Raw genomic sequence first — 72,089 nt, forward strand, 5'->3', positions numbered from 1 at the left:
TTTGAATTGCAGAAACACAGAAAAATATCAATATTTTTATGATGGAAAAATTGCAATTTTTCTTGTCTAGGTGTATGGCAATAATCTTAGATGAATGATACCTAAATTTAGATTCAGATGAGTTCTCTGGTGTCTAAAATGTCGGGTAACTAACACATATGAGGGCTCCTGTATGATCTCTTCTGGCTACCCTTCCATCTTGGTTTCTTTCCTGGCCATTATCTAGTTGAAGTGGATTGTCAACAAGTGTTAACTGGCCTGGAGGCATGGTCTGATTAGTTATCTGATGCTAAACTTAGTGCTTCCCATGGACTCAGGGTTTAATCTTACGGCTTATTATATTTCTGCCTTCTTTTCCCCAGCTTCCAAAATCTTCCGAGAGTTGCCAGCTAATAAGAGACAAATTGTACAAATTAAATGTCAGAAATTGGTGCATCCGTAAGTGAGCTTTTTGCCATCATGGGTGCCACTGATCCCCTTTTCTCTCAGCCAGATACCTCTCCAAATTGAAGTAGGCTTGATGAATTTCTTTCTCCTTTTTTTTTAAGTTAAAGTATGACAGCTGCTTATTTTCATTTTTGTTCATCTGGTGAAACCAGAAGGGGCCCAAAGAAGTCATTAATGTCCACTGTGTGAGGGCTCTAGGAAATGCGTTGAGTGTAGAATGCATGAACAGTATTGTTCACCATATGTAGGCTAGAAACATCCTTATGTTCAGGGTCCACGGGTAAGGGAGGGAGTGTGTTATAATTAACTGTATAGTACATATGGTGGACTAGAAAGTTTACTCCTTGGAGACTAGTTGAGTTATAAAATCAAACAAACAACGAAAACAAGAGTCAATTAACAATGGCTCTATCAAATGTTGTCGTATAGCTCCTGTGGTGTGTGGAAGCCCAGGGGTCAGGAGGCACAGGCATGTCTTGACCCTGGGCCCACACTTTTCTGGGCAAGGAAGAACAGGCTGTATCCAGTGCAATTAATGGGGCCAATGTGAGAGAGAGAGAGAGAGAGAGAGAGAGAGAGAGAGAGAGAGAGAGAGAGAGAGAGAGAGAGAGAGAGAGAGAGAGAGAGAGAGAGAGAGAGAGAGAGAGAGAGAACGTAAAAAAGCTTATCTGCCACAAAACTCATTGTAGCATCCCTGAGGATTACTATAAAGTCCTAAATTGAGCCCTTCTCTCAAAGCCCATGCTCCAGTGTTTGTACACCTGACAGCTGTCTATCCACATTGCATTCCATCCAACTATGCTATCACCAAGAACAGAGTTAGTACTCTGTAAGGTGTTCCTGCAGCTTCATTTCCAGGACTCACGCAGCAGCTCTGACCAAGTCTTGCTGACTGAATCTCTGGTGGAAAAAGATTGGTCTGACTGGTGGCTTACGTCTTGCAGGACAGTGAATATTTTATACCTGGTTCATCTGAACTTCCTCAAATCTAGATAAGTCCTACGCTTCAAAATCTTGTCCCCCGCCAAGACAGAAGTCAGACAATGCCAAACCACCCTCCTCCCGGCCGCAGTGGAGTCTGGTTTTGTGAGGCAGCTTAGTCAGAGGGCCTTTGATCATGCTCTTTGGCATCTGATGTCGTCCAGACATTTCTTGAGATAATTTTAACAACCTTGACAGCCTTGTACATGTCAGTGTGCATGTCTGCAAAATGTAGGCTCTGCTTTTGCATTGAATGTGATACAACTCAGTCATGTCTGGTCACATCGATGGCTTGATAGAAAGACCTCAGTGGCTCATGGCCCTTATGATAATGCTAAACCCTCTAATAGCTTGGATAACTTTTCTCTCGGCCTCTTGCTTGTTTACTGTCTTCCTTCTTCACTCTACTTACTTTGCACTCATGACCTTAATCCTACTGAAGTTTTGAGTCTCCATAGATTCCTGAAAGCTTTCCTTGGTCCCTCCCATCACCCTCTCATCTCCACGCTCATCTTCCTAGATTTACATACTTGTTTCTGCCAGTTGTCTGCCTTTCCAACTAGACAATAATAACCTCTGTGCACTCTGGGGCCATTAGACCTGCTGGATCTACCTCCAGAGCTCTGTAATAATTTTGTTGTACATATTACGATTAAATGAGCACATCTTTATTATCCCTCCTCCTCCTCCCCCTCCTCCTTCTTGTCCTCTTCATTTCTCCTCCTCCTCCTTCTCCTCCTCCTTCTTCCGGTTGTGAACCCAGAGGCATTTCTCTTCAAAGCTATATTCTCAGCCCTTTAAAAAAATTATTTTTTGTTTTGAAACAAGAGTCTTTCTGGTTTCTGAGAGTCTTGCAAAGTTGCTGAGGTTGGTCTTGAACCTGAAATCATCCTGGGTCAGCATCCCAAGTACTGGGATTACTGGATTACACTACCATGCCTGGCTAATTTCTTTGTCTCCTCCTTCTCCTCCTTTTTGTTTTTTCAGTACTTAACTCTGAAAGTTTATCTCTTGCTAATTTGCCTGGATTTCTTTCTGCTTTGACTTCTGTCTGTTTCATCTAGAATTTTCAAAGTGGCCTTTGAGCCCAACACATTAAAATGGTGACCCTAAAAAGGTATGGAATGTAAGTTACATGGAGACCAAGAGAACACTTTATATGACACCCAAGCCCAAGGGCAAGTGATACCAGCTTTCAACAAAAGCCACAGAACACTTGAGTCCAATGCTGTAACTAAATGTGCCTGCTTCGGATGGAATTCTGTTGCATAGTGAATATCTGCATGGGTCAGATCTGGTGCACAAGAGTCTGCACCTGAAAGGCTGATGGCCAAGAGTTCACTCATTTGAGAGTGTTGCATCTCAGGCTGGGGATGTAGCTCAGTAGTAGAGTGCTTGCCTAGTGTATAGGGAGCCTTGAGTTTAATTCCCCAGTATTGCAAAAACCAAAAACAAAACAAGAAAAGAGATCTGTATCTCAAACACCATATGATGACACAAAGACACTCCACAGGAAGGGTATAGAATTTCAAAGTTTGTCTAAAGCCAGCAGCCTTCAGCCACTCTGCCCTCAAAGGTTCAGCTCTGGGCTAACGAAGGTGCTTATTATGTCTACTTCTGGAGTCAGCTTTGATTTTCATTATTGCACTGGACAAATGTCTTTTCAGGTGGAAGCACTTTAGCTCCTTAAACTCATTCTAATGGATCACTTGCAGTTCCGATGGGCTTACCTACCTCTTAGAAGAGAGAGGATAGGAACCCGAAGAGGTGAAATTCCAACAACTGATTGCCATCATCATGAGGAAGAGAAGGCAGGAAGGAAAGAAAAGGTTAGGTTCATAGGAGCATTGTCTGGGTTTTGGCCTGCAGCTGAAGTGGGGATGGGGTCTGAGCAGTCATGGGATATTGTATCTGTGTGTCTGTGTGTCTGTATGTGTGTGCATGTGCGTGTGTGCACAAGCATGCATGTGAGTCCCAGTATCCCAAGCTTCACCTCTTAGATTTTGTTCAGGCCCATTTTAGTGGCCAATTCCATGCTTTTCTGAGACAGGAAATGGGAAAGGCAAGGCCTCAGTTTCTCTAGATACCCTCACTACTTACTGGGTAGAAGTCAGACTGGCATACTCTCAGGACTGATTATGAACATTAACTGGCTAACCTCACATTCTTTGATCTTTTGGTCAAAGCGCATCACATGAATATTAGATATTCCTCTGTAATTGTGGAGAACATATTTTACTCAGTTAACACCATTTATTTATTTACTTTTATTGGTGCATTGTAATCATACATCTTGATAAAGTTCCAGGTGATAGAGGCCATGCACCCAGCACTCATCAGACTCTCTTCCTGGTTCCCATCCCACGCTCTTTCCCTCCCCTCTTCCGATGCTCAGCACAGGGACTGGGTTGGATAAATTTGTGCATGTATATCATGTCCTTTGAGGTACTTCCCTCTTTATTTTTTTGGTGGTACTGGGGTTCCTGGAAGCCCTTCTACCTTCGGGCTACACTCCCAGACCTATTTTTACATTTTTTAAAATTTGGAAACAGGGTCTCCTAAGCCAGCGCGCGGGGCTGGCTTCGAACCTGCGCGATCCTCCTGTCTCTGCCTCCCAAGCGCGGGGATGACAAGCGTGCGCCACCACGCCCGGCATTACTTCCCTCTTTAAATCCTCCGCTCTGCTCTGGTCTCCCTCAGTGAGATTCCCTCCTTCACTCCACTTTCTCCTCCATTGTCTGGAGTTCTCCCATGTCCCCGTTTCTCCCAAGTTTCTGCATATGAGGGAGGACATCCCATCTTTCACTTTTGTGGCTAATCTCAATTTAAGACTAATGTTGCCCACTAATCTTTCCGGTTGCTGTGTCTACATGAGTGGGGAGGATTGATAGGGACTGAACTCAGAGACAGTCTACCTTTGAACCACACACCCCCAGTCCTTTTTATTTTGTATTTAAAACAGTATCTGGCTAAGTTCCTGAAGGCCTCGTAAAGTTGTTGAGGCTGGCCTCGAACCTGTGATCATTGGTCATCCTTTCTTAGCCTCCCAAGTACTGGAATTTCATTCAGGCAACAGGACACCCGGCTTCACTTGCTTTTAATACAGACAAAGTCTGATTTTTTTCGAGTTGCAATTGTCCAGCTTGGCCAGCTGGCCTGCCTGTCTGCCTGCCTGCCTTCCTTCCTTCCTTCCTTCCTTCCTTCCTTCCTTCCTTCCTTCCTCATTCCACATGCTGGAGTAATTTCCCTCCGATGGTATATGTGTCAACTATGAAGGTTTTCCAGGTAAAGGACATCCATGGGGAATAAATGGATATAAGATTGGCTAGAGAGTGGATTTACTCCATACTTAGAGTCTCATTTCAGTGACTAGTGAGGGTGATGCTTCTGGCGTGCACAAACCAGCTGGTATTAGCAAACGTGTGAAGATCTGCCGATGGAGGAGGGGCAGGGAAGGTTTGTGGGTGTGCTTCAAAGTCTGTTGGATGCAACTGGTTTAATTTCCTTTGTTCGTCGGCTTCAGTGTTTGCAGTGATTTGAGGGTCGTCATCTCCTCCCTCTGCCACATTCAGTGGGGTCTGCTGATAGAGTGTCACTTACTAGGCTGTCTCTGGTGTTAGATGGCATGTCCCCTTTGCATCAGGGACTCCGAAGACATGGTTCAGAGTCTGGTTCCATCTGGGTCTCACGTTTGAAATAGAGAGATAAAGAGTCAGAAAGATGGAAAGTAAAAAAAAAAAAATCATGTGATGAAATCAAGAAAGAGTCAAAGGGGGAAGTAAGGGAGGGAGTAAGCTGCAGAGTGAGGCAGGAAAAGTAAAAGAGGGAGAGAAGGAGAGGGGGAGAGAGGGAGGGAGGGAGAATGAGCAAGATAAAAAGAGAATTTAAGAGAATGTGGGAAGAAAGAGGGAGAGAAGTAAGGTGGGAGGGAGAGGGAGAGTGACAGAAAGGGAGGAAGGGAGAGAGAGATGGAGAGAGAGAGAGAGAGAGAGAGAGAGAGAGAGAGAGAGAGAGAGAGAGAGAGAGAGAAAGGCTGGAAACTGGTAAAGAGGAAGAAGAAGAAAAGAAGGAGGCTAGAAGAGAAAACCCACCAAGACCCAGTCTTCACATCTGAGCCCTCTGTGATGTTTTGTTCTTCAGGGATCATGCACATGTACGTGGGATTTTCCATTCTCTCTTGTACTCATACTGATAAATAGACCTCTTCCATTCCATTCTAACCAAGAAACAGAAAGATGAGGTGTTAAGGGCCATGTGGCAATGTACTAACACATACGTTGGCCCTTGAGTCTTACATTTAAAGGCATGGACGGCATGGCATTGTAGCATAAACATGGCTTCTAGATCCAGCTCTAGCACTGAGTGGTGAGAACCTGGATCAACTCTCTAACTTTTGGGACCTGGATTTTCGGATTTTCTCATGTGCAAAATTATATTGGTCTCATTCATTCCCAGATCCTCAACTAATTGTAGCATTCTAGGATTCTAGATTAGGTTGCTGGTGTTCACCATAGAATTATTCTCTTTTTTAGAAAGACTTCTTTGTTTCGTATATCAATGACCACTTTGTGAATGGAGGTAAGTATCTGTAGTTATTGATTAAGCAACAACCAAGTAATTTTTCTTCTTGGTTTCCTATCTTTCTGTTTCTTTCATTTATTACTCTTCAAATTATTACTAGGGCTAGGGCTAGGGATCAGCAGGCATGTAGAAGCCCTAGTACTTTAAAGCCATCTTGATTTGTTTAACTTATAAAAAGGACAGAGAGGAAAACACATAGCAATGACATGATAGAACAGAAAGAGAGATCTTTCTGTTGGGAGAGAACTCTGGTTCCTAATAAATACTTTGGGGAAAAAATATTCCCAAAGGAAGTTTTATTCTCTCCCCCTTAGAGTATCTAGAACAGCGTTCCCTGTTTTTGTATTTGTACTCCTTCCCCTATGCTATATCAGGATCGATTCAGAGAAAGGACCATACCCAGAGTACATAATCAACATCTCCAGTAGAGGCGGGAGGATGGGCAGAAGCGGAAGGAGATGAAGGAAAATCAATTGCTCGGCGCTGACATCTTCTTCTTGTAATAACAGTATTCTGTCACATTGCATTAGCAGCACTTTGCAATTGTATGTGTTTTTGCTAACAGGCTGTAAAAGTGTAATCATATGAGCACTGAATACATTGTATTAGTGGGAATGATTCTAGGGGCTGTGTGCTTTATTATACCAGTATGGTGCATAATGTGTTGCTTACTGAAGTGAGACCTATTTTAGCGAAAGAATATTTATTATTTATCTGTTTGTTTGTGGTGGCGTTGGTGCCTTCCAGGGAACGCTGCATGTTTCTGTTGGGGGGAGGAAGGGGGTTCTCCTACTCACCTTTCTCTCCTCACTGCGTGACTGAGTCCTGTGACCCTGACAGTGAGATAAAAAGAAATCTCCAGGAGTACCAAGTTCTCAGCCACTGGAGAAAGCCACAGCTCTGCTTGGGCTTCCGAACAACATTTGTGAGGCTAATGTGATTGTTTCTGTGAAGCATCTTCTGCAAAGAAAGTTGGAGGAACAAAAAGGGGAGGAATTTCACACTTTCCTGGGAATGATGATATACGAAGGTATACCTCAAAGGATGTATTGCAAAAAAGGCAACTAGAATTAGAGACAGCACAAAAGGGGTATCTCGGATTTTGAGGATGGGTTTTTTGGCTTCAAGAAATTTGCAGGAATTTAACCATTTATACCCCGTGTTGGGATGCATTGATGCTGATTCTAGTTAGAGCCATAGCTAACTTCCTGCTATGAGCTCTTATAACCTGGGTTATTTGATCATTCATTAAACACTGGTGATGTACTAAATTGCCACAATGAGGGATATGGGCTTGCACATCTGTGCCCTTTTTGGTTAGAGTGTCAGTCCTTGAACCCAGGGGCTAGGTCTCAGATAGCTTTTCTGCCCCTCAGCACTTGTCACAGGCATCCTGGGATGTTCAGCAAGCAGTTCTTGCTCAACTGACCTCAACGACAACTGATATCTGCATTTGTACTTACGTTTGTTCTCTAGGACTGCCATAACACAGAGCCTCAGGCTGAGTGGGTTAGACAACAGAAATTTATTGTTTCCAAATCTGGAAGCCAGAAGTCAGAAATGAAGATGTAGGCAGGCCTGATTTCTTCTGTGTGGCTTCCTCCAGGACTGTCTCCTCATTTATGGTGGTTGGCTTGCAGTCTTTGGTGTTGCTAGGTCTGCAGACACATCCCTGCGCTCTCAGCCTTCATCTTCACAAGGCATCTCTGTGTGTGTGTGTGTGTGTGTGTGTGTGTGTGTGTGTGTGTCAGTGTCCAAATTTCCTCTTTTTATAAGGACATCAGTGATCATAACTATTTGTGATGATTCTAATTCCCAAATAGAGTCATGGTAAGGTCTTAGGGAATAGGACTTTCATATATGAATTACAAAGGAGCACAAGGAACATAAAAACATACTCCTCTACCTATGATAGCTGTTGAGAGTACACATTTTGAGATCAATAAGAATTTTCCATTTAAGCTTGGTGATGTCCACCAAGGCACAGTAGCCTCCAGCTTTCAGGAGTGTTGTCACCTTGTTTTGGAGCACACGCATTTCCACTTGAGTCCAGATTTGGAGCTATTATGGTCTGAGAGTTGAGAAGGGACACCAGGAGCATGGTTCATGTTCATACTTTTCAGAAAGGCATTGCACAGCTAGGAAAAAGTGTGTGTGTGTGTGTGTGTGTGTGTGTGTGTGTGTGTGTGTGTGTTAGATACTGCTGTATCCCCAAAAACCTGATGATGCAACTTAGAGAAAGGAAGCTTTATTTGGTAACAGATTTATTTGAGATTTCAGAGTTTAGTTCACATGAAGCCAGGGTCTGAAGATCAGGGCACAGTGGCAGAAAGATAGGGAACAGAGCACAAGGGATGTGCTCCTCACATCATGGAGGTCAGAGGCAAGAGAGAGCAAGTCAGGGGAGGAGGAACCATCTATAATGTTACACTTCCAGGGACCCACCTTCTCCAACCACACCCTACCTGCCTACGTTACCCCAGTAAATCCATTACAGTGGATTTACCTACAGATGATATTATAACTCTGATGACTCGGTGACATCAACTCCAACCACCAATTTATGAGCTTCAGAGGACATTCTATATCTCACTTCAACAGCTTGTTTGTTTGGCTCTGTTTGCAGTGCTGAGAATTGAAAAGAAATGTTTTTGATAATGCTGGTCCTGAGCTCTTCATAGGATTCCTCTGCTGACTTGTTAGTACTTCAGTCCTGAACTCTGCAGGTTTATAGCTTACCATAAAAAAAAACTGAAAGTGAGTGAACAGTATGCTTAGATCTGTGGCTTTTATGGTTTCATATTCAGTTACAAGAACTTCGTTTATTTGGCAGCGACATTGGCCTTATAGTTTATCTTGTTTTTGAGATTTCCCAGCATCATTTCTTTTAAATTAAGCAACAGGTCTTTATTGTGCATGTCTGTGCTACATGGTAGGTCCTAGAGATAAACCAGATGCACATAAACAAGGACCTAACCTCCCAATTCTCATGCTTTTTTAAGAAAGAGAAGTCAGTGGCCTATGCAAGTTAAACATCCATCAGAGAGATCAATGATACTCGCAGAGCATCTCTAGAGAAGTCCACAAAGTTAGAGTGAAGGTCACAAACAATACTTGAAGTGTCCAGAGGACGTGGCACAGTTGTGAGTTGGCTTCTTAGGGAAGACACTGAGCTGGAAATGAAGTAAAGAGAAGGCCAATCCCCAGCATGGCAAGGACTTCATTTCTCACACCCTATTTTTCCCTGGAGGATATGGAATAAGGGAGCTTTGAAATTACATTAATATGGGGAAACACTGAGAAATAATTATTTTTATAGTCCTATCAGCTTTGTATGTTATTTGTTTCCTTGCCTGAAGTAAAATCCTTCAGCGAGACTTTAGGTTTCCTGAGCGTTCTCTTGCTCAGAGCCTACAGAAGCAACTAGATCTCTGCCCAAACTCTTCAGTCTACCAGCCAGTTGGAAGCCTGGGACTGCTCTTTCCATCCACCTGGAATGGGGTTCTCGGCAGAGGAGAGGTAGGCAAAAAGTTGCAGTGTAGATCAGTCTCGCAAGGCCTCTACCTAATGCCAAACCTATGGGGCCAGATAGAAAGAAGGTAATTCTGTAATGAGCCTGCCTTGATGAGATATTTATACTCCCTATAACAAGAACAATGGTATTTTAATAACATGCATAGCATTTAATTACAATCAGTTATCTGATGTAAATAATTTCAGTGCCCTTTAATATAACAAATTCCCGGAGTGAAATATCTAACTAATAAGAGATGACAGGTGGTCGTTACTCTGTAAGCCTCACCATCTTTCACTAGCACTTGCTGTGATACGTTAAATAACCCATCCTTCAATGTGAGAAACTCCCTAGGTGGCTCCCAGGGGAAATGCAGGCACCGAGTTCCCTAGGACCAGACAAATGGTGACATCTTTAGTAAGAAGACAGTGGCTGGCAGAGATAACTGATTGCTGCATAGGATTTCAAGCTCTGCATTGTGATCATCTAATTATTGAGACTGGGAAGCTCAGGTGAATACGGAGGAATTGAGAGGCCAGGGTTTATTCTGTGAAGTGCAGCTTTAGACCTTCCTTGTTCTTGATCCCAAACATTTTAAAAATCAGTCAGAAAAAGCCAAAAAGGTGAAGACGTTTTGACTCAATGCCTATTGGCAAAAAGATAACAAAAGAGTTTTTTATGTTAGTTGATTAAATAAATCAATGAGTATTTGCCTAGTTAAACAAATTGCTATTTATAAAGAAAGGATGCCATAATTTGAGGGATATCTTTAAGATATTTTATGGTACTTTTAAACAAAAGGATCAAATCATGACAACAGTCATGACTTATGACTTGCTAATTTTTTTTTTTTACTGAGTAATATCAGCCACACATTTCCTTGACATTAATTAATTAATTAATTTTATGGCCCTGGAAATTGAACCCATAGGCATTCTACCTCCAAGCTACATTCCCAGCCCTACTTTATTTTTTATTTTGTTTGTTTTTGTTGTGCTGAGAATTGAACCCAGGGCCTTGTGCTTGCAAGACAAATACTCTACCACTAAGCTACATCCCTAGCCCTTATTTTTATTTTGAAGTGGGGTCTCACTATGTTGGTGAGGCTTTGAACCTGTGATATTTCTGTTTCAGTCTCTCAATTCCTGGGATAACAGGTGTATACCACCACACTCAACTCCTTGACCTCATTTAGGCATAGCTTCCCCAGAACTGGTTCCACTCATGTCTTCCTTAGACATAAGCAGCATTGTTTGAGGTTGCTAGGAAGGAAAAAAAAAACTAGACATCAGTATCTTAGGGAACCTTAAACATGGGTGCCTCTGTGCAGGCTTGGAATTCTATAAATGGAGATCAGACTTGGTGGAATATATGGATAACATAAAAGCTTAGTATCAAACAATACTATATCATTCAAAGTGTAAGAGGACATTTAAGTAGAAACAGGACTCTAATCATCAGAAATGTGGAAGTTAGATCAATTTTTTTTCATGTCATGGTTACAGGAGAAAGAGGTCCTAAGTCCTGATGCAGATGGCCAAGCTACACGCGACGGAATGAGAGAAACCAGTGGGACTGTGGAGTTGACTTTCCAAACTCCCATTCATGTTTAGATTACTCTGTGGTGCATAAACTACATTGAGAGAAAATTTATACTTTTTATTATCTAAATGTTTTGTTGACGTTTTCTGGTCATTACCCCACACTATTTTTTATATTTCTACTGCCTGGGCTTGTGTTCCCAACCCCCTTGCTACTGAGTTACAGCTCATGCCCTTGTCTCCTGGTAGCACGCCTGCTTCTGTTTGTAAGTGCCTACTCCAAGGAGCGGCACGAATGAAAACTTCATTTTCCTAGTCTTTGCTTTCTGCTTGTCCTAGGGGACTTAAGTTAGGACCTAGTCTGTGTTCTTATTCCTTTTGTACCAGCTCTTTCCTGATTCATCTTTCCAACTCATACAGCTTCGTGCATATTTTAAATGCTTGGTAAAATTCTTGAATGAATAACTGATTATGAGATAAAGACTAATTGGGATCTGTGAGAAGCCTGAACTTCAGGCATTGACTTAAAATTACAGAGAACCTTTGAGTCTACTCTAATGATGACATTTACCAAAGCCCTTAAAAAATATTTGTTCTCTGAAGTAGGTTAAATGCTCCCATTCAAGTCCCTTTCCTCCAAACAGGGTTTGTTGACTCAATAAACACTTTTTTACTTCATTTTATTTCCTTTTCTTCCCTTTCCCTTCCTCTTCTCTCTCCCTCCCTTCTCCCTCCCTCCTTTCTTTCTGGGGATTAAACCCAGGGCATTCCACCTCTGAGCTATACCCCCGGCCATTTTTTTGTTTGTTTGTTTTGAAAAAGGGTCTTGATAAATTGCTACGAGCCTTGCTAAATTGCTGAGACTGATCTCAAACCCATGATTCATCTATCTCAGGCTCCCAAGTATTAGAATTTCAGGTCTGTGCCACCACACTCAGCTCGATAAACAGTTTCTTTACAGGTAGTGTAAAATATTTTGAATCAGTTTGGGTCCTGATAATAACAAAAACTCAAAGAGTGTGAAATAGTAAAGGACTAATTTTTGTCCAAAGTCACTTGGATTTTACCCTCAAAGTAAATACTAAGTACAACAATTTATCTCTACTTGCCTTGTTACTGTCCTAGGTGAGACCACGGCTTAAGATCTCTTCCCTGGCCTTTTGCAGAAGCAATTGCATTGGTCTCCAAATAGTTCTCATTATTCTCTCATTTTAGGTGTTGTTTTTTCACTTCCTTGAACTCTTAGTTAAACAAAATGACACCCCGACATTAAGTAAAAACAAAGTGATCCTTAAAATTTCAGGGAGTCCTGACATGGCCCTCTACTTGTCCTTCATGGTCCATCTTGTACATGTATATCATGATTTTTCTCATTTGATGTCAGCCTCCCTATTAGATCTTAAGTTCCATGAAGGCAGCCTAGCTACTCTGAACTGCATGATATAATTAGTACCAAGAAAATGACAAATCAAAGGCAAGTTGCCTGAACAATTTTTCATGGATAGAAACAATGTAGATTCCATCTTAGTGGTCCTCTCCTGGGAGAGACTTAATGAGTCCAATTCTTCTTCCTCATGACGACTGTTCAGAGGTGTGAAAGCTGCCTTCAGGGATCACTCTACCCGCTGTTAGTCTGGACTTCTGCAGGTTATTCACCCCCAAACACTTAAAAAATATATATATATATATACTTTTAAAATATAATTTTTGTGTGCATTGCAGTCTCACCTCATAATATAGTTGAGAGTGAAAATACATGTACACAGCATTGGTGAGCTTCCCTTCCCCGGCTCCCTCCCCTCTCCCTCCCCTTCCCCACACATGATTTTGAGAGTGGCACTGATAATCGCACATCTGTGCATAATGTCAACGGAAGTGTAGTGTTTCCTTTGCTACTTCTCCCTTTCCCCACCCCCACTACCATCCCCCACTAAATCCCCTCCATTGCGCCGCTGAGAGTTCTTCTTTATTATCAAATGTCCCTCTTATATCCTAATTAGACCCTAACTTCCACATATGAGAGAAAACATATCACCCTTCTCTTTCTGTGACTGTCTAATCTCACTTAAAATAATGTTCTCCACACCCATCCATTTTCCTGCAAATGACATAATTTTGTTCTTCTTTATTACTGAGTAAAATTCCTTTATATGTAGCCCATAAACTTGTAATCCATTCATCTATTGATGGACGCCTAGGCTGGCTCCATGATTTGATATTGTGAAGTGTGCTGCTCTAAACACGGTATGCATATATCACTAACATTCTGACTACATTCTCCCTTTGCATTTTGGCCCCCATTTCCTCTATGCACTCTAGTTTGTGATTTGCTACTTAATGGTGGTGCCCAGATTTGAGTGTGATATTATTCTGTGTTTGGTTTCACTGGTGTACAATTTGGCAGGGCAGTGTCTTTTTCAGATGTTGTGTCTCTCTTAACCACATCAGTTCTTCGGTAAGTGCTATCACATTGGTGCTCACGCAAGGGCCCATTGTCAAGGAAAACCCTTGAACTTTGTTCAGTATACACCCACGATGCACTGTTGATATTTTGGACTGGTTATCATAACTTTGCAGTTACTCTCTTTTTTGTGGTGCTGGGGATGGAACCCAGGGGCATTATACCTCCGAGCTATACCCCAGCCCTATTTTTTATTCTTTATTTTGAAACAGGGTCTCACTGAGTTGCAGAAGGCCTCACTAAGTAGCAGAGGCTGTCTGTGAACTGTGATCCTCCTGTCTCAGCCTCCAGAATGCTGGGATTACAAGCATGTGCTACCATGCCCGGCATGCAGTTACTCTTATGAAATATAAGTTCCATACTAATTCCCAATTCTCTCATCCATCAAGATCAGTATCTTTCTTGGATTCATATTGTTGCAAAATATCTTCATTCACTTAACTTTTTTTTAACTGAACACACACTTTATGCCAAATATGGTGCTATAAGCCAATCAAAGCACTTTATAAAGCTACCCATGATACCTGCTTTCATGAAGCATACACTCTGGTCACTACAAGCATTTTAAATACTTCAGCAATGAGGACCCCACAGCACGGCAGCCACTTGGAACCTCTTCTAGTTGTTATCTATTAATTATGCAGTGTTTTCTAGATGTGTCTTTTCAACCAATTAATAACCCATCCACTATATTGTCATCTGGCTCATTATCCAGTTCATTATCCAATTCATACAAATATGATTGGAGACTCATTTTAGGCATTATTGGGTTGCAAGTAATACAAACTTTTTGAAAGTGGCTTAAGTAAAAATAGGCTTACAAGAAAACAAAGGAGTTTCATACTGGTCCATGTTGGAAATACTGCTAGATCCCATGATTCTGAATTGGAAAATCATGAGTCAGCTCCTCCCCTCCCTCCCACACACACACCATCCTTATTCCCTCCTCCTCCTCCTCCTCCTCCTCCTCCTCCTCCTCCTCCTCCTCGTTCTCCTTCTCCTTCTCTCTTCTTTCTCTCTTTCCTCTCCCTCTCTCTCTCTCTCTCTCTCTCTCTCTCTCTCTCTCTCTCTCTCTCTCTCTCTCTCTCTCTTTCCTTATGAGGACTGAACCCCAGGGCATTCTACCTATCACCGAGCTACAACCTCACCCCTATTTTATCTTGAACAGAGTCTCACTAAGTTGCTGAGGGTCTTGCTAAATTGCTGAGGCTGGCCTCCAATTTGTGATCCTCCTGTATCAGCTTCTCAAGTTTTGGGATTACAGATGTGTACACTATGCCCAGGTTCATTTCCATTCTTCTTATTGTAGGTGAAGGCCTTAGTTTTACCTCATTTAAAATTTCACTCTCTGTGATACCAACCCTGTCTCCATTTTAACATGAACCCTTTGTTCCAAAACCTAATAGCATTTGTTTGGTTTCTTTTCTTTTTTTATTATTTCCATTTCCTTCTCTTTTCTTTTTTCTTTTCTTTTCTTCCCCTCACCCCATTTCTATCTTCTCTCCTCTTTTTCTTCTCTCCCCTTCTCTTCCATCTATTTTTTTTCAAAAAAACCTTTTTGTTTTGTGGGTCTGGGGGTGGAACCTAGGGGCAGTCGACCTCTGAGCTATACCCCCTGCCCTATTTTTTATTCTTTATTTTGAAACAGGATCTCACTAAGTTACGGAGGGCCTCACTAAGTAGCTGAGGCTGTCTGTGAACCATGATCCTCCCGTCTCAGACTCTCGAATGCTGGGATTACAAGAGTGTGCCACCAAGCCCGGCTTATTATTTTTTTATCTTAGAAGGAGAGAAGCAGTAGTTTATGGGCCTGATAGCAGACTGGTTTCCCTTGGTGAAGCCCGCCTTGCCAACTGTGGGTGAGGAACAGAAAGAACAGAACAACTTAGAAAGAAGGTCTGTGTGTTTCAGGACCGATTAATAGGATAAAACTAGAAGGGAATTTGACATAGCAGGCACGGGATCTAGCATGCCACCCTGACAAGAGCACCATCATTATTCATCTGAAATCTAGACAGATTCTATCAAATCCCCTGATGGACTAATTTAATAATATTGTCAAATGAAGTGAGATTAATCTGGTGGGACTTATTCTTGGTGAGCTTGTGTCATGGATTTTTATCATATTTTCTAGGAGACTACAAACCGTCGCTTTAAAAATTCATTCTGGCATTTTCCTTGAAATCGACCTCAAGATTATAGGTCTACATTACGTAGAAACCAAACCAAGATCTATATTTTTACATCTCAATAGTACACAGGTAATGGTTCAGCAACCTCATTTCCATGTATTTTTAGTACACGGGTGGGTTGACAGGCAAATGTGCTGTTCAGATCCCCCCTGCAAAGGAGAACTTGTTGCCCTAGCTACTGACAGCGCTGGCAACAGTTAACCTTCAGCTCTCAGCTTCTGCGAGGATTATCTCGGCTTCAGAAAGCTGACTTGCCCACCATTACGTCCTCGCCAATGGATGACCGAGACTGCAAGCCTCTGTTACAGTTAAACATCTCCTTGCACCCAATCCTGGTTCCTTCCTTTGCTTTCTAGAGATGATGCCATGGGCCCTCTCTAAGAAATACCCACAACCCGAGCTCCATTTCAGAGGCGACTTTGCAGAAAACCCAGTCTGTGAAAATGGAAGAACTTACTTTTGTGTGCTTCGGGTAGTATTTAATTATCTGTTGCCATTTCAGCATCTCTTAAGCAGCTGTTCTATGGTTTATTCAATCTTCTGCTTGTATATTGTGGCTTATTTTGTGGGCCTAGGGGTGAAACCCAGGGGCATTCTACATCCGAGCTACATCTCCAGCCCTAATTTTTATTCTTTATTTTGAAACAGGGTCTCACTGAGTTGCGAAGAGCCTCACTAAGTAGCTAAGACTGTGCTCAAACTGAGATCCTCCTGTCTCAGCCTCCCAAATGCTGTGATTACAAGCATGCACCACCGCACCTGGCTAATATTGTGGTTTTTTAACCAGAGTACAAACTCTTGAGGACAACATTCCAGGTACTGTGTTTCAGTATGCCCTGAAAGAGTATCTCTACTCTTTGGGACCACCTTTGGCCATCCTATCCTCTATGCCTGCTGTAGTTTCTCTTTATAGTACTAACTACCTGTTAATATATAACCTGCTTATTTGTTAAAATGATTGTCTTCTCCATTAGAATGTGGTCTTTATGAGGGCAGGAATTTTTCTCTTTCATTCACTATAACCCCAGTATAGAACAGTATCTGCCATACACACCACTAATATATATATATATATATATATATATATATATATATATATATATGTGTGTGTATATATATATATATGTGTGTATATATATATATGTAAAGTTTACATATATATATATATATATATATGTAAAGTTAGATTGAGTTACATTAACAAAGACTTTCTATAACTGGGGAGTAAAAGTCTTCTATATCAGGCAGAGTCCTGGCAAGAGAAATGGCACACTCAAATTGAGCATTCAAAAAAAGTTGTATCTACCTTACAAATTTACAAAGGATTGGGAAGGGTTTCAGAAAGCCAAGGAGAAGCTGGACCTGGTGGTACATGCCTGCAATTCCAGTAACTCCAAATCCTGAGAGAAGAAGATTGCAAGTTCAAAGCCAGCCTTGGCAACTTTGCATGACTCTGTCTCAAACTAAAAAATTAAAAAAAGGGCTGGGGTTGTACCTCTGTGGTAGAGCATCCCTGGGCTTGATATCCAGTACTGCAATAAATAAATATATGTATACATAAATTAAACTAATTAATTAAAATTAATAATAATAAAAGACAAGGAGAGATCTTGTAGTAAAGTTGAGTTAGCAACTGCAGGGAGTCACTGCCCCCCCCCCCCGAAATGAAGGGACAGGAGGAAGAAAAGCTATGAGGAACTCAGAAAGAATAGCTATAAGGAGAAAGCTTTCTACAGGAGCTTAAACCTGTAGTGTACAGCATTGGGATACATTCAGATTGGAGTGCGCTTGGTAGAAATGAGGCTAGGGCAAAAAAAATAAAATCCCCTGACCTCACACTTCTCCAATGCTTGGGTCTTCTTCTGGAATAGCCCACTGGTCAAACTCTCCTTGCTGCAGGCAAGGGAGTCATGGACCTGGTCCTTCTTGGTCTCCCAAGTCTCAGAGAAGGGTAGAAAAGGGTGGAATGTAGATCTGGAGAGGCTTACAGGACATATCCAGATCACATCCTAAAGCAAACATCCTTTGTGTATCAAATTGCCCATGGAGTCACAGGGAGATGTATCTGGTTAAATGGAGCAGAAACAGAAGAGGCTGTGGTGTGGGTGGAAAATGAAGAACTGGGGGGATGAATGTTGAGCAGTGGTGGGAACAGAATGGGGAGAAGTCTTTGTTTCTCAAGAAGGGAGTGAGAACTAGAGCTAAGAGAATCTCCTTCATGAGCAAAGCTTGGTACCAAGCTGGGAAGTGAATTCTTCCTGTGCGTCCTAATGGGAATGTTCTATGGACATCGATGGCAGGAGGCTTCCTTCTCCGACAGAAGGAGATTTTAGAAAGTTGCTCAAGCGATAGGACCATGTGCCTTCCCCCAGTATTAGAAACAGTAAAGCAGAAGACAGGAGCTCTCCGGAAGAAGATTGCTGATGGCTTATGTCTCACACTGGCTCTCTCCCCTATCAGATTTGATAGGTCAGGATTGGACAAGTCTGGAAGAGGCAGAGCTACTATTTCAGCTCTGTTTCCTAGACTGAATATGGCTTTGGAGAAGTTTTCTTTACATTTGTATTCAAGCCACTCTGAGAAGATTCCAAGATTGTGGGGGAATGACAGGAGGGCTCAGCATCCAGGATTCTGGCGTTGTTGACGGTTTGAAGCTGCCACTGTGGGCGCCAATCTGGTGCCCTGATTCCCTGCCTGCTGGGGGTGCCCTGCAGTGTCGCACCCTCCCTTCACCCCAACCACCTGCCAGTTGGCATCCAGCAGCATGTTGGAGTCACGGTGGTCCACCTTCCTTCTGGGTGAAAGAAGGGGGCTGCAAAAAGCCCTGGGAGCCACCCCGAGTGCCAGACATGCAAACAAAACTGGCAATGCAGAGACAAACTGAGAACAAATGCAAATGTGAGTATGTGAGACAGAGTGCAGAGGGCCGGGAAATGACACTCTTCCCTTCTGCTGGGCCAAGGAGTCACTGTTCTTTCTGAACTTAGATCAGAGTGTCAGGAGCAGGGGGCAAGATGTCACTGTCTACCTCAGCATAGGGGTAGGAGCTAGAGCTGAGTGTGGCAGTGTCCCTAGAGTGGAACACTGCACAGCTCCCATCGGCCATCTGTAGGCAATGGGGAGCTTAAGTCCAATGATACAAAGGAGCAGACAGGAAGGAATAACACTGATTAGAAGAAAAGTTTGTTTAAGCATGGCAACAGTCACCCAGGAGCTGAGGCTGAGGAGCTGGGGAAGGCAGGACACCACTCTAACATTGGAAACAGCAGTGAGGTCCTCTACATGGGAGAAAACTGGAAAGTAGGTAAGATGTGGCTCCTAACCACAGGACACAGTCCAAACCATGTACTTTGGGTGGTCACAAACATGTCTATGGTTTTGCTACTTCTCAGTGGTTGATTCCCAAGTCAGACTGGTGGAAATTGAGGATCCACATTCCCAGATCTCAACTGGAAATGTCAGGCTTAAATATTTTTTTTTACTCAACCAAGCATTAGCATTGGGGTGCTCAGTGGATACTGTGATTCCACTTGTCCAAAATGGAAGTCAACATCTCCATTTCCATAAGCAACATCTTCCTTCATTTCTCTTAAGCGCAGTCTCTCAAGTGAGTTTCCTTAGTTATACTGATTGGATCCCTGTCCATCATCCTTGCCTGTCTTTATTCACCCTATCACCAGGGCCATGTGATTTGATATCATCTCTCCTTCAACACTATTAACACATCCTTAGTTGGGATCTTCAGCATGTCTTGCCTGAGCTATAGAATCATCTGAGGAAGGAGGCAAGAAGAGGCTCACCCAGTGCTGTGTGCATGTGTGTCCCCATCACTACAAACTTCATTATGATGACAGAATAAAATGCACCAGTAAAAGTATATTAAAAGAATTTGAAACACACTCACATAATACAATAAAACAAAAAGTTCTGTCCTTCATAAGCCTAATTTCTGTGCTGCAGTCAGATTGATCTTTCATTCCCTTTCTTTGTTAGTATCCAGATACTTCCCCATAGGAGTCAAGTGAAGGTCATGGCATTATATTTGTGAAGAGAGAAAGTAATACCACCAAGTGCTTTTTAATTGACTTAAGTTTGGCCGTTCATTCAATTGATATTTATTGACTGTCTCTCAGGGTAATTGTGAAAATAAAATAGGGTAGTATATGTGATATGCTTGGAAAAACTGCATGGCAAATACTCAATAAATATTACTAGTTACTTGCAGTAGAGTAGCACTTATTACCTGTTCTGTAAAATACTATCGTTGGCTGCATAAATACCTATGTACGGCATTTATATGCTCATAAGGCTCTTAAAATTTTAAGATGTTCCAGTCTTGCTCTTTACCCTTGTCCATGTTTCCGACTGATTTGCTTTATGTGAAGACCTCTTCAATCCGCTAAGCACATTCTGTGTCCCAGAGAAGCTATATTTTGCTTGCTCCTTTAAAAGGATAAATTTGGGGACCAGAAGAGAAGGCATCTATCTGATGCCATGGTGACTACAGAGTGGACACAGCCCTGTCCGGCTGTGTGGGCTAAGTGGAGGATGCTGTCACTGCTAACTGCTCTCCACCTTGCCTCCAGCCCACTGGAGGCTGATGTGTGGTCTTTGCATGTTTCAAAGCCTGACTTCTCTTTTAAGATGTTCCATTAATTGATATTCTTGAGCAGTAGAGCCGAGTTCCTTTTTTTTTCTTTCTTTCTATTTTGCAGTTTTGGGGATGGAACCCAGGGGCATGAGTACACCCCCAGCCCTATGTTTTATTCTTTATTTTGAAACAGGGGCTCACTGAGTTGCAGAGGGCCTCACTGACAGCTGAGGCTGTCTGTGAACCGGGATCCTCCTGTCTCAACCTGAGCCAAGTTTCTGATTCCACTTGTAGCACAAAGTTAATTGGTGTCCTTCTGAGCTCAATAAACAGTTAAGTCTCCCAGTCTTAAGTTATCTACTTGCCCTTTGCTTAGGTAGTCTCAGATGTCCCATAAGTACCTTTACTATCTTTCCTCAAGGGCTTTAGATATCTTCCTGTGGTATGGTTTTTAGATTATGAAAACCGCATGGTATGTAATTACACTCTGTCTTCCACCCTCCAAAAATAAAGAACAAAAGTTAGTCTGTTACAAATGAAAATGCTTTATTTAAGTACTAAAAGATTTTAAAATGTACAAAGTCAGACCTATAGTCTTCTAGGCAGCATTTTCAGATAGGCTTCCCTTGATGTGATCACCAGTTTCATACATAAGGGAAAATTAGCTTTGGCCTGCGTTACTTGGAAAACTAAAGAAGAAGCAGGGACTTGGGATTTGGGTAATTCAGATAATTATCTATTCCTTGGCACCACTCAGTGCTCTCTAGACCTGATCTTGAACTCTTTTGTGCTCTTTTCCAGCCCTAAAACTCGAACACTTTCACTCATTTGAACCCCTCCTCCCAAATTTGAATGAAAAATTTGCTCCCAGCCTGAGAAATTGTATGCCAACTTCCTGCCAGGAGCACCTTTCCACAGCTGTGTTATAAATATCTGGGAAAAAATAGGGGAGGATTAAATTGGATATTGCAATAACCTTCCTCCCAGTGCCAAGGCAGTCCTGAGAGGTTCAGATAATAATATCTCACATTTTACAATTAGATCTTGAGCCCACCAAACTAGGAGTGGATCCAATTTTTTGTAGCTTTCTCAGGGGTAATGTTATTTAAGGAGTTGGATGGCTAGCTAGTGATAATGTCTATTATTAATTAGATTATTCTGTATTAGAAAGCACTGTGTTTTTATAACTATTTGGGGGGCATACTTAGGTGCCCCAGTCAATGCTCTTTAAAATATCTAGCATATCTTTTGCTATTTGAGTTTTGTGCCTTACCAGGTGACAATGATTTATTTATTTATTTTTGGCCAGGACTTCTGTTTTGTAGACAATAAAATTGGTTTGGTCTTATGGGTAATTGGGCAGAGTAGAAGAATCTATATGAAAATTTTGTATATTGTCCTGAAAATAGGTTTTCATGAGAAACCAGTGAGGAATGTCTCTTGGAGATGGGAAGAATGCAACTTATGGAGGCTCTATTAGGGTTTTCCAGAGAAACGGAACCTAAAAAAGCTCCATTTTTCTATTCATTTATGAAATTGGCTCACACCATTATGGAGGTCAAGAGGTTCTTGAGTCTGCCATCTGCAAGGTGGAAAACTGGGGAAACCAATGGTGTAACTCAATCCATAGCTGAAATCCCAGGAGTTAGAGGTTCCAAAGTCTGGGGGGTAAAAGATAAACATTCTATCTTCAGAAGAGAGAATGAGTTCATCTTTCCACAATCTTTTCATTCTACTCAGGCCTTAATAAATGGTGGCTCAGGCCTAAGATCTTAACAATTGTGAATTGTGCAGCAATGAACATAGATAGGTGTACATTAGTTTGGTAGTTTGGTTTTGATTCTTTTAGGTAGATATCCAGAAGTGGTATTGCTGGATCATATGGTAGGTTCATTCCCATTCTTCTGAGGATCCTCCATACTGAAAACCCAACATTTTTATTATATGAATGGAAAGATTTTTTTCTCCATGGTACTATATACTACTTTTATATTATTTTTAAAAATCATCATTTTTATTATAGAAGTAGCAAATTATAGTGAGAATAGTTCATTCTAGAATATCAATGAGAAGAAAATAAAACTACCTTGATAAAAGTGGTCTTGACATTTTAATGTTTATCTTCCATGTTTTTCTATGTTTAAAAAGGTTTTTTTTACTTTGTTTTTGAACTAAGCATGTCAGAAGCATCTTTTGATGTCAATACACAGCTACATCATTATGTAATCATGATGAATAGAATTCCATTAAAAAAGTGGACCAGATTTTATGAAACAAATTTCCTATTTTTGAACATTTATTTCTAGTTGTTCTGAATAATTCTTGAATAATATTCTTACATCTATATCTCTGAACACTTGTTTAATGATTTCTTTAGACAGTAACCAAAAGTACAATTGTTATGTCAAAAAGTCTTTGATTTGAAAGATTTTGAATTAATTGCATACATTTTAATGGGAAAGGTTTTATAAATTTATACTGGGAATTAATGAGGGCTTTATATCTCTACATATTGGCCATCTCAAAGTAGTAAGAATAATGCTAACAAGTGGTCAGCAGTGAGCAACTGTTTTAATTTGAATTTATCTTATCACTGGTGAGATTTATAATAGTTGAATATTTTACTGACCTTCCATGGTTTTTATTTTTTACTCATATTTGGGCTCACTTTTAAGATTGAGGTACTCATTTTTGCATTTCTCGCTACAAGACTACTTTATGTACCCATTCATTTGAATGCCTATTATGTGGCAGGAAAAGGGATAGAGTGATGAGCCAGATAATATCAACTTCGTGTGTGTGTGTGTGTGTGTGTGTGTGTGTGTGTGTGTGTTATTGGGGATAAAACACAACTCAGGAATACTTTATCTCTGAGCAACATCCCTAGCCCTACTTTATTCTTTATTTTGAAGCACAGACTCACCTAGTTGTTGTGGACTTTGATAATTGCTGAGGCTGGCCTTAAACCTGCAATTGTCCTGTCTCAGCCTCCCAAGCACTGGGATTACAGGCATGTGTCATGATGCTCAGTATGTTTATAGAAATGTTCTTTCCTAGTTTATTTTTTGGTTCTTTAATTTTTGTCAGTAGAATTGTTTTTGGAATTCAAATGTATCCTTATCTCCCTTTATGATTTCACCGGTAGTGTCATCTTTAGAAAGTCTTTCCCAACTTCAAGATTATAAAAACTAGTCATCGCATTTTCTTGCAGCTATTAATTGAATAATTTATCTTTCCCCCACAGATTTGAAATGTCATCTTTATCATTCACTAAATTCTTAAATATACATAGGCTGCGTTTGGATTTTCTACTTGATTTCCCTGATGTGTCTATGTTGGCACCAATGTCAAATTACTTAAGTATTGTGGCTTTATGAGACATTTGGATAACTGCTAAGAAAAATCCCAGTGCATCACTCTTCTATTTCAAAACAGATTTGCATGTGTATTCTACCAGAATTTTATTAGGCTACAAAAAGGAATTTCACTGGATTTTCAGAAGGATTGAGTTACATTTATAGAATCAGTTGCAGCAATTCTTTACAGTATTAAGTATTCTTGCTATAGGAATATAATTTCTCTGTATTCAAGTATTCAACTCTTATGTGACTCTCAGTAAAAAAAAAAATTCTGTGGTGTTTTCCCTCAGTTTATTCCTAAATACTGTATGCTTTTGTTTTGAAACAGCATCTAAGTTGCTGAGCCAGGTATCTCTGATTCTGTCTCAGCATCCCAAATACTGGGATTATAGGCCTGTGGTTACTACTGTGAATAGGATCAAATTGTCAACGAATTTTTAAATTGGTTATTATTATTAACTAGAAAAGATGTTGATTTATTATTTTATTGCCAATCTTCTTAAGGACATCTTTACTAGCAATCACAATTCAAAATACTTACTCAATGGTGCAGCCTGAGAACCAACCAATCAGCAGAGACACGGGTGTCAGGAATTTGTAGATTCTCCATGACCCTGAACTGAGTACTAATAAAGATGTCAGTTCTAATACTTTTTATTTATTTTTATTGGTGCACTATAGTCTCACATCATAATGTGGATCATGTTGACAGTAGCTTATATTCACACAGTACTTGGTGCCCCCTCCCTCCTTCCCCATTTCGCTCCCTCCCAATACTGAGTGTCGAGGTTAACAATGTTGTATTTACATGTATACACACAGTCACATGTAACTTTTCCATTAATGAACCTCAGCCTTCTTCCTTCCCTACCATTCTTTCCTGGCTTCACTGAGATTTCCCCCCCATTGTCTGAAGTCCCTCTGGTATCCCTAATACTCCTTAGCTGGAGCATATTAGAGAAAACATATGTCCCATCTCTTTCTGTGCTTAACATAACATAACAACATAATAATAATCTCACTTAACATAATGTTCTCCAGGTCTTCCATCTTCTCATGAATGACATAATTTTGTTCTTCTTTATCGCTGAGTAGAATTCCATTGTGTGTATTTCCCATAATTTTGTAATCTGTTCATCTGTTGATGGACACCTAGATTGGTTACGTATTTTGGCTATTGGGAATTGTGCTGCTATGAACATGATCAAATCAATAGATGCTGGAAAAGTATTTGTCCAAATCCAACATCTATTCATGTTAAAAACACTGTAGAAAACTGGAATAGAAGTAATGTGTTTCCATCACTAAGGCAATATACAATAAACCCAAAGCCAATAACATACTGAATGGGGAAAAAACTGCAAAAATTCCCTCTAAAATCAGGAACAAGACAAAAATGCCCACTATCACCACTCCTCTTCAGTATAGTTCTGGAGACTCTTGCCAGAGCAATAAGTCAAGAAACTTTTTAATATGATCTCCTTTCTCCCCAATATCTTTCATAGATAAGCAACCATAAAAGCTATAATTCCTGGCCTTTTTTCCCCTCCAGCATTTTTTTAGGTTGAATTGCATTAGCTGAAATTGCAAAATAAATTTAAAAAGAAGTAGTGATGATTGACATTTTTATATGACTTCTGATTATACTGGAAGAATTTGTAAGAAATAGATACCCTGTATCTTGTAATGTTCAGGAAAACTAACACACTCTCTCTCTCTCTCTCTCTCTCTCTCTCTCTCTCTCTCTCTATATATATATATATATATATATATATATATATATTCCATCCCTAGTACTACCAAATATATATATATATTTGGTAGTACTAGGGATGGAATCCTTCTCACTCCGTGCTATACTCCCAGACCTATTTTATATTTTATTTGGAAACAGGGTCTCTTGAACCAGCGTGACTGGCTTTGAACCTGCACAATCCTCCTGTCTCCACCTCCCAAGCGTGGGGATTACAAGCGTGCACCACCACGCCTGGCAAGAAACTCTATTATATTTTTAATGTTTTTTTAAAAATTAGAAATTAAGATTTTTGCCCCATTATATACTTCTACTATTATGATAGCCATATGGATTATCTCCTTTGTACTATTGATAGGTTAACTTATGTCAGTCTATTTTTCAAATTGGGCATCATTGCATTCCTGAAGCTGACCTCACTTGAACATAACGTATAACCTTTGTGACACCTCTGAGATTCATTTATCATGTTTTATTTATCATTTTAATCTATTAGCCATACATGGGAGTGGTTACAAAATTATTTGTGCCTTAACAGTTTTCAGTAAAAAAATGGCAGATTGCAGTAGTTTTGTAACATGAATCGGAATGTTTCCATCTTGTTATGCATGTAAAGTTGAAATAATATAAGGATTTTTTTTTTATTTTAAAGGTGGTTAGAATGCTTCCCAAACAATAGCATGATAATTTTGTGGGGATCATGTCTTAAAAGTTATATTTAAATTATCTAATAGCTTTTGCATTTTCAGATTTTTTTAACTCTTCTGGAGTTAGTATGTTATTTACATTTTCCTAGCAAATATTTTATTTCACTAGGATATACAATTTGGCAAAATAGAATGACATACATTTTAAAATACTCATATTTGTTGCAATATACTTTTATTGGTGCATTTTAATCTCGCATCATTATGTAGTTCCGAGTGATTGAAACCTACGTGTACACAGTACTTGGCGAGCTTCCCTCTGGCTCCTCCCCACACCCTGCGTCCTCATACACTGTACTGATATTGGCATTGAAGTTGTTCTTTTTTACCCTCTCTTTCATTTTTGGACTGGTTAGAGGTTTTTAAATTTTGTGGGCTTTTTGAGTAGCCAATACTTGGTTAATAACAGCAGATGTCTTTTGAGTACTCACCACGTGTCAGATCTCATAAGAGCTTTCCGTATATTACCTCACTCGACCTCTAAACCACTTTCTGGTTTTCTTCACAATGCAGGTGAGAACAATGGGCCTTCTAGAGTGTGAACAGTGCCCGACTCCAGGCACCACAGCGAGTATTTGTCAGGGTGAATGTTGACAACTCAGTTGGGGGTGATTTGTTATGCAGCAATATATCAAAATAATAGGTGACTAGATTCCTTGGACATTTGCCAAGCCTTTCTGTGTGTTTTATGTGGACAGGTGATGAGGTCTCTGAGTCTTGTTACAGAGAAATCCATAAACTAATGCTGACTAAACAAGTAAAGTGGGCAAGGCAGAGGTTAGAGCCTCTTGGATCACGTGCACGGCGCGCGCACACACACATGCACGCACGCACACACACACACCCTTGATTTGTATAATGTCAACCTCTTATAAGTCATTACATAAGGAACAGAATACAGTTTTAGAGCTGGGAAAGTTATTAGTCTGACATATGGAAATGTACGCCAAGGGAGAGAACAAGGTTTTTCTGTTCAGTCCCAGGTGGTTTTTGCTGCCACGTGGCTTCACGTTGCATTATCTTATGTTATTTCAGTTTATTTATTTTATTTTCCCCAGCCCTCTATTTCATCTATTAAAAAAAAGTGAAAACAAGAAGCAAGAATCAGTTTTCAAGTTAAGTAGTTTGTGATAGAAAATGAAAATGTTAAAGAGATGAAAGCTTACATCTTTATTGTTCATGAACTGTATTTGGGTCATTTAATAGTATAAACCTTTTTCTTATACTAGGAATTGAATCCAGGAGCATTCTACCTCTGAGCCTCACCCACAACCTTATTTTATTATTTTTTGAAAATTTGAAACCGGGTCTCCCTAAATTGTTGAGATTGGCCTCAAACCCGCAACCTTCTGTCTCAACCTCGCAAGTACTGGGGTTATAGGTATAAGCCACCATGCCTGGCTGGAAAAGTATTCTTGAATGATGATAATTCTTGCGTGGAAAGTATGAAATGTATTAAAAGTATTTCGTGCCTTTGAACCTCACAGAATTAACAAAGCAGAGTCCAAGAGGAAGTCACTTATGAAAATGGAGGATTTGCTAAGAATGCAGGTGGTAAAATCAAGTTTAAAATAGCACTCCTGGGGATCTTTACAAAGGGACTGAAATCAGAATATTGTAGTGATACATGCACACCCATGTTTATAGCAGCACAATTCACAATAGTCAAATTATCAAACCAACCGAGGTGTCAAGCAAGAGATGAACGGATAGCAAAATTATGGGATATGCACACGATGGAATTCTACTCAGCAGTAAAGAATGGAATGAGGTCATTTGCTGGAAGGTAGATGAACATTACATGAAGTGAGATTAGGCCGTCGCGGAAAGTGAAGGGTCATATGTCTTCTCTCATATGCAAGAAGCCGGGAAATAATTGAAAGTACAAGAGGAAATGTAGACAGTGGAGGAGAAACTCCAACAGAGCAAGGTGGGTGGTCTAGGGGACGGAAGGAGGTGAGAGGGAGAATTAATGAACGAAACACTTCCATAGACATTTCCTACCTATTGACAAGACCAATGCAAATCTCAGCGTCCTGTAGGGGAAGGTGTGGTGGCTGGGGTGGTGGTGGGGGAATCACCAATTGCTGTTAGCACGCATGTCACCATCACTGTGACTACTTATGATGTGACACTCTAAGACTATACTGCACCAACAAAAGTATAAAAAGTTGCATGTCACTTAGCTACATATCCATTTTAGCAAAAAGAAAGCACCATGAATCCTTGCAGAATGGGACTCCTCTGGGCTGGGTCACTAAGAAGTTTACACAATGAAATAAAGAGGGTGAGGAGACTGCTAGGAACAAAAACCCACACAGGAGTGATGGAAATATATGTGAGAATACCAAGATAAAATATAGGATGTTGTGCAGCACAGGAAGTCTTTTTAGGACTGAAATAACATTGGCTTTGGAGAACACATAACCACCAGGAGTATACATTTTCGAGAATAATAACCTACTTCAAGATCAGAGACTGCAAAAGATACACTTGGGCTTGGCCCAATGTAGTGGGAAATTCAAAGTAGAGACTGTGGTCTGTCTATTACTCAGAAGATCCATGAGGAATTTAAAGGCCTAAGTGAGGTGTATATATATATTTAATATACAGCAAATTCCTACTGTGCAAGAATTTCTTTTTCTATTTTGCGGTACTGGGGGTGGAACCCAGGGGCATTCTACCTCCAAGCTACACCCCCTGCCCTATTTTTTATTCTTTATTTTGAAACAGGGTCTCACTGGGTTGCAAAGGGCCTCACTAAGTAGCTGAGGCTGTCTGTGAACCATGATCCTCCTGTCTCAGCCTCCCAAAGGCTGGGATTACAAGCGTGCGCCACCACGCCTGGCTGCAAGGCTTTCTTGAAAAGGGCTGTAATCGAAAAGATGTAATTTGAGGGCATATGTATAATTATAATCACTTCCTTCAAGGAGTTCATATTTGGTCATTAAAGGGAAGTGGTCAGTGTGGACACTAGAGAATAGGAGTCAAGTTTGTGTCCTGAGGGCTCAATCTCTGCAAATCAGGCAGTGAAGATCATTTCTATGTAGATGTACAGCCTAAGAATTAGCAGGGGGAAACCCAGTCTTTATATAGTTTTAGAGAGTTTTTATATCTGTTTTTAAAATAAGGACTTGAGCCAGGAATGGTGGCTCAGGCCTGTCATTATTCTATTACTTGGGAGGCTGAGACAGGAGAATCAAAGGTCCAAGGTCAGCTTCAGCAACTTGGTGAAACCCCGTTTCAAAATAAAATATAAAAAGCACTGTGGGAAAATCCGGGCGTGGTGGCTCACGCTTGTAACCCCAGCATTAGGGAGGCTGAGACAGGAGGATCACGGTTTGCAAACAACCTCAGCTACTTAGTGAGGCCCTCTGCAACTCAGTGAGATCCTATTTCAAAATAAAGAATAAAAAATAGGGCTGGGGTATATGTTACTCAGAAATAGAAAGTAGAATGCCCCTAGATTTAATCACCAGTATCAAAATAAAAATAATAATAGTGACTTCAACTCGAGGGGATAGGAATTATTACCCTCATGTCACAGCCGAGGAAATAGAGATACTGAGAAGTAAGTAACTGGTCCAAGGTCATGTATCTAGTGACTGACAGCTATAAATGAGGTTGGCAGTAGAATTAAAAACTCCTACCCTAACGTCTCTGGCCTACTCTTTCCTGTATCCCTGTCCTTATCCATACCCTCGTTGGTGTGAACTGGGGATGTTCACCGGTTATGACAAAGGAGTGAAATTTGAGAGCAGAGCTGGATTCTATCATTCTTGGTGTGAACTCACCGCTTCTTATGAACTACATCCCAGTCCTCTTGAAATTTTATTATTTTTTTAAAAAAAGCATGTGGATCCATTCAATCAATACTTACTTAATTTTTTTTTTTTTTTTTTTTTTTTTGCAGGAACTTGAACCTAGGGGCATTCTATCTCTGAGCTACACCCCAGACCCATTTTTTAAAAATTTATATATTGGTTGTTTGTTTTGAAACAGGCCCTTGCTAGGTTGCTGAAGCTGTCATCATCAAACCTGCAGTCCTCCTGTCTCAGCCTCCCAAGTACTGGAATTACAAGCACACATCGTCAACCTAGTCCAATCAGTTATTTTGCTTGTTATGCTACATCTGCGTTTAGATGTTCTTGCTAGTTATTGCCTTTGGAAGATGCTATGTGTTTATTATTTTAAGGTTACTATTAAGCCAGTTAGAAGACTATTCACAAGCTGGGCACACCTGTAATCCCTGCATTACAGGAGAATGGTGGTTTGAGGACAGCCTCAGCTACTTAGTGAGGCCTTTTACAGCTTGGCGAGACCCTGTTTCACAACAAAGAATAAAAAAATAGGGCCGGAGGTGTAACTCGGAGGTAGAATGCCCCTGAGTTCCATTCCCAGTTCTGAAAAAAAAAAAAAAGACTATTCACAAGAACCACGGAAATTCAAAGAATTTTTTGTTTCTCTGAGTGTATGAACTACTTATAAGGAATACTGGTGGCCTTCCTGGGACTTTGAAAGCTTATCTTTGGAGTTCTCATGTATTATAAGTATTGCATAAAACTTGATATCATGCATTGAAAATTTGTGGAACAAACAAATAAAAATACAAAATACTGAATATGTGAGTATTTTGATACTGCAATCACACAAGGAAATTTTAATTTTTCTTCCTGTCTTTACCCTTTTATGTAGGTGAGAAAAGAGATGGGTGGGGAAGAAAGAGAGAGAGGAGACAAAATATCATGCACCCAGCACATACAATGAGGAGCCGGGCGTGGTGGTGCACACTTGCAATCCCAGCATTGAGAGGCTGAGAAGGCCAGCCTCAGCTACTTAGTGAGGCCCTTTGCAACTCAGTGAGACCTTGTTTCAAAATAAAGAATAAAAAATAGGGCTGGGGGTGTAGCTCAGAGGTAGAATGCCCTTGGGTTTCATCCTCAGTACTGCAACATAAAATAAAATAAAATAAAATAATAAAATAAAATAAAATAAAATAATAAAATAAAATAAAATAAAATAAAAATACAATGAGGACTATAAAAAGGATTTTTAAAAAATTAATTCAAATAACAATGGTCCAGGACTTACTATGCGTTAAGTTTATATACCTTTCAAAGCACATAAGTCTGCTGATTCTCAAATCTGTCTACACACTGGAGTCCCACAGGACGTTTTCAAGTTGTCAATTCCTGAAGTCCATCTCTAGGGATTCTCCTGTAATTGGTCCAGTGTGTGACCAATGGCCAAATGGTTTTTTAAGTCTCTCCAGGTGATTCTAATGTGTAGCAAACTTTGGGAATCCGTATGTTACTTCTTATATCCAAAGATCAGCACACTTTCTGTGGAAAAGTCCAGGTAGTAAATATTTTCGTGTTGGCTGGCCATATGGTCTCTGTCCCAAATACTCTGAGGTTGTAACACAAAGGCAGTCACAGACAAGCAGGAAGGGAATGAGCATAACTGCTTTCCAATAAAGCTTTATTTATGAACACTGAAGTTGGAGTTTATAAAATTTTCACATGTCACAAAATTGCACTGCTATTTTGATTTCCCCTAACCAGTCAAAAATATAAAAAACGTTGGTATATTGAGGGCTATACAAAAACGGGCAGCTGGCTGGATTTTGCTAGAGTTTTGCAGAGCCCTGTTTTAATCTATATAATTCCATGAGAGAAATGAAACTCATATTCTCAGTTTTATAGTTGAGGGAAGTGAAACAATATCAGGTGACTGGTGATAGAATCTTTCTTTTCTAAAACAGCAGCGAAGCTTCTTTTTCTTATAGAGTCAACAATGATCTCCAAAATTACACTTTGGGTATTTTTTGGGTGGTCTGGCGTTAGAACCCAGAGGCATTTGAGCTTCAAGCCACACCCCCCAACACACTTTTTTTTTTTATTCTTTATTTTGAAGCAGGGTCTCACTGAGTTGCGGAGGGCCTCACTAAGTAGCTGAGGCTGTCCACGATCCACCTGTTTCAGCCTCCTGAATGCTTGGGATTACAAGGGTGCACCACCACGCCTGACTACATTTTTGATATTTTTTAGGTTAATTTTATTTAAGGATAATTGATGTGGGGAAAGCTCTCCTCCCAACCTCTAACCTCTATCTTTTTTGAATGGTGGTACTGGTACTGGGGTTCCTGGAAACTCTTCTGCCTCTGGTCTATACTCCCAGACCTAATATATATATATATAATTTTTTGGGGGGAAACAGGGTCTCTTAAGCCAGCACGGTTGGCTTCGAACTTGCGCGATCCTCCTGTCTCCGCCTCCCAAGCGTGGGGATTACAAGCGTGCGCCGCCACGCCCGGCCAACCTCTATCTTTTGAAAAACAAATTTTCCAGTGAATTCAAATTAGAACAAAACATTGTTTAATTTTTTTTTTTTTTTTTTGGTGGTACTGGGGTTCCTGGAAGCCCTTTTACCTCTGGGCTACACTCCCAGACCTATTTTTTTTACATTTTTATTTGGAAACAGGGTCTCCTAAGCCAGCACGCGCAGCTGGCTTCGAACCTGCGCGATCCTCCTGTCTCTGCCTCCCAAGCGCGGGGATTACAAGCGTGCGCCACCACGCCTGGCTAATTTTTTTTAATAAAAAGTATTTTTGAGTCGCTGTCTCACCCTCTGCATCCGATACTGATGGGTAGACCTGGCCTTTCATGTATTCATTGAGGGATTTACTCAATTTAATTGAAGTTACAGTTTTTCTTGTTCTTCATGTACTGCTAAATCAAGCAAATAGTGTTAAAATATTATGGTCAATTATACAAATAAATCTTGCTGAGTTAATGAACATATTCTCTGAATTGTAGCACAAGCTGGACACTTATCTTACTCTTTAAGATAAAATACCACATCTATATAATGCATTGCTAAGCTTTTTTCTTACTACACACTGTGCCTAGAATTCCATTTTCCATTAAATAATAATCATGGTAATTAATAGACTGGTTATTTTATCTCCGTAATCTGGTTACAGTAATTTATCAAAGGCATGTAAATGAATACCAGGAAAGTAGTACATCCTTCTTTTTAAAAGAAGGTAAAGGATATAAAATGTAATAATTCTCTGAGGAACATATAAGATACATACTGCTGTAATTCACTGAGGGAAACGCAGTGCATAAATATACCTGTTCTTAAGGGCTTTCGATCTATTTAAGTTGCACTTCTCCTGGGCATTATCTACAGATAGAAGGTCTTTAATCATCACCGGTGTCCTGTGATGGATCCGTGGATCTATTCCTAGCTGTGCATTCTGCATTCCTCAGCCACTACCTGTTGAAAAATGCAATGTCTTCAGGTGATGCCAAACTAATCCAAACTTAAATGTTCTTGAGAAGGGGTTTTGAATTTTCTCACCTAAAAACTCCAGGGAGAGATTGTTATCACCTCTTATGTTTCAGGCTTCAGGCACTGAAAATGCAAGCAGAAAAGGGGACAAGAATGAAGGGGACCTGCCAGTCAAGCTCCTGGGCTCTTGTATAAGTAAGTTCTCCTGCTTGACTTCAGTTGGGCAGCTCTACCTGACTGTAACTGCCCAGTGCATCCGAATAGTCCTGAGCTGGGTGTGGTGGTGCACGCTTGTAATCCCAGCATTTGGAAGGGTGAGACAGAAGGATCCCAGGTTCAAGGACAGCCTCAGCTACTTAGTGAAGCCCTCTGCAATTAGCGAAACTCTGTTTCAAAATAAATAATAAAAAATAGGGCTGAGGATGTAGCTCAGAGGTAGAATGTCCCTGGATTTCAAACCAGTAACACACACACACACACACACACACACACACACACACACACACACACACTGGAGCCCATCAGGCTTAGATTCAAGTCTCAGTGACACCCTTCTGAATTGATGACCTTGGGTATGATACTAAAAACTGAAATCTTAATTCATCATCAATAAAATAGTGCAATTAGAGATTTGCTGTGAGACATAAACCTGAAAGTGAGCCTAAAGCTTTAGTATCTGGACTCATAAAAATCGTAGAATTTATCTTCATCACGTTCTACTCCTCTTTCTTCCTTTACAGTAGGCAGTGAGGACTGAAGTGGGAAAGGGAAAAGCCTGTCTTTCCCTGCAGTTTCACACCTTTGAGTGATCATTTGGAAGGAGAGGAAAAGATACAGAGCAGAAAGAGAGTGACCCCAAAGAGAAATAAAATAGCATCCTGTCATTCTGCTCCTAATCCCATCAATGGCTTCTCACTATTCCTAGACACAGATCAAATATTTTTGCCACTGTCTCTAAGGTCCTGTAAGATCAGCCCCTCAACCCACACCAATCTCCTGGTTTGTCATTAGGCTCGGGCACTATTCGTTTAGTATGGACGTCCAACAAATTATCTCAAACGGTGCAGCCTAACACCACACCCATGTATGAGCTCCAAGATCGGTCAGTTAGACGTGCATGCCCCACACACTGGATTCTTTGTTCAAGGCACCACAAGGCCATACTGGGTCCTCATCTTGAGGCTCTGGGGGAAAATCCTCTGTGTTGGGTCCTCCAACCCCTAAATTCACATGTTGAAGTTCTAACTCCCAAGATTTCTGATTTGATCTTGCTTTGGCATAGGGTCTTTACAGAGGTAATTAAACTGAAAATAAGGTCATTACAGGGGCCCTACTCCAACATGGCTGCTGTCTTTATCAAAAGGGGAGGTACAGCCCAGAGACGCACACACTAGGGAGAAGATGATATAAGGAGATAGGACAGAAGGCATATATCTATCTTTCTGGAGCAGGCCTCAGCCCCGGGGATGGGGGGGACTCAACCCTGTCAACAGCTCAGTCTTGAGCTTCTATCTTCCAGAACTGGGAGACGATACATTTCTGTTGTTGAAGTTGTCCAGTCTAAAAACTGATACCCAAGATGGTTCTTGCTCTTGGCAGAATCCAGGTTCTTGGAGTTGTAGGGCTGATGGCCTCAATTTCCTCTCTGTCTGCTACCAGGGTCCCTCCTAGCTATATGAAATAGCTTGAATTCTTTGCCATATGTCTGTGTGTCTGTCTGTCTGTCTCTCTCTCTTTCTCTCTGACTCAGAGATGATGGATAGAATTCTTTTTGTGCCTTAAATCTTTGACCTCCTATGTCTGTGGCTTCTGGATCCAATATTTATTTATTTATTTATTTATTTATTTATTTATTTATTTATTTGTGGTGCTAGGGTTTCTGAAAGCCCTTCTACCTCCGAGCTACACTCCCAGACCCATTTTATATTTTTATTTGGAAACAGGGTCTCTTAAGCCAGCGAGCTGGCTTCGAACCTGCGCGATCCTCCTGTCTGCGCCTCCCAAGTGCGGTGATTACAAGCGTGCGCCACCACGCCAGGCTGGATCCAAAATTTAAAAGGCTTATGTGAGTCAGGCATTTGTGGTGCAGGCCTGTCATCCTAGTATTTTGGAGACTAAGGCAGGAATATTGCAAGTTTGAGACCAGCTTCAGCAATTTAGTAAGGCCCTCAGCAATTTAGTGAGACTGTTTTAAAAATAAAAAATAAGAGTAGGGTTATAGCTCAGAGGTAGAATGTCCCTGGTTTCAATGCCCAGCACCACAAAAAAGGAAAAAAGAAAGAGAGAAAAAAGAGAGAAAAATTCTCTAGAGAGAATCTAGAAAGGCCTAAAAATAGGCCTTTCTAGAAATTAAATGTGTTATATAGTATAATCATGGGATTAGTATCTATCCTATGGTTAGCACCCCCCCCCCAATTTTTCAGGGTGCCCACATTCAGGGGGTAAGAACTACTAGGGGCATTTTTGATTTTTTTTTTTTTTGATGTGGTACTAGGGATTGAACTCAGGGACATTTTCCTTCCGAGCTACACCCCCCAGTCCTTTTTTGTGTTTTGAAACGGGGTCTCAATAGGTTGATGAAAGTCTCATTACATTGCTAGTCTGACCTCCAACCAGCGATCCTCCTGTCTCAGCCTTCCGAGTACTGGGATGACAGGTCTGTACCAGCATGCCTGGCTTAAGGCCACTATATTTTAAAGCTACCATTATTGTCCCTTCAAACTTCCAGTATGTCGCTTCCAGTAGCCTTGCAGAATGCTTTTTCAGGGGAAGCATTGAGCGTGCATTTGGGAAGCCTGTCTGGGTTAGGGGTGGCCAGGAAGGCCTTTGGAGGGAGTGAGGAAAGGAAGCCACCTTGCCTTCTGCAAGCCCCCGCTGCTGTCTAGCTCTGGGTAGCACCAGATGCACTGTGGCTGGTTCGCTGAGATCCATTAATGGGTTAAACCACGAGGAGAGAACAGATTGTGCTGAGGCACCTTCCTCCCCACTGTGGCTCTTTGGTGGAGACGTGGAAAGTGAGGGAACAAAAATGTGTGTGTTGGGGGGAAATGTTTCTCTTCTCTGAAGCATCGGAACAGTTCCTTAATGGCCACTTATGTCTAGGTCCCAAGGTTTGCGTTCAAAATGATAATAAAAAGACACCTCAAACCTATAGGGAAAACCCATTCACTGAAAGCAGCTTCGAGCCAAGGCTCTGGAGTCACTAAGCTGAAAAGTACCTGATTAATGACAGCACCTGAGATAAGTGGCACTTTAACCAACCTTAACTGTTGATGTATGATGACATAATGTCCCCTCCAATTAATGACAAGGATATAAAACACCTGTATTTAGCAGAGCAGATGCTGCTTTTATGGTTAGATGCACAGATGAAATTGACTTCTAAAGGACCGTCTATAACTTACTTCCTTATTATTTGTTTCTCTATTTGTTTCATTACATATGTTAGAGGTGGAGGAGGACATTTAACCTCAGTTTCTGCACCTGTGCGGCAAAAAGGTATATGTCGTCCTGTCATTTACTTAAAGAGGTGCCGTGAGGGGCAGGTTGGTGGTGGTGATCTGTCTCATTTATTGAGGGCCTTGTGTACTGAAAACCAAGTTGCTTTTTATAAAGGTGAGCAATGCTTTGAATGAGTCAGTCAGGCCATGAATCAATCAATATTCAGAAACCACCTGCTTAAATCCTGTATAAGTTGTTTTTCATAGTAAATGATTATTTCATACTAAATATATGTGAGATATCTTATTAAGTATTTGGTATCCGACAAGGGTCTTTTTCTATAAAAAATAGAAGTAGGGTCTTTTGTTGGTCTTCTATTTTATTTATTTAATTTTTGTGTGTGTGTGTGTGGTACTGGGGGTGGAACCCAGAGGCTTTCTACCTCCGGCCTATACTCCCAGACCTATTTTATATTTTATTTGGAAACAGGGTCTCACTAAGTTGCTGAGAGCCTCACTAAGTAGCTGAGGCTGGCTTCGAACCTGCGCGATCCTCCTGAAACAGCCTCCCAAGCGCGGGGATTACAAGCGTGCGCCACCACGCCCGGCCTATTTTATTTTTTATTTTATTTAAGTTTTGTGGTGCTAGGAATTGAACCCAGGGGCATTCTAACTCCAAGCCACACTCCCAGCCCTATTTTTTATGTTTTTATTAATTATTCTGAAACTGTCTCAAACTAAGTTGCTGAAGGTCTTGCTGAGTTACTGAGACTGGCCTCAAACCTGCGATCTTACTGTCTTTAGACTCCTAAGTACTAGGATTATAGGCATGTGCCACCATGCCCAGATGTCTTTATAGTTTAAAATTATTCTTATTTTTAATTATATCTATTTATAGGATACTTATATAACATATACAATATGCAATTATCAAAACAAGGTAATAGTCTTTCTATGTCCTTAAACATTTTTCTTTCTTTTTTTTTTGGTTAGGAATCTTTGAACTTTTTTAGTACATTATAAAATATGTAAAAGTTATAAGCTGTTGTGGTTAGATATAAAATGTTCTGTAAAGAGCACATTTACTAATATTCAGGGTTGATATAGTGGAGTCAAGAGGGTTGTAATTCCAGCAGTGGACAAATCTATTCTAATAGTTTCACCTGGGTGGTACCTAGTAGGCCGGGAGGATGTAGCTGGAGGACGTGGTTTCTGGAGGTCAAGCCTTGGACATTATATATGGTTCCTCCTCCCCCTATTCTCTCTTGCTTCCGGCCTCTATAATGTGAGGAGCACAGCTCAGGTGCTCTCTCTCCGCCTCCTACTGCGCCCTAAGATCAGCTGTTCTGGGCCTCACGCAGACTGAACCCGAAACCCTAAGAAAATAAATCTTTCCTCTAAGTTATGTGGTTAACTTTTTAGATTTTATATGTATATAAGAATGCTGACCAGAACATAAACTATCCTCTCCCTACCGCACTGTAGAATGTATTTCTCCTATCTAAACTCTATTTTGGTACCAGTCATCTAATTTTCCTTCTCTCTCCTACCTGTCCCCTTCCTAGCTGCTAATGAAAACTATTCTACTCATTATTTGTATAAAATCAGCTTTCTTGGCTTCTACATATAAGTAAGAACATGTGGTATTCGTCTTTTTTTGTATTTGGATTATTTCATTAACATAATATTGCCAGTGACTCTTTTTATGAAATTGTGATTTATCAGAGGAAGCATGGCATAGACACATGGCTGTAAATGTTAAACTTGAGGGAGAACTACAGAGAGTAGGCACTGGAAAAATTCAGGTAGAGGAGAGCCCCATGGGCTAGGCCAGCGGGGTAATGCTAGACTGGAGAGGTGGGATGGGAGAAGGGACAGGGCGTGCAGGTAGAGAAGGAAGAGGACAGCTCAGGTGGAGTACTTTTGAAGCAAAGATACAAGAAAAATACAGTTTGAGTAAGGATCTGGAGTCAAGAAGAAAACTTGTAAAATGAACACTTGACAAACCGTAGATCAAAACAGAAGAAGATAGACTGAGTCACGATCACTAATGACATCAAAGGCAAATTTTATTTCTTTTAAATGATGGTTTAGGAACCTAAGGATAAGGTAAAAAGAAAAGTGGGCAATCATCTGCTTCAACTTGAAACGTGTTATCTCACTGTAAATTGTATGAATTCTGCTTTGAAAGGCTGAGTAACAGAATTAAGAGGTTCTCAATGAATATTTATTTATATTATTATTACTATAAATGTATTATTATTACTATTATTACTACTATTATTATTTTGTGGTACTAGGGATTGAACCCAGGGGCATTCTACCTTCGAGCTATACCCCCAGCCTCATTTTATTCTTTATTTTAAAACAGGGTCTCACTAAGTTTCAGAGGACCTGAACAAATATTTAAAAGATCCGAACTATCCGTCTTGTTGGTTGAAGGAGAAAATACAAGAATAGTGGTAAGAACTGGAGAGATGGCCCATTGAAGCTCCCCACAGATGTCTCAGTGTTTGTGGATCATTGGTAGGAATGTTTGAGTACATAAGTTTACAGGAGAATGAATAAAATGAGAGTGAATTTTAGTTCCTGTGAGCTGTGAAATTCATTGATTCTCTCTTCTTTCAAATTCTCTCTACCACCAAAGAAAAGGGTTTTAATGAGTTGGTCCATTTTAGGTTATTTACTTGGCTGCTGCTGAGGTTTCTGCACTCCATCTCTCTTGCATTTTCAAGGCCAGATAGGACACGAGAGTAGGGGCCGTTCTCCAGGGGATGAGGCCTCACAGCATCCCTTCCACTGTGAGTCTCACCCAGCCAGGCCATCGCTTCTTCTCTTTCTCCTTACTGAAGCAGATGGCTTTCCCTGCTTCTGCTTTCTCTGTTGGGGCAAATGTTCTGTCTCTTTCACTGTCTTCCATTTCTTACTAGCAGATGTAGCCATTCTCACGTGGTATGGTGGTCTCTGGGGTGGAAGAAGACAGAATAGGCAACTTGGATTGACACTCTGAGGTCAAACTCTTCTTGATGACTTTGAAAACAATCTAAATCCTAAAACAATGGGACTTTGGTTCATTGCTGTATTCATAGCACTTGGGCCTGGGATGTAAAGATATTGAATACAAGTTCATGGGATAAGATAGCAAGGGGGTATTTGCCTTTCATTTCTCCACATATATTTTCTTATTATTTTATTTTATTCTATTTTGGTACTAAGGACTGAATTCAGGGGTGTTCTACCTCCAAGCTACACCCCCAACCATGATTTAAAAAAATTTTTTTTTCGGGTTTGGAGATGAAACCCAAGGGCATTCGACCTCTGAGCTACACCCCCTGGCCTATTTTTTTTTATTCCTTATTTTGAAACAGGGTCTCACTGAGTTGCAGAGGGCCTCACTAAGTAGCTGAGGCTATCCGCGAACCGCGATCCTCAGGTCTCAGCCTCCCGAATGCTGTTTTTAAATTTTGAAACAGGGTCTCACCAAATTTCTGAGAGACTCCCTAAGTTTCTGAGGCTGGATTTGAACTTGCAATCCTCCCAGCTCAGCCTCCTAAATACTGGGATTACAGGCATGTGCCCCCACACGCTGCCACCCATATATTCTTTTAGGACCTAGATATTTGAGGGGAATCATTGATTTTTTTGGAAGTTAAGAATTTCCTTCCCTTACTTTTCGGCTGCTGTCCATAAATATCTGTGCATAGCCATTGGTGCCCCATTTTCCTCTCCCCAACAACAACCACTAACATTTTTCAGCTAGTTTTTTCTTTTCTTCTCCTGTAGGAGCCATTTTTGGGGATGAGTGAACTCCTCAAAGGTGGTTTTAGTTCTCTATGCTCTGCTACCTGATGATTCCTGTCACAGCAGTGATCATCGAGGCCTGTGAGACCTGTTCTCACTTCATATTTGTAAAAGAAAAAGATATCCTTCTTGCCAAGGTTATTTTTCTCCATCCCCCACTCTCCTGTGTAATTAGGATCAGACTCACATTGTACTCGTGATCCCCTCCCCCTCTCCCTTTTGATCTCTTTCTGTCTCTTCTGTCTGGTATTTTCTACCTCTACTATCATCTATGCATTTCTCACTAGCAACAAGTCACTACTTCTTTGCAACCTATGAACATGTTTTTCCTTATCTTAAAGCATCTTCCTTCCTCTCTGGGCCCTGATTTTTGCTATTGACCCTTTTCTTTCCTTTGTGGTCTAGCTTCTTGGAAAGCATACACACGTTTACAGCATGGACTTCCTCATTTCTGTGTCAGAGCTTCCTGGCACCTTTTTGGGTGACTGGCTCAGGACTAAGCTTACATCTTCTGGTATGTCACCCTGTACTGGGGGGCCCTTGGTGTTGTCGAAAGTTCCTACATATCTATACTAGATCATCTTTGGGTAGGTATAGCCACTGACCAAAATTCTGGGATTTGTTATAAAGCATGTGGTCTAATTATATTTTAAAAGAATAATGGAAGAATTGGTACCATGTACAGTTTTCTTGTTCATTGTAAAAGTTATATTTTCATAGAAACCTCCTCCTTTTGGAAGAAGAGAAAACCCTGGTTTCATGCCCTTTATGCATGCTAGGAGTTTAAAATCTAGGATCATTTGGTAAAGGTAATAGAAGGTAATAGACGAGTCTGGGTGCCCTGTTGTTTATCTAAAATTTATAGACTAGAATTATACTCTTCAAATCAGAAAATACCTCAAGGACCACCAAGGTATGAGAGACAATTAAAACTTGGGTTTGGGGTGTGGGCAGAAAGAGAAAGTGTGCTATAACAGTAAAAATTATAGCCTTTGGAATTCCTGGGTTTAAATACCACCTCTGCCAATTAAGAATCAGTACAACCAGGCATGGAGGGACATGCCTGTAATACCAGTACTTTGAGGTACAGAGAAAGGACCACAAATTCAAGGTCAGTGTCAGAAGTTAACCAAGATCCTATTTCAAAATAATAAAAAAAAACCAAGCCAGGTGTGGTGGTGCACCTTGTCATCCCCGTGCTTGGGAGGCGGAGACAGGAGGATCACGTAGGTTCGAAGCCAGCCTTGCTGGCTTTAGAGACCCTGTTTCTAAATAAAAAAAAATATAAAATAGGTCTGGGAGTGTAGCCTGGAGGGAGAAGGGTTCCATCCTCAGTACCACCAAAATAATAAATAAATAAATAAAACAAATAAAAAGGGCTGAGGGTGTGGCTCAGAGGTAGAAGACTCCTGAGTTCAATTCCCAATACCACAGACAAAAAATGGAAAAAAAGAGAGAGAAAAAAAGAAAAGACCTAGTTGCTTTGCTTCTTTATATTACAATTTCCTTTTCTCTAAAGTGGAGCAATAGAAAGAGGACAAAATTAATTGCCACTAGGAATTTGGGGTACAAGCTTTCACAAAAGACATGTACTGCTCTCTCATATTAAAAAAAATAATCGAAGAATGCTGGGCATGGGGGCACACACTTGTGGTCCCCGTGCATGGGAGGCGAAGCCAGGAGGATTGCGCAGGTTTGTGGCCAGGCTTGATGGCCTGAGAGACCCTGTTTCCAAATTAAAAAAAAAAAAGTGGGTCCCCAGGGTAGAGCCCGGAGGTGGAAGGAAGGGTTTCCAGGAACCCCAGTACCACAAAAAAAAAAAAAGAAGGAAGAAAATAGGGAACATCTGTATACGACCTGATCATAGTGGCAGAGAACAGAGCCCGATGCACAGGAAGATAACAAAGCCAGTCCTGGGGCTCCTGAGGCCAGGATGGGAGCCTACCTGGGCAGCTAAGCTGGTATCAGGGCCAGTGAGGCCGGGATCTGAGCCTGCCATGAGGCAAATCCAGTGCTTGGGCCTCCGAGGCCGGGATTTGAGCCTGCTGAGGGGTGAGATTAGTGTTGGGGCCAGCGAGGCTGGGATCGGAGCCTGCGTTTAGGCTAGGCTGGTGCTGGGGTCTCCAAGGCTGGGATCAGAGCCTGCCAAGGGGTGAGGCCAGTGCTGAGGCCAGCGAGGCTGGGATTGGGGCCTGCCGAGGGGTGAGGCTGGTGCTGGGGCCAGCAAGGCCGGGATTGGAGCCTGCCGTGAGGCTAGGTCAGTGCTGGGGCCTCCGAGGCCAGGATTGGAGCCTGCCAAGGGGTGAGGCCAGTGCTGAGGCCAGCGAGGCTGGGATCGGGGCCTGCCGAGGGGTGAGGCTGGTGCTGGGGCCAGTGAGGCTGGGATCGGAGCCTACTGTGAGGCAAGGCTCATGCTGGGGCCTCTGAGGCCAGGATTGGAGCCTGCCGAGGGGTGAGGCCAGCGCCGGGGCCAGTGAGGCCAGGATTGAAGTCTGCCATGAGGCAAGGCCAGTGCTGGGGCCTCTGAAGCTGGGATCAGAACCTGCCGAGGGGTAAGGCCAGTCCCAGGGCCAGCAAAGCCAGGATCGGAGCCTGCCGAGGGGTGAGGCCAGGGGTGGGGCCTGCCATTAGGTGAGGCCATAGATGGAGCCAGCAAGCCTGGGATAGGAACCTGCCTAAAGGCAAGGCTGGTGCAGGGGCCTCTGAGGCCAGGATTGGAGCCTATCATGAGGCAAGGCCGGTGCTGGAGCCAGCGAGGCCAGGAACAGAAACTGCTGGGTGACCAGGCCGGTGCCGGGGCTTTCACGAGTGGGGTCAGAACTTGCAATGTGGCATATACAGAGAAATATCAAAGAAAAATAAAAAATCAAATGCCCTCTATAATATGCAAAAACTAGGAAGAAATGGGTAATAGGAGGGAATCTAGTGGAAGAAGGGGCCCTATGGAGGAGCAATTAAGGTGACCAATCAGAGGGGATGCGAAGGGGGAAGATGGAATCTCATTAAAACATAAGATGTATGTAAACAAATATATCAATGTTAAACACTAAATCCCACTAAATCACTACATCACTTAGTGATTATGGAAGCGGGAGGGAATGGGATGGGGATTGGACAAAGGCTAATTGAATGATGTGTACTTGGATATCCACACAAGTCTTATATTCCATTATGATGTTTGATTCTAATGCATCAATAAAAATTTTTTAAAAAATGAAAATAAAATAAAGTGGAGCAATAGTAGATAGCAATAATACTAATAGTAATAACAATATCAGTAATATTAATAGAGCAATAATAATAGCTTCATAGGGCTGTTTTGCGGATTAAGTGAATACTATTTGCAAAGCTCATGAACGGTGCCTGGTTGGATGACAAACGTGTGTATGTGCTACTTTAGTTAAAAGTCACTTGTGGTCCACCACTGCATGACACAATCTATACAGGGAACTAGGATGATAAAATGATCAAGTCACAGAAATGATGTGCAGGAGTTTGCAGCTGGGTTTCCAGGTATGGTCTGGCATTTTCTTACTGCTAATGAATGTCTAGTTCTACATGACCTTGACAAGACAGCCAATCATTGGAGTGAGGGAATCCATCTGGGTGGGCATGAGTAAGCACTACCAGAAGATATGTCCATTCATACATTGAGAGAAAGAGGAGATGCACTAAGGCCATTTGGGAGCATGCATGTTATTTATTTATTTATTTATTTATTTATTTATTTATTTACTTTTTGTGGTACTGGAAATGAAATCTAGGGGTCATTCCACCTCCAAACTACACTCCAAGTGCTATTTTATTTTATTTTTTTTATTTTTAAACAGAGCCTCATTAAGTTCCAAGGCTGACCTCCATCCTGAGACCCTTTTATCTCAATCTCCCAACTACTGAGATTATAGGCATGTACTGCCATGCCTGGCTAGGAGCATAGTTTTAAAAGAAATGGACTGGGTGGAGCTTGGCCAGCAGGAAAAAAAAATGACCACTTTACCAGAAATCAGGCTCCTTTGTTCTGGGTGTGTTGGTCTTCAAATGGCTTTTAGAAAAGAATTTATTATTTCTAAGAGAAGTGCACCATTTTCTTGGCCAAAAAAGAGGTACCACTTACCTATGAGCAAAGCCCTTAATTTAGTTAGAAGTGAGATAATCAGCTTTTGGGGTCTTATGACTTTTGCCAGGATATTTTCTTATGTGCTTATTCATTTTTAATGGCAGAGATGCAGAGAACTTGTGTCCTAAACGGAAAATTAATAAATGCCCACTCTCAGACATCAGTGCTCATAACAGAACTTTGGGTCTGTGCACTGGATCCAGAGAGTTTCCAGACAGCTGGCACCCACGACAGCCGCCAAGAAGGAGTGGGCTCCTGCACAAGTCGGTGGAAGGAATCTAAACATTGCTAACTGGTCACAGACACTAATTAGGAAGCACCGCAGTCACTGTGGCTTGCTCCCAATAAAACTCTTATCTTTTTTTCACTTTGTTGACATAGAAATACAAATAAGGCTCCAGAGAGATCAAAAAGGAAAGTGTGGTCCCTGGAATCTCATTTTCCTGGTAAATTTGCCACAATCAGAGAACGCTGAGAAAAAAGGGGGCTCGAAGCCGCCAGGAGACACCGTCAAATGAGGGCCGAGTGAATGGTTTTCTTCCTTAAGAAAAAACAAAACAAGTCATGGAGTTTGAATCTCTCAAATTCTCAGTTTTCTGCCATCATCATTTTAAACTGGCCAGAATCAAAGTTATATAATAAGGCAAATCTCTGTGGATTATTCTAGAAGATACCAAGAGAAATTTGAGAGAACTAAAAACAACAAAAGGCTGGGCGTGGTGTTCCCTGCTTGTCATCCCCCTGCTTGAAGACTAAGACAGGAGGACCACAGGTTTGAGACCAGCCTCAGCAACTTAGTGAGACCTTGTTTCAAAATAAAATAGGGCTGGGGGTATGGCTCAGAGGTAGAATGCCCTGGGTTCCATCCCTAGCACCACAAAACAACAAAAACAAAACGCAGAAGATGTGATATATTTATAAAACATTGTAGGCAAATTCTTTATTTCAGGAAACCTAGGGATGTTCACGAAGGCTGAGGAAATCACATGACCCTCAGTCCCACTCCAGCCACCTGGATGATAAACACCCTCTGACCATTGTCACTAGCACATCAACCAGAGGCTTAATTGCCTACTCCTGTACCCCCACCCTTCCTTGCTCCTTAAAAAGCCCTTAGCCTGTAAGGAGGTGGGATTTCTAACTTTTGTGGGATCTCTCCCTGGTCAGATATGTCCTTCCAGGTTTTATTCTTAAATAAAGTCTATTCCCTGCTTTTAGGCTGTATTCCCCCCCCCCCATATACTTCAACAAGGAGGATCTGGTGGTACATTGAGATTGGGACAACATTCTCAGAAGCCTGGATCACCTTACCTGTGCAGAGCTCTTTGGCTCAGCTCATAAAATCAAGAGCTTTAAAGGCAAAAAGACTTTGAGTCCAGTCCCACTTGTTTAAACTTAGAAAATTTATTTCATCTCTGTGTCTTCCTCTCTGAAATGGGGACTTTCATATCTACCCAATAGATATTGCCTGTGAGACTTGGTGACCTAACGCCTCCCTTCTCCACTCTGACCTCGACCTCTTCCTCCCTCCTCTTGCTCACTGGGCGCCATCCACGGCTACTCTGATGTTCTTCAGATAGGCCAGGTACAACTGAAGTCTGGAGAGCACTGACTAAGGAAGGAGAGTGGCCAAAGCTGCTTCGTCCAGGGGTATCTGGAGAGACCCTCTGCTCCCTGCTGCCTGTCCTTCCTGGGGCCTGAGACTAATGAATCCTTGAAGAGTTTTGTGCACATGCGACTTCTCGTTCCCTCTACCTGCTGTACAAATGTAGTGGTTTAAAAGGCACAAATGTGCAAATATGGTGGTTTAAAATGTAGTGCCACGCTGGGAGTGTTTGCACACACTTGTAATCCCTGCGCTTGGGAGGCTGAGACAGGAGGATCGCGCAGGTTAAAAGCCAGCCTCAGCTACTTAGTGAGGCTCTCAGCAACTTAGTGAGACCCTGTTTCCAAATAAAGTATAAAATAGGTCTGGGAGTGTAGCCCAGAGGTAGAAAGTCCCTGGGTTCCACCCCCAGTACCACACACACGCAAAAGTAAAATACAATACAATACAATACAATACAATACAATACAATACAATGTAGTGCTACAAATGTAGTAGTTCAAACAATGTGGATTCATCTTCCCATTCTGTAGGTTAGAAGTTTTTCTGGGCTAACATCAAAGTGTGGGCAGGCCTGTGATCCTTGCTAGAGTTTTGGTGGAGAAGTGCTGGGGTGGAGGTGGGGCGTTTTTCCTTATCTTTTCCAGTATGCGTAGAGGACACAGCACTACTTGGGTCTGGGCTTCTTCCTCTGTCTTCAGATCCAGGAGTTTAATTTAAATGAATGAGTCCTCACACTGCCCACAAGTGCATTCTCTTCTGCCTCTCTCTTGTACTTTCATGGCGCCTTAATGATTACATTGGGTCATCTACCCGGATAACCCAAGATAATCTCCCTGTTGGAGGGACAGCTGATCAGCAGCCTTAATCCCAGCTTCCACCTTACTTCTCCATCGCCCTGTGGCCTCATAGTCCCCTGGGATCAGGACATGGACATCTCGGTGTAGGGAAGGGGTATCATTCTGTTTATCACAATTTCTCCTTTTTCTTAGGCTCAGGAAACTCTCTACTCTTCTTCCAACAAATTTTATTTTCCCTATTTATGTGAATTTAAGTCGGATGTTGCTTCCTTCTGCCTGTATCCTTCCCTCCCAAGACATGTCAGCCTCAGCTACTGAGTGAGGCTCACTCTTGCTCTCTTTGTATCTGTTGAAGTGTCATCGATATCATCAGACCCATACTTACCCTACTCCAGGACCCCTGGATTCCTCCCTTCTTAATATATATTTTATAGGTGCATTGATATCTCACATCATAATGTAGTCCAGGGACATACCTGCGCACAGCACTTGGTTGGCTTTCGCATGCCCAATCCCTCACCATTCCTTCCTCTTCTTTATACATGACGCTGAGATTGGCACTTAGATTTCACGTATGTACATAACTTCAGTGCAAGTGTTTCCTTCATTAATTCTCCCAACCCCCACCACCTGCCCCCTAGACCCCCTCCACTGCTCCAGTGGGATTTATCTTCCATTCTCTTAAGTCCCTTTTTGCTCCTTACCTTCTGCATAGGAGAGAAAACGTATGACCCTTCATTTTCTGTGGCTGGCTAATCCCTCTTAACATAATATTCTCCAGGTCTGGACCTTTTGATCCTGATCAATTATTTCCTGGCTCTTGTCAACTCCTACCTTACTAAACATGGACCTATGACCTTGATTTTGAGTATCCATGACATAATAGGCACTCAACAAATCAACTGTTAAAAAGTGAATGTAAAGAATTGTTATTAGGGTTAAATAAAATTAACTGAATGATTTAATGGCAACAATTAGGGCATTGCTTGGCACATAGTAATTGTGCAATGGTTGCATTATTATTATTATTATCATTATCATTATTATTATTATTATTATTTGGTATTCGGGCTTGAACCAAGGGGCATTCTACCTCTGGGATACACCCCTAGCCCTATTTTATTTTTATTTCGAAACAGGGTCGTGCTAAGTTGGGAGAGTCTTGCTAAATCACTGAGGCTATCTTCGAACCTGTGATGCTCTTGTCTCAGTCTCCTAAGCACTGGAATTACAGGCATGCAATACCATGCCAGGCTGGTAGCTCTTATTTTAATTCCCAGCATTCTCTGGCTTCTAGGATTCTTCATGCCAAAACCCTTCAGTCCAAATTTGAGGACATGGCAACTGTTGCTAATGAGCCCCAAGAAACTTACATTTAAGTGTTTCTTTGGCTGGCAAATAAACTTTAATTATTTGAAAGCCACAAACATCTTTTAAACAAGGCAGAATGACCATATTTTCTTTGTCTTTCAGCCACTGTCTGGCCTGGGTGGACGACTCGTGAATTTATGCACCGGCAGCTCAGCCGCCTCTCCCTTTAGGGTAGTGGCTTTCTGCTCTTGAATGGGAGAGGCCCCATCAGTGCCCTCAGAATTCCAGGCAACTGCCGCAGCTGTCATGAAGCACGGCGTGGCATTGATGGCTGTGGTCGGAAAGTGTGACAAACGGAAGACAAGAAGCTGGAGAGAGGGGCCCCAAAGGGGCTTTTTCAAACCAGTCTGTACCACTTCCCCGAATCTGCTGAGAGTGGGAGGTTTGCATTCACCCTGCAAGTCGGAGAAGTTCAGGTTTGCAGTCTAGGTAAAGGAGGTTTCCTTAAAGCAGACCAGCAGCTGCAGCAGCGCTCAGAAAAAAAAAAAAAAAAAAGAGGAAGACAATACACGTTTTTGCTTTGGTTCTGCGATGGCAGGTGCGCACCACGGGGCCCGCCCTCCAGAGGGAACTAGGGCTTGGCTGGAGAGCTGTCAGTTAACCATCTAGAAGGAGGAATGCCCCTGGCAGCAGGGAGAGCGCTCCCATTCCTGGCCTCAGGATGGTGCTGCAGCCACTAACTGAAGTGTTTCTGCAAAAAAGAATTCATCTGCTGCTTGGCACCTGGGGTTATTTGTTTGTTCCTGCATGCGACAGAACAAGCCCTCCATCCAGCCACCGGCCCAGGCGAGGTCTTACATGCATTTGGTGCATGCTTATTTGTCTTTGCTCTTACTGCAAGCTTTTGGAATACAATTCCTTCCCTGTGTCCTCCTCAGTCCATTCTACTCATCCTTCACAGCCCCACCAAGCTCCCCTTCCTCCTACAGTTACTTGTTTGATTTTTCCCTCTCTTTACCCCATTTTGAGAGGCAAACAATTATGTATTATATTTGTAATGACAATAATTAAAACTTGATTTAAGAAATCGCCAGCTATCAGGCATGGTGGCACATGACTATAATCCTAATACCTGAGAGGCTAAGATAGGAGAATCACAGGTTTGAAGTCAGCCTCAGCAACCTAGGGAGGCCCTCAGCAACTTGACGAGATTGTCTTTTAAAATAAATAATAAAAGTAGGGCCAGGTGTGGTGGTGCACTCTTGTAATCCCAGCCTTTGGGAGGCTGAACAGGAAGATGGTGGTTCACGGACAGCCTCGGCTACTTAGTTAGGTCCTTTGCGACTCAGTGTTTCAAAATAAATAATAAAAAATAGGGCTAGGGGTGTAGCTCAGAGGTAGAATGCCCGAGTTCCATCCCCAGTACCGCAAAAAGGGGGGGTTGGGGTATGGTTCAGAGGTAGAATGCCCCTGGGTTCAATCCCTAGTACCACCACCACCAAAGAAAAATTAAAAGAAAGAAAGAAAAAGAGGAAAAGGAAAACCCTTGCCTTTTCATTTAGCACCTATGGAACTCAAGGCAAGTCACTTTTCCTCTTTGAGCCCCTGGTTTTCCATCTTGAAAATGGGAATTTTGTCTAACCCAAAGCTACGTGTGGAGAGGGGATAGAGATCAAAGCTACGTGTGGAGAGGGGATAGGGATCCTAAGAGAGGCTCAAGGGTCTAAATGAGCATAATCTTTGCAGAGTAAACAGCAACTGAGCTAGTAACTCCTACACTCATGCGTGCACAGGTGCTAAAGGAGAGTCTTGAGCACTTAGAATTCATTCCTATGTGTGGGTCACCCAAGCCCACTGGAATATAAGCTCCTTGAGGGGGAAAGCCTTTGTCAGAATGGGCCAGAGTAAAATGGCCATAAATACTAATTGGCTATTTCACCCTATAGGTTTATTTTTTCTCCCCATATTTACATTTTGTCTACTAACTATATTAAACTTTTCTTGAGGGCAGGAGGATAGTTATTATTTTAGTATTTATATCCCTATCAAAATCTCTGACTTGTTAGACCTTCTGTCAGTGTCTTGATTCATTTAAAACCCACTGTAAGTGACAATGGACATTTTTGTATATATTCTTGGGTCCTTTACATTTCTTCTTTTGAGAAGCAGCAATTCAGTTCAATCGCCCGTTTTTGATTGAGTTATTATATTTTTGGTGTTAAATTTTTTGAGCTCTTTATATATTCAAGATATTAGCCCCCTGGCAGAGGAGTAGCTTGCAAAGATTTTCTCCCAGTCTGTGGGCTCTTCATACTGTTGTTTCTTTTGATATGCAGAAGGTTTTTAATTTGATGCCATCACTTAATTGATTCTTGATTTTATTAGAAATCAGGGAAATGCAGATCAAAACTACACTGAGATGCATTTAACTCCAGTTAAAATGGCACCCACCAAAAATACAAGCAAAAGCATACCTGTAATCCCAGTGCTTGGGAGGCTGAGACAGAAGGATTGCAGGTTCAAGGTCAGCCTCAGCAACTTAGCAAGCTGCTAAGTTTGAAACTGGGTGAGACCCTGTTTCAAAACAAAACAGAACAAAAATGAGAAAGGGCTGGGGTATAGCCCAAAGGTCAAATGACTCGAGGTTCAATCCCCAGTACCATCACCAAAAATAAAAAGAAAAAAAAATACAAAAATTAATAAATACTGACAAGGATGTGCAGAAAAAGGAAATCTACTGGGGGGGGGGTGTAAATCAGTACAGCCACTATGTAAATAAATACGGAAGTTTCTAAAAAGATTGGGAATGTAACTGCCATATGACCCAGCAATACCACTTCTCAGTTTCTTTTCAAAATAATTAAAATATGAATACTGTAGTGTTACCTGAATATCCATTTTTATAGCAGTACAATTTTATAATAGTGAAGATATGGAACCCAACTTGGTGTCTATCCGCAGATGAATGGATTAAAAATAATCAATTTCATCCAGATATAAAGGATAATAAAGCTATGTCATTTGCAGAAAAATGGACGGAGCTAAGGAATATGATGCTAAGTAAGAAATTTTTTGAAAATCCAGGGTGGTATGTTTTCCCTCATAGGTGGAAGCTAGAGTGAAAGTAAGAAATAAAAAGGGACTTCATGACCAGAAAAATAAGAAAACCAATCAGTGTAGTGGAGCACGCTAGTAATCCCAGCACTTGGGAGGCCAAGACAGGAGAATTGCAACTTAGCGAGGCTCTCAGAAATATGGTAAGACCCTATTTCAAAATAAAAAAATTTAAAAATTGGGCTGGTGATGTAGCTTGGAAGTAGAATGCCTCTGATTTCAAGTACAAAGAGAGAGAGAGAGAGAGAGAGAGAGAGAGAGAGAGAGAGAGAGAGAGAGAGAGAGAGGGAGAGACTAGGGGATGAGGGCAAAAAAGAGAAGGAGAAAAAGGAGACATGACAAAGGAAATAGGCCAAATAATATTATGTTCACACATGCAGATATTGCTACCAAACCTATTAGCATGTACAAAGAAGGAAGAAGAAGGTAGTGGGATGGTGTTAGGCTAGAAGCACGCCAAGAGGTGTTGTGGACACACATGAATATATCACTTTGAATCTCACTATGATTATAATTATATTGCACCAATAAAATTCTATAAAAAGAACACACTGTAGGGAGGAGTTGAGGGAAATTATATTATGAGCATGTACTGATATGTCACAGTGAATCCCACTATTATATATAGTCATAATACACCAATAAAATAAAAGTAAAATAGGAAAATAGGAACAAAACACACTGCTAAGGATACCATAATGTAAGGTACTAAGCTGATTTGGGCTTCCCAGTGTTTGCTTCACACAGCACCATTTTATTTACATGTTTATTAGGGCTGCCATGGGCCTGTCACCACGTAGGGTGCAAGCAGGGACGTGCTGCTTCCAAAACGGGGGAATTGGAGCCAGGCACGGCTGCACACTCCTGCAATCCCAGTACTTGGAGGCTGAGATAGGAGGATTGTAGATTCAAAGACTAGCTCAGCAACTTAGTGAGACCCTGTTTCAAAATGAAAAATAAAAAAACCCAAGGGCTGGGGTGTAGCTGCCCCTTAGGTCAATCTCCAGCCCACAAAAAAGGGGAAAATATCAAGAACAATATGTATTTTTATGTCCAAAGGGACTAAAATCAGAATATTAGAGTAATACATGCATACCCATGTTTGTAGCAATTTATAACAGTCAAATTGTGAAACCAGCCGGGCCTGGTGGGGCACACTTGTAATCCCAGCATCTGGGAGGCTCAGGCCGGAGGATCGTGGATTATGGATAGCCTCAGCTACTTAGTAAGGCTCTTTGCAATTCAAGGAGACCCTGTTTCAAAATAAAGAATAAAAATAGGGCTGGGGGTGTAGCTCAGATGTAGAATGCCCCTGGGTTCCATCCCCAGCACCACACCAAAAAATTATGAAACCAACCCAGGTGTCCATCAACAGATGAATGGCTTACACAATTATGGAATACACAATTGAATTCTACTCAGCACTAAAGAAGAATAAAATAACATCACTTGCAAGAAAATGGATGGACCTGGAGAATACTATGTTAAGAGAAATTAACCCGTTATAGAAGTGAAGGGTCAAATGTTTTCTATCACATGAAGCTAGGGAGTAATGAGGATACCAGAGGGACTCCAGAGAATGGAGGCGAAACTGCAGTGGAGCCAGGGAGGTGGGCTAGGGGAAGGTGCCGGGGTTGGGGGAAGATCAGTGACGAAATTGCTTCCACTGACATGTATGTATGAATTCCAATGCCAGTCTCAATATCATGTACGGAGAAGGATGGGAGTAGGGAGGAAGCCAGGGGAAAGCCCACCAAGTGCTGTGAACATGTAGAGTGTCACCATCACTATGATTTACACACACACACACACACACGGTGTGAGACTGTAATGAAGAATAAAAATAGAATGAAATTTGGGTTCATGTCCCACATTGAGAATAATTGGTCCTTGAGTTATTAAAGACTTCTGCCTTATTAATAAATATCTTTATTTGAAAACCCTCCTTATATGAAGTAAGGTCAGGTATGCTGATGCTCTCCAGAAATGTTCTCTCTCTGTTTGGACTCTCAGTGTGGGACACTAGGAAAAAGAGCTCACTTTTTGCTCTCATTCATGGTAGGCACCAAGAAGCCTGCCGAGTTGCATCTTGCTTCTCTATATTTACCTTAACTGTTGGAGTAACGGTCACTTAAAGATTTTTAATTGGCTGGTTGCACTGACCTCTGACCTTTTCATAAACTCTTTCAAGCATAAAGGAACAGACATTAAAGTCTTAATGATGAATCCCAGTCTTTAGCAAAGGATTCTATGACTCTATTCTGTCAACCTCAGCTGCCCATTAGAGGCCTGTGGAGAACTTTGAAGGAATACCAGTAAGCTGACTCCATCTCAGACCAAGTGAATCAGACCCTCTGGCACTAATGTTTTTATTTTCCTGAAATTCCCTCAGTGCTTCTATGGTGTAGCCAGTGCTTAGAACCACCAGTTAGTGCAATCCTGGGCAACATGATAAAGAAATTACAGAAATAACTGCCAAGGTCTTTCTTGATGTCCTCATTGTCAGTAAACTATAGGACAGACATTGTCTGGATGTGGTGATACAACTTGTTACTTAGATTTCTAATGAAAATTGGCTACTGGCTTCTGACTGAATTTTATGAGTAAACATGTGAATTTAATTTCTCCTGAGTCAGAGAGATCCTTTATTCATTTTGCCTGTGGGTCCTGTTTGTGGCATCAAAGAATGTTTTTGGAAGAACACTTTGGTCCTTGAAGGATCCCTGAAAGGTCTTAAATATGCCACAAACAACCTTAAATTCCCTTAAAGTAATTTCTTTTTCCTTTTTTTCTTCTTTTTCAGCATTGTGCAGCAGTTTTTAAACATGTTTTAAATAAAATTTAAGATTATTTTGTCTTTTCATAAGCATTTCTGAATTTTTAGTGCAATTGCCTTAAATTTACGGATTAACACACAGAAATAAAATATGATAATGCACAGACAAAAGAAGTCATTATTACATTCAATAGATAATTGGATTTATTCATATTGTTTACTGTTCTGTTTGCTCACTAGTTTCTTTTTATGTGTTTTTCTCCCAGCTATACAATGTCCTCAAGTAGTTCTTTCAATAAAGGTAAGAAATATATAGTCTTTGTTAAAAAGATGTCTTTAACTCTCTTCCATGAATGATTTTTTTACTAGAATTCTAAATAAAAAGTTATTTTTCTTTACACTTTGAAGTTACAGTTCTTTTGTCTTGTGGCATCTGAATACTTGTGAATAATTTTGCTGTAGTTTCTTTGTAAGTAAATTGTATTTTCTGACTGCTAGCTTTAAGAATTTATATAGATCTTCACACATTTCAGAAACTATAACTAGGTCTCATGTGATTATTTATATATTTACACATTTGGTTACACCTTTCATTCAGTATAACTGAAGACTTAAGGGAAATTCTCAGATTCATGAAAAATTCGCAGCCATTTTCTCTTCAAATATTTCTTTTCTACCATTTCTTCTATCCTCTACTTGTGAATCTCTATTTAGACAACACTTTTATTCCACCTATTGGGCTTTGCATTTCAAAGACTATATTTTTCATGTTCAAATTTTCTTATTTATTGATTGAAAATCCCCACCTGCTTTTCACTAATGCCAATGTGTTTTATTTCAAAATTTCTTCTTTCTCTGCAGCTGTTATTCCTTCCATTACTGAGGGTTGTAAATGCATTATTATAATTTTTCAGATTATCGCACCATTATTTATAGTTCTTTGTGAATGAATTATGTTGCTGAGTTCTTTGGCTACCTTTTATTATACTATTTTTCTTTATATGCTCTTAATTATAGTGTGAAAGACCATCTTAAAAAATACAACCACCTCTTTTCTTTTTCCTTCTCCTCCTTCTCTTCTCTCCCCTCTTGCTTTTTTGAGTACTGGAGATTGAACCAGGGACACTCTGCCTTTAAGATATACATCCAGACCCTATTTTTTTTTTAATTTGAAACAGATTCTCACTAATTTCCTGAGGCTAGCCTTGAACCTGTGATTCTCCTGTCTCAGTCTCCCAAATATTGGGATCATAGGTCTGCACCACCAAGCCCTGCTCCTTCTCTTCTTCATTCTACTTTCTTATTCACTGTTCTTCCTGACACATCTAGCCGTTTTATAGCTACATTCCTGCAAAAACAACGTTATTGGAGTCCAGAAGTATATCTTACTTTGGGACTTTTACTCTACATAGCTATCACAGATCTAGATTCCAAGCTAGTGAGCAATGTGGTCCAGGTCCTTTTTCTGGCTACCAGCTCTTTTGGTTACAGCTCCCATCGCAGTAACAGAGCCTGGTCCTGGACTGTGCAGCGACTTTTAAGTGTGTCCATTGGAGAGTGAACGCCTCCCCAGCCTGACCGAGGTTTCCTGCCATTTCCTGAGGTCTCACCTGACTCTACTCATCCGTCTTTTTAGCAAGCGGATTCAATCTCCTTCTTCCCACAGGAGTTAATCTGGACACCTTTGCCTGTTTCTAGTCCTAGAAACCAGTAGATTTCCTGCTGCCTTCCTGCTTATTTTATTTAGTGTGATGGTTCCACTTTTTTGTGTGTGTGGTACTGGGGATGGAACCCTTCTACCTCTACCTCCAGGCTATACTCATAGACCTATTATATATATATATATATATATATATATATATATATATATATTTTTTTTTTTTTTTTTTTTTTTTTTTTGGAAACAGGGTCTTTTAAGCCAGCAAGGCCGGCTTCAAACCTGCGTGATCCTCCTGTCTCCACCTACCAAGCGGGAGAATTACAAGCGTGCACCACCACTCCCAGCATGGTTCCACTTTTGATATATGAAATATTTACCTTCTTATCATGGATATCTATCTATCTATCTATCTATCTATCTATCTATCTATCTATCACCTACCTACCTATTTTTCCCCACATTTTTCTTTGAAAAATTTGGATCTACTGAAAAGTGGTAAGAGTAGTAATATTAGCCTCTTGGCAACCCCTTGTTTGATTAGTTGTTAATATGCTGCCAGGTTGGCTTTGTTTTTCTTTTTCTTTCCCTCTGGACCATTTAAGAGTTAACTGTAGGCACATTTTTTCTGTACTTTACTCTTAAACACTACAGTCATATATCCCCTGGGTAGAAGAGTATTCTTCTGCATAACCTTAATACAATGATCACACTAAGATAATTTATCACCTAGCCTACATACCACGTACAGATTTTCCGAGAAGTAGCCATTATAAGTATGTTTTCGATCCATAATCCCATCATGGGCATTGCCTCTGCATGGTCTTTCAGTTTCATATCTCTTTTGCAGGACCTTTTTGTGTGAGGTGGGGAGAGGTGCCGGGGGGCCTTCATGGCACTGACATTACTGATCAGTTTAGGACAGTTGGTTTGCAGAACATCTTCAGTTTGGATTTGTTGGATCGTTTTATTTTTATTTGCTGCACGGTCAGCACTTTATGTCAGAGCACAAGACAGGTGGCATTGTGGACATCTTACCACATCACACGAGGGGCACCTGATATCACTTTTGCTGCTGTGGCTTTTGAATAAATAGTTTTCTATTTTACTTTTTTGTGCTTGGAACTGAGCAAGGGAATTTGCAGGAACTCACAGCACCGTGATGAAGGGAAGCCTGGACAGACTTTAACTGTTGCACTAGGCTTGTGTTTGTCAGGGTGCATTTTCTTACAAGAAGACCCATGAAGCCACCACCATGTACATATATGTCACTATCACTATTGGCCATATTATTATTATTATTATTATTATTATTATTAATTATTTTCTGAGGTACCGGAGTTGGAACCCAGAGGAATTCTACCTCCAAGCTGCACCTCCAGCCCTATTTGTTATTCTTTATTTTGAAACTGTGTCTCACTGAGTTGCAAAGGACCTCACTAAGTAGCTGAGGCTGTTCATGAACTGTGATCCTCCTGTCTCAGCCTCCCGAATGTTGGGATTACAAGCGTGTGCCACTACGCCCAGCTTGACTATATTATGAGACTATAAGACTATAGTGCACCAATAAAAGTACATATATATATATGTACTTTGAATATATAATTGTATATATATAATTTGTATAATTATATATATAATTTGTATATATATAATTGTAACAGCTCAAAAAATTTCTCTTTCCATAGTCTTCCTCAATTCAGTGACATCGACGAGAAATCAAATGTTGATCTTGCTCTTTCTTCTTATGCTGGAAAGCTCATCTTTTGCTTCTGCATAACTTGAGGTTGTCCCTTCATATGTAGAGTGTCAGGAGTATGTAGAGTGTCTAGGTGTGCATAACCGGGTGCTGTCCTGGCCAGTGCTCAGTGGGAAACTTCCTTCCCCAACTTCCCATCTCTTTATCACTCTGCTATGTGTTTTAGAAAAATCCTTGATACTTGGTCATTCCTCCTCATTCTGCTCACCCAGCGACGTTCTTCCCTGTCCTCCTTTCTTACCGTGGTCCATTTGGGGCCCCCACTAATGTGTGTTCTTGTTCTGTTTCCCACTTTGTCATATTTCATTGGCAAACTCCAACTCTCATTAAACTCGATGATCAGTCTACTCTTTTCCTTCACCCAAACACCTGGATATTGTTGGGGGGAAAAGAAACCACATTTATTCTGAAGATTTCTATTTAAAACTCCATAGCAAACTCCCAGTGGGCACCTGACAACACATCCCCCGTGTGTCTGCTCTATCACTCTCCAAAACCATGATTTCCTGCTTCCTTCTCCCTCTGCAGACTACCTTACCCCCTTCTCTGCCTTCTCTGCTTTGACTTCACTACTTTAGAAAACCGAGTCAAACAGGTAACTTGTCTCCTAAGCTATCGACATCTCTATCTATGCATGTTCCCTTAGATTTTTTCCCTACTTTCACAGATAGATGGAGTAAGCCCCTGCTCGTGTTCCTGCTACTCATCTCTGCTCTCCTTCTCTGTAGTTCTTGCCTTGGCTAACTTATTTTTCTTTCTCTCCTATTAGCTTCAATCTTCTCTATTCTCCATGAACTGCTGTTGTCAGTATTCCCAATAATCAATATTGCAGGATCAATAGTCACGTATGATCCTTGTCTTAATTGATGTCTCAGCCACTGTTGGCACAGTGACCACTTCCTTTTATTTTTTCATCGTGAGGACACCATAGGCACCGATTTTCCTACTCATTCTCTGGCTGCTTCTTCTCAGACTGGCTCCTCTTCCTTTGTAGGATGCAGGATATTGGAGTATTCTAGGGACAAGTTCTGGGCTCTTCTCTCTTCTCAACACACTCTCCTAAGTGATCTCTTCCAGTTCTCAGTGCAAATATCATATTTGTACCAATCACACACATACACTATATGATTTCTCTCTCTCTTTTCTTCTATCTATCTGTCTCCTCCTTCTTTCTTTCATACTGGAACTAGAACCCAAGGAATTATATCTCTGACCTACACCCCCAGACCTATTTTTAATTTTTTTTTTGCAGTATTGGGGATGGAATCCTGGGGCATTCTACCTCCGAGAAACACCTCCTGCCCTGTTTTTTTTTTTTATTATTACTATTTTTAAACAAGTTCTCACTGAGTTGCAGAGGGCCTCACTAAGTAGCTGAGGCTGGTTTCGTACCTGCTCAACCCTCCTGTCTCAGCCTCCCCAATGCTGGTATTATAAGCCTGTGCCACCACTCCTGGCTTAAATTATTTGTTGAAACAGGGTTTCGATAAGTTGCCGAGACTGGCATTGAACCTCTGGTCCTTTTTTCTCACTCAGCCTCCAAGATTCTAGAATTGCAGGTGCCCACCATCACATCCAATGCATGCACGTGTTTTAAATACCAGGTTTGTATCAATAATTCTAATACACACCCATATCTGTTTCTGACCTCTTAATTTTTGATTTCCAGAGATGAATGTACAACTATTAGATATCTCTCCAACTTTCAGAACTGCAAGAAATAAATGTCTGTTCTTTAGAAATTACTCAGTTCAAGGTATTTTTATAGTAATAGGAACAGATTAAGACAGGTATTAAATGAAATGACATTTTCCCCAATGACTGAATTTTTCAAGGATGAAATTATCATACCCACTTTATAGATGAAGCAACTAAGACTCAGGAAGTCTCAGACACTTGCCCAGGCTACTATAGCTAAGAGTGTTCCATAGCCACCATCACTCAACACCTGCAGTAAAAGCAAACCCTACAGTAGGGTTTGTGGGGGCACACACTTGTAATCCAAGTACTTGGGGGGCTGAGACAGGAGGATTACATGTTCAAGGATAGCCTCCTCAAATGGTGAGACTATCATCAACCTAGCCAGACTCTATTTCAAAGTAAAAATAAAATAGGACTGCGTGTGTCGCTCAAAGGTAGAATGTTCCTGGGTTCAATCTCCCATGCCCCCCCCACACACAGAGCAAATAATAGTCATCTCCATTTCTTCAATACTCATAGGCTTAGACACAGATCTCAGCCGTCTCACCCCACCATCTTCTTAACTAGTTGCATCTCCAAGTGGTTGACTTGTGGATCTATACCTGAAAAGTTAAGAAAGCCTCAAGAGGTGCTGAAGTGGATGCACAGAGGAAATGATCTACCTCAAGGTATCTCACTGCTGACTATGGTGTTTATCAATTCTCTTGGTGCCAGTTACCTCTGCTACAAAGCCACAGCTATTTTTGTACTGCATGAAAAGAAAAATGAAATCAAGATATACATTTGCCATCTGTGTATATTAGGTTTCTCCTGCTATTCACGAATGCTTTGGAAAAATGAAAGCTGGGTGTGGTGGCACACGCTTGTAATCTCAGCATTCGGGAGGCTGAGACAGGTGGATCACGGTTCCCGTACAGCCTCAGCTACTTAGTGAGGCCCTTTGCAACTCAGTGAGACCTTGTTTGAAAATAAAGAATAAAAAATAGGGCTAGGGGTGTATCTCAGAGGTAGAAGGCCCTGGGGTTCAGTCCCCAGTACCATAAAAAAAAAGAAAAAGAAAAATGCAATCAAGATTTTCTTCTTTCTCTCTTTATCTCCCCCCAAACCATCCATCTCTTGCCTTGCTGCACAAGAAAGAATCCTCAGCATTTGTCCTTCTGGGAAACCAGGAAGCTTAAATGATGTAGGAGGAAATTCAGTCGGGTTTGACCTCTAAAAACGGATGCATCTGAAAAAGCTTCAGGTAAGCATTCAAATTCCCTAATTATTCTCCTAATAGGAGTTTCTATCTTTCATCCACGAAGCCCTAGCTGCTTTGAAAATAGCATGGTTGTTGGGTGGTATCGCTGTCTACACAACACACACACACACACACACACACACACACACACACACACACACAGAGTTGGTGAGAAACCAGCTCTCCCCAGTGCTACCTGCTGGTTGGTAAAGCCCCAGAGCCAGCAACAGAGGAGACCTCATGGGCAGAGAGGGGCTATCACTTCAGCTGGTGTGAGCCCCCGTCTCTAGAATCTGCCTGCCTTAAACAGGTCTGTAGAGCAGAGGGATCAGATAGGAGCTCCATCACTGTGGCTTCTGAGTCCTGGTGTTTAGAATTACACTTCTTTGCAATAATCTCTCTTGTTCTACAATGCCTCAAGAACAGGGTCTCTTGTTTCTCTGGTCATATAGTTCATGTGACTCCAAGTTCCAGGTGTGACATTTCAACAGCAAGGTTAGCAGAGCCACACATCTCTGGGTATTCAACTTTGCATCTCAACAGGAGAGGCAAGATTTACTAGGACTTTGGACTCAGGGCAAGGATTAATAGAATAAATCACCTCGTTTTCCCTAAAGGTTTGACCCAGTGTGTGATTTGTGCTTGCGAAACTGATATAATGATGAACAATCTCTTTTTATTAATGTAGTTAAAAATGGAAACCGTGTTAAGACCTTACATAACCAGAAATGATACATGGCTACTGAGGGCCACTTCTCCTCTGAGCTCCTGGGGCCTAAATTAAGTTGGCATCTCATACAAAGAGTTATTAAGCAGGACACAGTAGTGCAGGCCTATAATCTAAGTGACAGGGAGGCTGGGATAGGAAGATTACAAGTTCGAGGCCAGCCTCAGCAAGTTAGAGCCTTAGCAACCTAGTAAGACCCTATTTTAAAATAAAAAAATAAAAAAGGGCTGAAGGTATAGCTCAGAGGTAGAATACCCCTGAATTCAATCTCCAGTACGGAAAAAGAAAGGATTGTAAACTTAGAATTATTCATCCGATTGTCTGTACTGTGTCTTTATCTAAGATCTTTCAGCTGACAACATAACAAAAATACCAACACACAAAATGAAGCCAGGTTATTCCAGATAAATATTTTTAACATGGTTGATAAGTGTTATCATTCCCATCATTAGAAAAAATAACAGCAATGAATTCATGAACTCTTTGGCATACTGAAGACTCACATTACACATATTAAGTCATGGTACTTATAGAAAAAAATTTAAATGTTATGTTGTGGGGTGTTACTGTTTTAGGTTCTCTCAGACTAGAAAGTTAAAAAAAAAACAAAGTGAGAAAAAATTATTTGTGTATCATAAAAAGTTATAAGCTTGTATATGAGTCTGGAAAAAACATATATTTATGAATATATATGAATCCCATTCCAGCTATACCTTTGCTCATTTTTTAGAAGCTAAGCTGTCTTTTTGGATTTGAAATATCTGACGTGTTGTTTCACTTGTCTGTATTCCTATGACATTTTAGAAGAGATATTTTTAAAGCCCAAGTCGCGTCAGTTTATTCTGAATTACTTGGAAGTTGGTAATGATGTAGTTTTTTTGATGGAATCTGACTGCTGATTTTCAACATAACTACTTGGGAAATTAAAACTATAAATTTTGCACTCAAATTTGTATGTCTAGGCCAAAGGTTGTATGTCCCGTCTACAGCCATGCTATGCTTGCTCAGCAGAGGATTTTTTTTAAAATTATGTTTAAAGTTAAAGTTCTTAACATTCAAAAGTCAAGAGATTTTCATCTTGATAACTCTAATTTTTTCATCATCTTCAAAAAAAAAATCATGAAACAGCTGGCAGCGCTGGGCCTACATTTCTTCAATAAGCGCCCAATTTAGGTGGGACGCCAAATTTCAGTCCATCATTGCTAACTTCAGTCCGTGATTGTTCCCTGCCAGTCTATTCACTAACATATCTTCTGCCTTGCTGTGGTGAGAAGTTCATTTTGTAGCCGCTGGTGTAGACACAGGCACACAGCTTGAATGTCTTCTCAGAGTGAATGTTCCTGCGATGAGAAACCATCACATCCAGGAAGCCTGCAGCATGCACTGTTCATTATTCTCTCTCGTTGTTGAACCCAAGGCTATATGCAATTAGTATCTTCACAGTGTACATCACATGAGGTGCTAAAGATGGACAAGTCTTTGGGATGAGAACACGTATCCGCTCCACAGTTATTCGTTGAATATTGCTTTATATTGGGCGTGGATCAAGGCACTGGGGATACACCAGTGCACCAAACAACCCCCAAACTTGTCTTCATGGGGCTCCCATTTTAGAATGTCCTATGCTTATACTGGTGTTTGTCTTTCTCAATGGCCTCAATGTCTTTCTCTAGGTCCTGTCTTCTTTAGATCAGGACAGTCTCATCAAATCACTGAAAATTAAATTTGTATCTGGAACGTGGTAAAGGGAATTCTTCTTTTCCAGATAAATTGGCAAACGCTTCCTAGAAACAGGTTTTAAAATAATTCCTAGCTTGCATCTGGCCTCACTAGTAGACAGCGCCTTTGTGGTGGCCTCTTTGGCACAGAAAGGAGGCTGAGGCTGACTAGCTACAAATTTATGGACTCCCCTGCTCCTGGATTCCTAATTTATAGATGAAAATAGGAAGGTTCACAAGAGTCAAATGACTTGTTCAAGGTCACAGTGTTAGAACAACTGGAAATACCTTGTTCCTAATTTGTCTCAGTTTTCTGTGAGTTCTCCTGCATTTCTCTGGTCAATGAGTCGACTAAAGAACTATTTCACTAAGCCGTGAAGCTCTATTAGTAACCAAGAGAGAGTTATGGCTTTATAAATTTGTTTTGTTTTTAGGTTTTTTTTTTCAGTACTGGGGATGGAACCCAGGGGCATTCTACCTCCAAGATACACCCCCAGCCCTGTTTTTTATTCTTTATTTTGAAACAGGGTCTCACTGAGTTGCAAAGGGCCTCACTAAGTAGCTGAGGCTGCCCTTGAACCACGATCCTCCTGTCTCAGCCTCCCAAATGCTGGGATTACAAGCATGTGCCACCATGCCTGGCCAGCCCTATACATTTTGAGGTACTCAGCCATCAATTTCATGCCTTCATTGTCTGAAATGATTCTTTGATCTCTTCCTTTGTAAGAAAGTAGATATTGATCTTTTAAAGAGTTAATTCTTTTTTTAATTTTTTATTAATTAAAAATTGTAGTCATACATCTTAATGGAGTACAAGATGGTAGAGATAAACTATATCAAGTATACAGCTAATGACAACAAAATTTAAATTGAAAAAAATAGCAGAGTGGATCTCAACTAAAAAAGCAAATCATTTATTCCTTTAGTAATAGTGATTTATTTTGAATAGTGGTTTATGATGTGTCAAGTGTTAAAGTCAATAAAAGCAACACAGGTCACTCTCTTCTAATATATAATAAGAAAAATGATCAAATGAAACATAAAATACGTGCTAGTGATATGAACTGAAAATAGTACAGCTGGGTGGCGATCTCTAGGGAGCTTTGCTTAAACTGAGATCTCAGTGACATCAACATTTGGGAAAGGGACATTTCAGAAAAAATAGCAAGTGCCAAGCACAAAAAATGAGAATCAGCTTGGGGTGGGCAGAAGTAGAATAGTCAGCAGGCTTGAAGCAGACTGAATGGGGTGCAGAGGTGTCCAGAAAATGTCTTCAAGCTCGGCAAGGGGTATACTGGTGGGTTTTCATATGGAAATTGCATTTAAAGATGGCAGAACCTGAATTTAAAGATGGTGGAAGGATATGAACTTGCTTCCTCAAACTTCTTTCTTTCTTTCTTTCTTTCTTTCTTTCTTTCTTTCTTTCTTTCTTTCTTTCTTTCTCTCTTTTCTCTTTATCTTTTTCTCTTCTCTCTTTCTCTGCCTTTCTCCTTTCTTTCTCTATTTTCTCTTTCTTTCTTTCTTTCTTTCTTTCTCTCTTTTCTCTTTATCTTTTTCTCTTCTCTCTTTCTCTGCCTTTCTCCTTTCTTTCTCTTTTTTCTCTTTCTTTCTTTCTTTCTTTCTTTCTTTCTTTCTTTCTTTCTTTCTTTCTTTCTTTCTTTCTTTCTTTCTTTCTTTCTTCTTTTTTGCAGTACTGGGGATGGAACCTAGGGACATTGCACCTCTGAGCTACACCCCTAGCCCAATTTTTCATTCTTTATTTGAAATAGGGTCTTACCGAGTTGCAAAGGGCCTCACCAAGTAGCTGAGTCTCTCCACGAACCCCGACATCCTGCCTCAGTCTCCCAAATGCTGGGATTACAAGCGTGCGCCACCATGCCCGGCTCCTCGAACTCTTTCATAAGAGCACAAATCCCAGTCATGGGGGCTCAGTACTCATGGCCTAGTTGCCTCCTAAAGTTCTACTTCTTCATACCATTACATAGGCGATTAAATTTCAACCTGAAATTTGGAGAGACATAAATATTCAAACCATAGTAATACCCATACTACTCTGCCAATATTCATTTTACCTCCTGTGAATTGTGTTCCTTTCTCTCTTTTTCTTACTTCATTTAGTATCTACCCAAATTTATTTTTAATATTTAGGTGGGAGGATATTGCTTTCAGATGACTCTGGGTTTTTTGTATTTTTCTCATTTTAAAGTTTATCAATAGGTCTGAATTTCAAGTTGTAGAAGAAAAAGGCCCTTGCCAACCCTAATTCCTAATAAGTCTGTACATTTTGCATAGGACCATTTCCCAGTTGGCCTCCCAATTCCAGTGGAGGAAAAAGCAGTGTTAAAGAGGCAGAATCTCAAAATGAATTGTGTAAAACAGAGTACCTCTGCTGTGTGCTGATTCCTTGTTTGACTATTACCAAATTTTCATGCTGAAAAAGAGATAGAATAAGCTAATTGAACTGACCAATGATTTGAAATACTGTTGCCTTTTGTCTAGGTTGCATATCTGCCTAAATTGAGTACAGGATTTTATCCCCATTTATGTGTCCTGATTGGACATATCTATTAGATTATTTGGGAACATCTCCCTTGTGTTGATTAATTAATTCATTTTGTCATCCATCAGATATTACCAACAAGTGTTTATTGAGTGTGAACTGCTTACAAGATACTGTGATAGGTTTTGAGTACATCAGCAGAGAATAAGATGTGTCATATATGATAATATCATATATATATATATGATAATATCATATATATATATATAAAATAGGAGACTGTATATGTAAATAAATATGGGAGAAACTGCTAAGTGCAATTAAATTGTCGGCAAGTGTTCTAAGGATGGATGATACTTGTTCAAAATGAAGATCTCAAAGGGCTTCCTTGAAGCACCACACAATGGAGGCTTTAAGTGGTGAAGAGGATTTGGACATCTGGAAATGATCCCTTGGGCACTAGAGGCAGAGGGAACACCATGACCTAGGCACAGAGCCAGGCACGCGTGAGGTGCGTGCTAGGGACATCCACTCCTTTTCCTGCTTTGCTTCCTAGTCACATGTGACCTCATTGCCTTTAGTAGAAGGATGTTTTAAAAAGTAGAAGAGTGGTAAAGAAAAGAAGCTAAATATAAGAGTATTAATATTTATCAGGCAAAGAACAGTACATCTGAAACTTTCCAAAATGAATGATCTGGCAACTCATATTGGAACATTTCTCAGTTGCACTGAACCCAAAGTGATCAGCTAAGATGAGTAATGGTACTTCTCTTGAGTGGGGACAAATGATTCCCTCTGTGGCATCTGACCTCTGCAACAGACACCTAAACTCCTCAGCAGGCTGAATGGGGAAGGCTTTTTTTGAAGAGGTATCCAACTACATCAGACTTCAAAATCTCATAATAAACACACATGCACTGTAGCAGCAACTTTGCAAAATGATATTTTGTTTATGCCAAGGCTCGAAGACCAATCTATCCAATGGTGGTCTGTCTTGTTTCCTATGTCAGTATTTTTCTGTGTGATTCCCATTTCTTCTGCCGGGTCAGAGCATCTCTGAACACACGTCCATCCCCATCCTTCAGCACCTGGAGCATGATGGGAAGAATTGGTGTTCATCAATACTCACTGACTGATGACTTTTTAAACTATGAACAAGCGTGTTGGTTTGTGATGTGCTGTATCTGCTTTTGTTTCATCTTAGCATGGTAACTGCCCTCCAGGAATGAGAATCTAACCAATGTCTCTGAGTTGCCTCAAAGTTAAAATGAGATTGAGCCTAAACCTTGGCTAGTCAAGGTCAAAACAAAAATATCATCCCGACATTTATAGACTCCTTTCAAAAATACAAGACTGTTATCCCCAAACGTTGTGCAATTTAGTAGAGCTCATGACACTTTTGTTCATATGAACACATATTGTGCATACAAAATTAACTAAGTTGAGGTGAGGAGGACAGGTAATTGAGCTTGCTGAAACCACCCAAGAACTTGGATGGAATGGTTATAGTGCTTGCCTTATGAAGGAAGTGACATTTTCCAGGCTGACTTTGGGGAGAAGAGTGGTCCTCAGATGCATGCAGGCCTTGCATTCTGTTACATACAACTCATATATACCCCAGGCTTTGAAATCCTAAAGGAGGGTTGGGATTGCTCAGAGCCTAGGGCAATGTGTGCTCAAAGTAACCAGAATACCCATCCAATGATTCTCCAGGGAAACCTTGGCTGACTCCCCATGTTTCCCAGAGGCCATCTGCTCCTTTCTCAGGGAACCTACTGTCAGCAGCCTGCCCTGGGAACTTTGGCAGCCAGTGAACCGTTCAGTCTATATTATCTTGCATCAAGGATGGTATAGACAGAACCTTATCTTTTCTTAATTTGGGGAATATTTTATCAACCTATTAAAAAGGACATTTGTTTATGCCTTTTTTTTTTTTGCAAGGGGAAAATTCCACTCCAAACACTCCTCCCCAAGGAAGTAGGCATTGGTTGGGTACCATCATCTACTCGGTAGAACTGGCAAGCAGAGAGGGTCTTAAGAACGCATGTGTACTCAGAGCATGCCAGTTCTGTGAGTCATGACATGGCAGAGGCAGAGCTGGCAATGAAACCCCATCCCAACCAAATGTCCCCTGCCTGCACACATTCTCTACCCACTTATGAAAGAGCGCAGACTCGGAACCACACACAGCCACTTCTCCATTTGGTTACCTTGGTCCATTTCTGGATGTTTATGTTTTCTGATGTAGAAAATGAATTTTCAACAGCACATGAAAACTGTAAATTTAACCATTGCTGTTTCATTTAAAAAAAAACTTTAATCCACTTGTATAGCATACTGTTTCATATTTGCAAGATTTTTTATTCTATCTTCTCTTCCTCTTTGACTCTGATTTGGGAAGTAAGCAAAACAAAGCTTTAATTTGAATTCTAGAATTATTTTCTTGAGCCAACCACTTTTGATGCCAATACTTATCATGGTAGAGTGTCCTGTGAGTGTCCATTTACCAATCCTCTTTTCTTCTTCTTTTGCTTGTTCTTTCTCATACTTCTCCTCTTCCTCCTCCTCCTCCTCCTTTTTCTTTTTCTTCTTTCTCTCCTCCCTTCCTCCCCCCTCCCTTCCCTTTTCTCCCTCATATTTAGGATTAGCACCAGGCCTTGTGAAAGCTATGTAAGCTCCCCACCATATATCCCCAGTCCACTTTCTTGCACATTCTTCTCCACATGCTTTTACTCTCCTTGGATGGAATTCCTTTTCTGCTTTCTGCTTATCTAATCTTTCATCCGCCCTCAGAGGCTCACCTGCAATATATAGTCCCAGCTTTTCAGAATCCTTTACTTTATGAAATGGCCAAGTTCTGAGGTGTGGACTACAACATGTGAGGCTGCACATTGGACAACCCACCATGCAACGGGGATGAACATAAGGTCATGAGGTCAAAGTTCAGCCTGTCTAGCCAATCAGAGGACACTTGTAGAGTTCACCATCTCTGTATGTGGACCATAGTGTTTAGATGGTGGGCCACTCAGAGATCAAGGATGGCAGAGTCTGACACAAACAGAATCTTAGAACTAGAAAGTACTTTAGAAATAAGCAAACTGCTTCTAGATGGTAAAGAAGAGCCTGAGGCTAGAGGAGTTAGGTGGCATCTCTGAGGTCACCCGGTGTTAATAGAGTCAGGTCAAGAGCTCAGGTACTACCAGTAGCCATAGACTTATCTGTGTTTCATTCAGCTACATTGGGTGACTGCACCCCTCTTCAGCCTCTCCCCCCTATTCTTTCTGTCCCAGCCAGCTGGCCTTTCTGTTTCTGGAACTGGTTGTTCTCTCTTCTGCCTTGAAGCCTTCAATTCCTTCCCCACTTCCTTCTTCTGGTTTAATGCCTACTAACCCACTACTTTTCAGTAATGAGGTCCTTGCCCTAAATCAGATTCTTCTGTGTTAGCATTCTAGTTAGTTTATTACTATTTATCCATGTAGTTTGATTAAAGTATCTCTTTCCTATTAGATTATCTGGGTCCATGTTTATATTAGTTTATCATTATTTCCTGGGGCTTCACATTGTGTCTATACCTAGTAAGTGCTCAATAAATCTATACCACTAGAGTGATTAAGCTGAATGTCCCAGAAATGCAAAAAAAAAAATCCACATCTGAAATCACCAAAGAGCATAACTCAGTTCTGGCTCAATAAAATCCAAATAACTGCAAATAATAAATATATAAGGGCTATGCTTCATACTCTATTAAATACATAAGCTTCTAGAGAAATATCTTTATGGACATACACACACACTTATAAAACTACTGACAAGCTAAGAGATAAAATATGTGAAAATGAAGGCAAGAATCCCCTCCACAACTTTATGTAGCTAAATAGATAATACAGACATATAGATATACTTACAACTACACAGAAAAATTGAAAATAGCATTTAATGCACTATGTATATCTATCACTTAGATACACCACAATTGTTAACATTTTACTATATTTACTTTATATCTTTTTGTGTATGTGTGTGCTGTATGATTTGAAGGTCAGTTACATTTATCATGAAGAGATACTTCGGCAAACACTTCCTCATTCAAAATGAGAATTTTGCCTACATTTCTACATGATCATTATGACAAAAGAAAATAAGCACAAATTACCAAAAGTAATCTAATAGCTGATCCAAATTTAAATCTCCCCAGTTGTTCCCAGCATATTAGTTATAGCTATTTGTATCAAACTAGGATTCAAAATTCAAGCATTGCTTGTGATTCTTGTGTTTCTTCTGTATCTTTAAGTATGTGACATCCCTTGCTTTTAAGTTCTTTACATTGACTCTTTGAAGACACCATTGTTTAGCCTGTCCCCCACCCTGACTATTCCTGATTATTTTCTATCACAGTGACATGTTCTTCTATTTTCTGAAAATTGCAGGTTAAGTCCAAAGGCTGGGTTAGAACTAGCTTAACCATCTCTATTAAGAAGACTTCCAAAGTCTCGCTGGATACTTCCTATTCCATCATTCAGATGGCATGGGACTATGGGACAGCCAGATCCCTCCACTGTAAAGATTATTATTATTATTTTTTTTTGCTACTAACAAGTAGTCTATGGCATAACATCACACCTCAGGAATAGAGTTCCCTTCCCCCAAATATTTTGTCCAATGGCTTGTCTAAGTCAAAGCTTCCATGGGTCAAGGAGAGGATGCAGAATGCAACAATACTGATCTTAAAAATATCTATCATTCTTCCTACATTAGCTAGCTGGCATTCATTTGTAAAGCAGAGCTTCCCCACATCAACTGTGAAAAAAGTGCCTCTTTAAAAGATTTAAAATGGTTAATTCTTTGTGAGAAATATTCCAAGTGGATGAGCCAGTACAATTTTAACACAGCATTTTGAGCAGTTGTTTTAAGGAGTTAGTTCACTGATGCTCTGTAGTAGTGCATATGCCCAAGCCAATTACCATGCCTCGGTCAACGATCCGTAAATTTCAAATTCTAATTAAGTCTTGACACCTTAGGTTAGAATGATGCAAAAGGTCATTAAAGATTACTGAGTCTATAATACCTGTTTTTAAAATACTCTAATTATGTATTTAGTCAATTACTATTGCAGATCACCAAGTAAATTCTGTGCATTTTAAGAAGTCTCTCAATTCAATATTTACATAAACAGCCCAGAATGGGCAGAATATCAAGCAATTAATATACATTTTTAAATGCCAAAAAATATCCATGTTCAGAAAGTTAATTATGTATTTATGGGATATGGATGGATGGGCAACTGATATGCATTTTTAAAAGTTCATTGTGTCATATCTTCGCAGAGACGTACTACGGTTCGTAACGAAGCACAATGGTAGAGTCATGTCACCTCTCCTTCTGCAGACACCGTGATCTGCCTCTTTTCATCCTGACTAGCATCTGATGAATTTCTCATTTGGGCTTCTCCTCCTTTCCAGAGCAGAGGATTATAAATCTATAACAGTCAACTGCATGCTAAAGGAAGTGTCACACTTTCAACTCCCTGAATTCAACCACGAAACAATGGAAACCCAGAGTCAGGGCTGGCAGTCATCCTCCACTTTGGGATGTCAGAATCTATAAGAGAGGCACGTCGGTGGAAATGAAAATGTAGCCATCAGTTCAGGCGGGAATCCTCAACACAGACTTTCTCACTTTCTGAATTCTAGTTATTTATTGAAATTGGACTTCGAAATTTATTATTTATTTAGTTCTAGACATTTCTGTATTGCATTTTCTTCATGAGGCATAATGCTTTTTTGAATATTAAAGTAGAAATTCTGTGTGTAATATAGACCATTTTTTTAAAAAAATGAGATCAATTAGCATATCTGCTAAAATCCCTAAATGAAACAAGAAAAAAAGATCTTTTTTTTTTTTTTTTTTTTTTTTTGGTGGCACTGGGGTTCCTGGAAACCTTCTACCTCCAGATACAGATACACTCCCAGGCTTATTTTTTATATTTTTATTTGGAAACAGGGTCTCTAAAGCCAGCAAGGCTGGCTTCGAACCAGCGCGAACCTCCTGTCTCCGCCTCCTAAGCGCGGGGATTACAAGTGTGCGCATTCACACCGGCTTGAAAAAGATCATTTTTTAAAACTGACTATGGGCTCTGTGTTGTGTTGGTACACTGATAATAAAATGATGGATTTACTAATAGATAATGTTGCTCATCAGAAGAAATCTGATCAGTGGAACGTAACTGAAAATAATCCTTTACCGTGGTGGTGTTTGACTTGAGAAGCACAGTTGAAGCAAAAGACCACAGTCCTCCTTAGTGACAGTTCTTACCACATAACTTTGATGCATAATGACTCAATTAGAATCCATTAACTGGCATTTATTGAAAGTTAATGGTCAAGTTCAAGGCAAGGC

This window comes from Muscardinus avellanarius (genome assembly GCF_963383645.1).
Source record: "Muscardinus avellanarius genome assembly, chromosome: 17".
Classification (NCBI taxonomy): Eukaryota; Metazoa; Chordata; class Mammalia; order Rodentia; family Gliridae; genus Muscardinus; species Muscardinus avellanarius.